The following is a 72,089-nucleotide window of genomic DNA, read 5'->3' on the forward strand; positions in this document are numbered from 1 at the left end:
TTTGCCCACTGTCATACAGGTAACAAGAAACCGAGTATGGATCTGCACCCAGGTCCTCTTAACTCTAAATCTAAGACCCCTTCCTCTCTACAAGTCTGCCTCTCCTATATCACTCAATCTAAATAAGAGCTTTTGCCTTGATTGTGGCCATTAGTAAGTGAAGGATATTTGCAACTGGCATCAGGGTGCCTAACTTAGCCAAAGTTCTCACATACTAACAACTGATCAGGTTAAAAAGCTTGAGAACAAAAACAAAAGTAGAACTTGTGAATTAGCTGTTTTGCCCATTAGGCTGTGAGCTCCTTGAGGGCAGGGACTATCTTTTGCCTTTTTTTTTTTTTTTAGTATCTCCAGCACTTAGCACAGTGCCTGGCACATAGTAGGTACTTAATAAATGTTTATTGATTAATTAATTGACTTGCTCTACACGTCAGACTGAATGAGTGTACACACACATACATCACACACACACCTGCATATATAAAGTCACTCTTGCTCCATCACACTCATGCATACTCCCATTAAATATAAGTTCCCATTCCCCAGTGCCTCACACATGATATGCATTTAATTCACATTTACATTTGAGGTTTGGACCAGTGCTGTTACAATAGTAACTGGCCTTACTGAGCCTCAGCTGCCTCAATTGATGCAGCCCAGAACCCATAGTAATTTAATTTTTCAGGAGAGGGTTCGCCACTTTTGCCTGCTTTAGCTCTGGGCTGGGAGCTAGACCTCTCCAAGACAAATCTCCAATGTACACTCTCCCCCTCCCTCTCTGGTAACACATGAGAAAACAAGGCCTAAGTACAAGGAAATGTTAAGGTCATTCTACTTCCCTAGAGAGAGTCTACAGGATTCCACCTTCATTGGGAAAGCTCGGGAGAGAAAAGTCAGCATTCATCTTTCAACAGCATGGCACAGTAGGGAAAGTGCTAAGAGGACCTGGGTTCAAATCCTATCCCTGCCATTTTGTGACTTTGAGCAAATAACTGAATCTCTCTGGGATTCAGTTTTCTCATCTTTAAAATGAGAAGGTTGGACTAGATGACCTCTCATGTTACTTCCAGGCTTAAATCTATAACTTCTAAAGACAATACATCACAGAAGATAACTACCCATGGTTTCCCATCACATACCCCAAGGTGCCACCATCAAAGATGGCCACCAGGTGTCTGGGCACTAAGGTATTTATCTTCCTTGGAGTCGTTATGAAATGGGGCTGTTGATCAGAGGAAGTATGTAGAAATAATCTTTTTAAAATAAAATTAGATTTAGGGGCAGTTAGGTGGCACAGTGGGTAGAGTACCAGCCTTTGAGTCAGGAGGAGCTGAGTTCAAATCTGGCCTCAGACACATAACACTCACTAGCTGTGTGACTCTGGCCAAGTCACTTAACCCCAATTGTCTCACCAAAAAAAAAATTAAAAATTAGATTTTTTTGTGTAGGTGATTTCCAGTTTGGAGGTTGTTCAAGGCCAGAGGCAATTCCTGTTATCCAGGGCTCTCTCCTCAAAGTTTGGGTGGTATAGTAGGAGATCAAACCAGGTCCCTGGCAAGGTCACCAGAAGGTGAAAGGATGTAGTATAACATTATTGCAAATCCAGCTAATGATGCTTGAGGAAGGCATTGACTCATCCCAGCCATGCTCTCCTTTCTTTCCCATCAGCAACTGGCTTCCTTTCCTTCCTCAGTATAGAATTGTATCCCAGTATGACATTTTCTCATAACTAGACTGAACTTTAGGGGTCATCTAGTTCTGAACAGGAACATTTTCTACAATATCACTGGCAAGTGGTCATTTACCTTGTACTGACAGGGTGCTCACCTTCCAAGGAAGCCACTTGTGGATCAGGAATTTTTTTCCTGATGTGGGTGGACTTTTTTTTTAGAAAGAGCCCAGAACTCAGGTATCTGTAACTGAAACCTCCCTTGGCATAATGTCAACTTCCATTGACTTCCAGTATTTGCAGTCCACTAAGATATTCAGTGTCCTCTTTGCATCTTGCATCTAATACGGCTAAAATCTCCCTCTCTGTGTCTTCTACCCAATTCTCTCAGTTCAGCCCTCTGGGGGTTCTCCTGACTACTCAAGCTCCAACTCTAACTCATTCTAGACATGAAGAGGGAAAAGCGTCCTCCCCTTTCCCCTTGCCACCCTTATCCTCCTTATTTTTTCCCCTTCTCTCTAGTCTTTCCAACCTCATTTCATTATACTATCTCCCAACTAATGAAATGGGATACTTTGGCGCATCACGGACACTGACACACGGTAGACCTTGAGGTCCCATGTGTCGTCATTCCTCCTCAACAAGTTTTGAGCATGGAGATTATGGAGGAATTAATGGTTGCAGCCAAGGTAGAAAGAGGAAGGAAGGTGTAGGGAGTGGGCAAGCATACATCCAGGTGCACACACTTGACAGTGCGGTTGTGGGTGGTCAGTGTGGTTAGAGTGGAAGCTGGGCCAGTAGGACTGTATAACCGGTCGGGAATGTCTCTAGTCCATCTCAGCATCCTCAGGCTGGGGAACCCGGACCTACTGCTTACATGTGTAGGCCAACTCCTCCTGTACACACTGCTGGCATTCAACATAGCAGCACCACTGCACGTGGCAGTGGCAAGAGAAGGCCACAAGCCGGCTCTGGGTGTTGTAGCCCCGACCGCAGCACAGACTGTCGCAGCTGGCCTCCCGGGAGCAGGCCCGCCCTGCTGTGCCTGGAGAGTACTTGCCGGGCCGGCAGAAGCTAGGCGAGTCGTCGATGTACACCAGGTCGCCGGGCCGAGGGGCCGTGCCTTTGGCTGGGCGACTGGACCTCGGGGGTGCCCACAGCTCTAGGCGCCCCAAGGCTTCGTTGGTGGTGCTGGAGACCTTGACGGCGGAGTCATAACGTAGCTTTAGCAATTGGCCCGTCTCCCGGAAGGGGGAGAGCTGCTTCCAGCAGGTCCTCACGGCACAGGAGCCAGAGACGCCATGACATTTGCATGTGGTCTTCAGACCATTCCTCACAGCCTGGGTGGGAAGGGAGAGAGAAGAGCCCCTGTTAGCTTGGGCCAGGGCTTGGGGGGGGTTACCTCTCCCACTGATGGAACCTCCCTCACCTTCCTCCTCTGTCCTAACGCACCCTCCTATATCCCCCTAACGTTCTCTGAATAAATCATATTGCCATTCTCCAGAGCTTGAGCAATGAGAGAGACTAGGGAAGAAAATGGAGGAAAGAAAGATAGAGGGAAAAGAGAAAGGAGAAACTCCTTTCAAGGCTCAGCTCAGGTACCTCCTCCTCCAGGAAGCCTTTACTGATCTCTTTTGTTGGTGGTGGCCTCCTTCCTCAACTTACCTTATATGTTAACATATCCCTCAGGGGAATGTAAGCTCCTTGAGGCCAGAAACTTCTTTCATTCATAGAATTACATATTTAGAGCTGGAAGGGATTGTAGAGGTCATCTGGTATAGTCTCCTCATTGAACAGATGACCCTTGAGAATGGCAAAATGACCTTTTCAAGGTTACAGAGGTAGTAAGTATCAGAACTAGGATATTGAGCCCAGTTCACAGGGTCATAGATCTTTAGCAAGAAGGAATCTCCAAAGTCATCTAGTTCAACATCCTTATTTTAAACACCAGGAAAGTTAAGTGACTTGCCTGAGGTCATACAGGTACTAAGGGTCAGAGGTGAGATTTGAACCCAGCTTCTCTGCCTCCAAATCCAGGGCTTTTTCTATGGCACCATACTGTTTCTCTATTGTCTCTCTGTCCCCAGTGCCTAGTGCAGTGCCACGTGTATAGTAAGTGCTTAAGGAATGCTTGTTAGGCTAAGTTAGGCTCGGTGGAAGAGGGTCCTGCCAATAGGTCTTGATGCCCAGCTGTTCGGTTCTGTGCTCAGGGGAGACTGAGGCTGCCCTGTGGGGGGATGCCCACCTTGATACCCATGTTGGTGTTGTGGGCATCCATCCGGGCGCGAAGGTCCTTGCTTCCCTTCTTGGGCCCCAGGAAGTTGCTGAGGAATTTGGTGCTGTATTTGAGGTTGTCCCCACACACACCCCACTGCCAGGCCTGCCGGTTCTCCAGGTCCGGGGAGTCATCACAGGTACAGCGTTCCATTCGGCCTGCACTGCAGGCCCGGGCCAATGCATGGGTGAGGGCCGCTGAGGATACTGCATATAGGAAGGCCGTCTCCTTGAAACCTGCACCAGAAAGGGAGGAAAGAGGCAGGAGCAAAGAGAGAGAAAGAGGAAAGGCTGAGGTCCTAACAGTGAATACTGTTTGGCCCTCTTGGGGCCCTGAGTGACAGCAGAATGTTATAATCATAGACTATCAGAGTAGTGGTAGATTGCAGAGATCTGGCACAGCTAGCCAAACAACTGGTCAATCAATAAATATTTATGTGCCAGACTTTGTGCTAAGTGCTCGGGATACAAAAAGAGGCAAAATACAGTCCCTGTCCTCAAAGACCTCCTAATCTAGTGGGTGAGAAGCAAGTAAAAAAAAAATGTGTGAACAAGCTATCTACAGGATAAATAGGAAATAATTAGCAGAGGGAAGGCACTAGAATTAAGAGGGGTTGGGAAAGGCTTCCCAGACATGGGGGACAGTCTCATTTTACAGTGACCCAGAGTGGGAGGGGCTTGTCCGTGGTAGAACAGCAAGTTAGCAAGAGTTGGGGCATGTGAGACCCCAACTAGAACACTGAAAATGCTTCCCTGTCACCCATCTCCTCTGCTCTTGAGACATGACATAGACCGAATGTGCAAATTCCATCTCTCCAGGGTTTTGGGTTCAAAGAGAAAGTATTTGAATGTAAACCCGGGAAAGATGGAATAACAGCCATAAGTAGAGTCACTACTGGTCCAGATCTGCCATTGGAGGTTCCTTCCAAAGCTCTCTGTCTTCTACTTTGGCTCTGATATTCTTTTTTTTTTTTTTTGGTTAGGCAATGGGGCTAAGTGACTTGCCCAGGGTCACACAGCTAGTAAGTGTTATGTGTCTGAGGCTGGATTTGAACTAGGTCTTCCTGAATCCAGGGCTGGAGCTCTATCCACTGCACCACCTAGCTGCCCCTGGCTCTGATATTCTCGAGGCTTGAAGGTTGAGAGGCAGTCCACCCCCCTGCCACCTCTTCCAGGAAGCCTTCCCTGATTCCTCCTGCATTGGTAAAGCTCTTTCTTCTTATACCACTTTTATTTTAAACAACTTGTCTGCATGGAGCTTTACCTATGTTTATGTCTTATCCTCCTACTAGACTGTAAGCTCTTGGAGGGAAGGGAGATTGCCTTATAATTATACTTTGTATTTCTGTCTTAAAATTGCCTTATAATTATACTTTGTATCTTTGTATACAAAGTATACTTTGTATCAGCACTTAAGTATGATCTGCACATGATAGGTACTTAACAAATTTAAAATTTTAAATAATAACTAAATTTTAATTGAATTAATTTATTAATAAATAGGTCCAGCTAATTATCAAGTTGCTTAATTTAATTGAACAATAATTAAATTTTAAGTAATAACTGTTAATTTTAAATTAAAGTTGAAAGAACTTCACTGGCCTTCTTGTTCAACCCATCTTAAAAGAAGTCCCTGTCAAAAATGGGAATCCAGTATGGGTACCTATCAACTGGGGAACGGCTGGACACATTTTGGCATCTAAATGTATTATTGTGTTGTAACAAATGATGAAAAAGATGATTTCAAAGAATCTTGGGTAGCATAAACTGATGCAGAGTCTTATGAGCAGAATTAGGAAAACAATTTATACAAGGACTACAACCCTATAATTAAAAATACCTTTGAAAGACTTAAGAATGATCAAAGCAATTACCAACCATGTCTCCAGAGGACCCGCAAAGGTAAAGTATCTCAAGTACCTTGTATATGAGAGGTAAGATATTTAAGGTACAGAAGGAAACATATTTTTTGAAATGACCACTAAATGGATTTGTTTTTCTTGACTATACTTATCTGTCACAAGTGGTTGGTATTTTTCTTTGTTTGTAATTGGGGTGAAGAGTTAGCAATAGTGATGTAAAAAAAAAAGGCCATTGAAAACTTTCTTTTAAATGCAGAGAGGAATAGAAGAGAATTCAGAAGGAAGTACAGACTAACAGGGCAGTTTTGAAATTAACACACGGACTTTATTATGCACTTTTAAAAAAGTAAGTGATGAAGATTCATGGTTTCTTACACAATCCTCTTTTTGAATTCTGCTATATGTATGTAAATGCTTGTTTTATTGGTGTTTAAATTCAGAATTTTAAAAAATTAAAAAATAATTAATAGATTTGGGAAAAAAAGAATGGGAATTGAAATAGGGGATCCCTCTGAGATTACTTTCCATTTAAAAAACATATGTATATATTCTACCTTCTACAGGAAGCCTTCCCTAACCCCTCTTAATTCTAGTGATTTCTCCCTTTGAAATGATTTACTATTTATCCTGTATATAATTTTCTTTGTATATATTTGTATCTGTGTGTTGTCTCATCCATTAACTGTGAGCTCCTAGAGGGCAGGGATTATCTTTTGCCTCTTTTTGTACATTGCTTAGCACAATGCCTGGCACATAGTAGGCACCTAATACATGTTTATTGAATGAATGTGTATATGTATATATATATATATACATACATATTATATGTATTATATACATATATTTATATATGCATGAATACTATTGTACGTATGTACATACATCCATATAAAGATATTTACATACACATATATACAGTTTCCTTTGTCCCCTATGCCCATCATTCTCATTCTTATCATTCCACTTGTGTTATTACTCCATTTAAATTAATACTCTGGTATCCTAGAAAAACTATTAGACTGAGATTCACTGACTGAAATCACAGGATATCAGAGCTTTAGAGATAATCTGGTCCAATCCCTTAATGTTACAGAGGAGAAAACTGAAGCTCAGAGAAGAGAAATGATTTGTCCAAAGTCACACATACATATACACACATGCATGTATATATATGTACACACACATGTGCATGTATATATAATACATATATAACACATATATGTTTATATGATTGCAAATAAGTATGCAATATGACATAGAAATATTATATGTAACATTATAATTACATAATGTTTTAAGTCTAAATGTTATTATCCCCCCAATATACTTATTTTTCAGAGAAGGAAACAGAAGCTCAGAAAGGGTATATTACTTGTTCAAGGATAAGCAGTCTTACAATAATATAATAATTATTATATTACAACATGCAATATTGTATATTATAATATAATCATTGTAAGCATCATATAATACGTTGTTATATATGAATATACGTGTTGTATTACACAGTTATTTGCGTGCCCTTCCTCCATTAGAATGTGACCTTCTTGAGGGCAGGGACCATGTTTTTACCTTCGTTTGGATTCTTAGCACTTAACACTGTACCTAAGTGCTTTAAAAAATTCTTGTTGATTGGCTGAAGGAAGCATTTACCTCTTTTCAGGAGCGCTGTTCTCCCCTCCAGACTACAGTTCCAGCGCTCGTGGCGGAACTGGGCCTGGCACTCAAGGACACCCAGGTGCACAGCATCATACAGGGTCTCAGCTAGGCCTGGCTCCCGCCGACATAACTGCTTTTGCTTACGGGAAAGCTTCAACAGGTCACACTGCTTCAGGTGGGCTCTGCTCTGCAGGGGAGCCGTGGCTGGGCCCAGTCCTGGGAAAGGAGTCAGAGCTTCTCTTCCTGTCAGGCTAGTGGGAGCCGGGGCGGGGGGGGGGGGGGGGGGGGGGGGGGGGGTGGTAAAAAAAACAAAAAAGCTTGGTTAAGTCCGATGAGGAGAAGGGAATGAGTGGAGTGGCACCAGTCTGGGGACACTGGGCAGTGGTGGCCTTGTGGAAAGAGCCTTGGAGCATAGGTTCGATTCCCTGCATTGCCACTTCTTAGCTGCTTAGACTTGGGTAAGTCATTAAATCTTGCTAAGGTATACATCTGCTCTCTGAAAAGTATGTGTGTGTGTGTGTGTGTATTTGTGTGTGTAATAATACTTAGATTTAAAGAATTATATAAATGTAGAGTACCAGCATTGAGGGTAGTAGATAGAGATTTAGCCTTGGAGTCATAAAGACTTGGGCTCAAATTCCTTCTTTTGACACCCACTAGCTTAATGACCATTAACCTTTTGTGCCTGAGACAACCCTCTAAGACAATAAGTTACAGATGAGTTGCCAATATGCATTGGAGGATGTTCCACTCTAAGAGTTCCTTATATTGATGAAAGCATAGGTCCAGCCTCCTAAAATATTATCATGGCTGAGATGGAATGGACTTCCCAAAGAATAAGCTTCAAACCTAGTGGTCTGTTACTTCTGAAAGTATTAGTCCTTTGCAACCCAGGCTCTTGATGCCTTTCTCAATGTAGAACATTTATTTGTCAAGTTCCTTTTCCACCATGTTCGTCTTGATCCTTTCCCTCTCAGGGTGTCTTCCCATTGCACAGATGAGAAGACTGAGATTTAGGGAGTGAAGATAATTTGTGCAAGGACACACCTTGGCTGTAGAGACAGAACTAGAACACTAACTCAAACTGCGTCTCCTCACTGAGGTCAGATTTGATTAGGCCAAAGTCATGATGTTATTAAACTGGGAGAGACAGTAGAAAGAACTCTGGAATGGGAATCCATTGACCTAGGTTCTGGTCCTTGCTCTGCCCCTAATTAGCTATATGATTTTGAGCAAGTCACTTCCATTTTCTGGGTTTCAGTTTTCTTTTCCAGATTATCTCTAAAGGCCCTTTCAGAACTGACAACCTGTGATTCAAGTCCACTGAAACTAAGTCTAGTAGCCTTTCCAGAATGTCAGAGTATCAATATAAGTGGAGTAAGAACAGGAGAAACAATATAAGTGAGAACGGTAAGAACGAGTGTGATAGGCTTAAGGGAAAAGGAGACTGTTTCTTGAAGGCTGGAGATAAGGTTAGATATATGACTTCTAATGGTCTAATAATTGCTTGTATTCCCCAGCTAGGCTCCTTGAATGTTGGGATCTGTCTTCTTATGTGCTTCCTCTCCCTTTCCTCCATAATGCCTAGTACAGTACTGATCACACAGTGGGCCCTCAATAAGTTCTGACATGAATAACTGAATTGACCTCCCTGGGTCTCAATTTTCTCATTTGTAAAATATGGACAAATAATCTTTATGATATCTCCCTCACAGAGTTGTTGTAAGAAAAGGGTGTGTTAGGAAATGTTTAATAATTAACTTGTACACTTTTAAGGCTAATCTGCATAATTAACATTATCTCTATCACTTTTAAAAGTCTAGACAATGAATAAAACAATAAATTAAGCCTTGATTTATAGTCTTTTTGGTATAAATGCCTACACTGAAAATTTAGCAATCAGTTCAATGGATTTGAGCTGGCTCCCTCTGATTAATGCACCTGGAGAAATGTGAAAATATTTTTATTATCATTTTATTTGTAGCAGCTTCTACAAGATGATTCATCTCTGTGGGAGCTGGAGGAAACCTGAGGGCTGTCACAGGGGAAACCAAGTCCTCAGGATATTGAAAGCAAGACTACCTGAATGCCATGAGTTCACGTGAGAGATCAGGAGATATGGTGAGAGGCATGCAGGCATGCAGCTTGGCCCTTCCTCTTTTTGCTTTTGCAAGCGTTTTGCCCTGTATTGCCTGATGCTCTAGAATATCCAGTTCCCATTCTATATAACCCTTTGCAAAACTTAAATGAGTTTTAATAAAATCATGAGACCTCTGAAAAGGTACTTGTCTTTTAAATGAGACTGGTGGATAGAGAGAGATTACCCAGTCAAGAAGGTGGGAGGTGGGAGTTAGGTGTTCCCAGGGAATTCCTCCCTTTCCCCCTTAGAGCATGCTTAGAATTTTCATTGCTGGTTCCAATGACCATGTGGGCGCTGTGGGGCCTCTGTCCAGCTATGTGGTGGCCTGGAGCTGAAAGAATTTTAGCATGATGTAGCCCCATTTGGGGAAGCTAGAGGGTGCAGTTGATAGAGCACTGGATCTGGAGTCTAGAAAATCTAAGTTCAAAATCCAACCTTTGACACTTACTAGGTATGTTACTCTGGGCAAGTCACTTAACCTCTATTTGCTTCAGTTCCTCCTCTGTAAAATGGGGACACATTGGAGAAGTAAATGGTAAACCACTTTAGTATTTTTGCCAAGAAAACCCCATGGACAATATCCGTGGGGTCACATAGAGTTGGACACAACTGAACAATTGAATAACAACAACAAAGTCCCATGACAGCCTCAGGAGGGACAGGTGCTGCCATCAGTCAAAGGAAGACACAACTTTTGGCTCAGTCTCTTGGCTTTGATCCTTCCACGTGGCAAGGAGTACGCTTTGTCCCTAGACTCCCGTGAAAGAGGTGGTGACACAGGGAGTACTCATTTCGCTCCCCAAAGGGGAGCGTAGACTCAACAAAGCAAGCTTGCGCCAGGGCTTCTGGCCGCCATTTGTGTTTTATGTTTCCTTTCTTGAATAATTGACTGAATACATTTCACCAGGTGGACGTATCTAGGTTTTGAGGTGACTTGTCAATTTAAGAGGTCCAGGGGTCCAGATAGCTACCAAGAGTGTTTTCCAAGGTGAAATGGTAAATGTTCTGATAACTGGCCATTGTTCCCAGATGGCTCCAGAGGAGAAAGTGAGGCTGGTGACTTTGCACAGCCTCCCTCACTTAAATCCAATTCACTTGCAAGTCATGGCATCATCTTCCTGATGTCATGGTCCGCTTGGACAAACCACAACAAAGATTAACAGTCCTGAAGATGACTTTGTATTCTGATGAGATTTGAGTATTAGCCTCGGTGCTTGTAACAGTATTGATAAGTTGTTACTGAATCCTATTCTGTTCACTCATGCTTGTGTTTTTTATATTTAGCATTTCTTGAGTGGTAGGAATAAACAATCTATGTAATTTATATTATATGCTGAGTATCTTTTATTACTTATCCCTCCTCTAGAGGCTCTAGAAATAAAGTGTAACCTAAAATTGCTTCTGGAGAATTGGGGGGAAGATGTAAATGAGCTGAAGAGTGTAAAAACAAGGGCCCTAAGCCCTCTCAATATAGGAGGACTACTCCATAACTGAATCTAGGCCAATGACATGTCCGAATCCAGAGCAGAGAAGTATGAGTACTCCAGTCCCTTGGGCTCAGAAGAAGTTCCTCAAGATTAAATATTGTTGGCTAAAGCCATGTTGAGATTTCAATCATTTTTAAAAATAGCTAACATTTATAGACCACTTTAAGGTTTGCAAACTGCTACTAACATATTCTATCTCATTTGACCTTCACAACAACTGTGTGAGGTAGATGTGATTATGATCTCTATTTTGCAGAGAAGGAAACTGAGCTAGAAGCAGGATTCAAACTTAGGACATCAGGACTCCAAAACCAGTGCCTGATCTTGCTGTGCCATCTAGCTGCCTCTCGATATTTCACAGCGATATCCCATTTTCTTTCCATACTCCTAGGTGCTGCAATAGATAGGGTATTGGGTTTGGAGTCAGGAAGACTTGTCTCAGACATCTGCTGGTTGTGTGATCCTGGGCAAGTTACTTACCTTCTGTCTACCTCAGTTTCCTCAACTGTAAAACAGATATAATAATAGTATCTACCTCACAAGATTGTTATGAAGATTAAGTGATGTAACATATGTAATGTGCTTTCTAAACCTTAAAGTGCTATATAAATGTTTGGTATTATTTGTTGTTGTTCAGTCATTTTTCAGTCCTATCAGAGTCTTCGTGACCCCATTTGGGGTTTTCTCAGCAAAGATATTGGAGTGGTTTGCCATTTCCATTTCCAGTTCATTTTACAGATGATGAAACTTAGATAAACAGGGTTAAGTGACTTGTCCAGGGTCACAGAGCTAGTATGTGTCTGAGGTCAGATTCTAACTCAGGAATTTGAGTCTTCCTGACTCCAGAGCCAGCTCTCTATCCACTGTATCACCTAGTTATCCCATTATCATTATTATGTTAATATTAATATTGAGTATGGGCCAAAGCACTCATCACACCATGACTCAGGGGAGCTCAGGGTGGTAGGAGGAGGAGGAATCCAAAAGTTTGTGACTGAGTACCCTCTAATGAGTAATGGAAATACTGTCTTTGTGAATGGTGCCACAAAAGCACCTGGAAATCCCTACCAAACCACTTGGCTAACACCCACTGGGAGGAAGATTATTCTCTTGTTGGTTAATGGATTAAGAAAGCGACAGCTTGCTTCTGTAGGTTTGCGGGAAACAGGGCACCAGCTAGGTGTGCGCTGTTGTTGCCATAGAATCTTTTTTTTTTTTTGGCTAGGCAATGGGGTTAAGTGATTTGCCCAGGGTCATACAGCTAGTAAGTGTTATATCTGAGGCTGGATTTGAACTCAGGTCCTTCTGACTCCAGGACTGGTGATCTATCCACTGCGCCACCTAGCTGCCCTGCCATGGAATCTTACGTGTCATGTTGGGACACCTACCAAGTAGAGATGCAACCTAAATCCCATTAACCAACCTATTCAATTAATTTCCATTTGATCCAACCCATTGCCCTTGCCCTTTGAGATCCCTGTGGATTCCAATTCTATCTACAAGTCCCAGCTGACATCAGTATTTTAGAAGCCCTTTTTATCCATCCTTTGTTTCAGAGAGGACCAATGACATCATGGGGTGATGTCTTGACTTGTGATGCAGATTTAAGTGAGGCAGAGTTGCACAAAGTTGTAGGCCTCCCTTTCTCTTCCAGAGTCATTGAAGTCCACTGTCAAGACAAAAATCAAAACTGGCAATGGCCCAGGATGCAGTGGTTGACCTTGGCATCTTTGATGTCTGACCAAGTTCTGAGTGCTCCACAGCACCTGCTTCAGCCATCTCCGCGACCGTTGGAACAAATGGTTCTCATCCACCCATTCTACCGGGGGGAATCTTCACATGCATGGGATAGACACCCCTACCTCACCAGCTGAGTTTGAGGCCTGTTGGTTACTTGCAACCTGGTTGACCCCACAGGGACTTTTCCCTTCTCTGAACTCCAGTAGCAACTACTGTCTACTGTTGTTATTGAGTCATTTCAGTCATGTCTGACTCTCTGTGACCACATTTTGGGGTTTCCTTGGCAAAGATGCTGGAGTGGTTTGCCATTCCTTCCTTCTCTAGCTCATTTTACAGTTGAGGAAACTGAGGCAAACAGAGTGAAGTGACTTGCCCAGGGCCACACAGTTTATAAATGTCTGAGGCCAGATTTGAACTCAGGAAGAGGAGTCTTCTTGACTCTAGGCCCAGAACTCTATCCATTATGCCATCTAGCTGCCCCATACTTCACAGTGCTTTGTGTATATAATGAATTCTCAGGAGAGGCGTTTATTGAATAAAGGAATTTTAAAAAATTAACAAAAATGAGATTAACAAGGTCTGTTCCTGAAGACAGCTCATTCAAACTAAGGACCCATGGAACTCCAAAGCCAAGATATATTCTCTCCTTCCTTTTTTTTTTTTTTTTCGTAGGCAAGGGGGTTAAGTAACTTGCCCAAGGTCACACAGCTAGTAAGTGTCAAGTGTCTGAGACCAGATTTGAACGCAGGTCTTCCTGACTCCAGGGCCAATGCTCTAACCACTGTGTCACCTAGCTTCTCCTCTTCTCTCCTTCCTTGAGCTGTTTCTGGAAAGCAGTGAAACAGTCTTACTCTTCAGCCACCCTGAGTGTCTCCCCATAACCTTTAGCTACTTTCTTCACAGTGGCAAAGATCCAAAGGAATGGATGATCAAGCTCCAGGCTGGTCGTGACCTTTGTCAACTAAGGCTGACTTGTTGAATGACCACCTTCTCTGCTGGACCGAAGACAGAAAGACCCACAGGCAGGTGTAGACCATGTCTGCCCCCATCCCAGGTACCTTCAGAGAACTCCCATGGATGGAATCCACCAGGTGCAGCCAACTCAGTGGGGAGCTAATATCTAAAACCACCAAGCAGGGACAGATCCTATCAGACTCCATCCCAGCCAGCCGTGGCCCTGGGCGGCAATCCCAACTTGAGTGGAGGGAAGGAGCTAGCTAATAATTAAGCTGGGGGCCAATGGGGAAATTTCCAGTCCACTGCTGTCCAAACCAAAACCCTTCCCTGAAACCTGGCAGTAAACCTTCAGTTTCAGGATCCTCGCTTGATCCTCCCCTGGTGCCCAGGAGAAGCCATGGCTCACCTCAACTGACTGGTGCCCACTTCACCTGAACTGTCTAAGATATTAATTTCCAGCATGGAAAACCTGGCTGTGGATAGGCTGTGTGATGAGTAGGGCTAAATCCCTCTCTTTGTAGAGACAATTTATAAGTCAAGTAGGGGTAGGATTAGATGACCTCTAAGGTGTCTTACATTTTAAGAGTCTGGGTGTCTGGCCCTTACTCACATTGGACTATGACTCAGATGGTTCTGAGGCAAGGAATTGAGAGGCTGATGGGCCCATGAGGCTGTGCAATCCAGGAGCACAGTTCAAGAGGCAATCCAGTGAGGGGACATGAGTTCATGTGAAGCTCTCCCTACCCTGAAGACCATACCCAGAAGGGAAGATATGCTATTGATATGTCTTCTTTTCTCTATGGACCTAACTTTGTCTCTGTAAAAGGAAAAAATCCTTCCCTTCCTGCCATGTGTGGAAACTCAGAAGAAAACAGTGCTATAATACAGAAAACAGTGAATGGTGGTGTCCTGACTTAAGACCCACCACCAGAATTGTGAAAAGAAGTACATTTGATGAATGGTATGATTGAAGAATTACCTTCCACTTCCACAACCACTGGTTAGCTTAACAACTTTTGTGTCTCTAAAGTACTGTTGGTGGAGTTGTGAACTGATCCAACCATTCTAGAAAGCAATTTGAAACTATGCCCAAAGGGCTATAAAACTGTACATACCCTTTAATCCAGTAATACTGCTACCACATCTGTATCCCAAAAAGATCAAAGAAAAAGGAAAAGGACCTATATGTATATACAAAAATATTTGTAGCAACTCTTTTTTTGTGTTGGCAAAGATTTGGAAATTGAGGGGGTGTCTATCAACTAGGCAGGGAATGGCTGAACAAGTTGTGGTATATGAATGTGATGGAATACTATTGTGCTATAAGAAATGATGAACAGGCTGACTTCAGAAAAACCTGGAAAGACTTGTATGGACTATCGCAAAGTGAAGTGAGCAGAACCAAGAAAATATTGTACACTGTAACAGCAATGCTGTATAATGATCAGTTGGAGATGACTTAGCTATTCTGATCAATATAATGATCTAAGTCTGAGACACTTCCAAAAAATGCTATCCACCTCCAGAGAAACAACTGATGGAGTATGAATGCAGATTGAATCATAATTTTTTCACTTGCTTTATTTTTCTTGCTGGTTTTTTTTCAACATGGTTAACATGGAAATATGTTTTGCATGATTTCACATATATAATTGATATCAGATTTCTTGCCTTCACAATGTGTGGGGGGAGGGACAGGAGAAAGGGAGAGAGTTTGGAACTCAAAATTATTTTAAAAAAAAGAATGTTAAAATAAATAATTTAAAAAGAAGAAAAAGATCCTTTGTGTCTTATCCAAATTCTGAATTTCTCTTATGTCTAATCAAACTAGTATTTTAGTATGTAGTATGCACTTAATATGTGTTTTTATGTGCTCCTTAATCAAAATTGTTGGTGAATTAGTGGGACTTCAGAGGACTGTCAATGAAACATGCTTGATTCTTCTTGGCAGAGATGTGGAAGTGATCATGTGTTATAGGTAGTTATTTGGCACTGGGCCTGAAATCAGGAAGACCTGAGTTCAAATCTAGCCTCAGACACTTAGTAGCTGTGTGACCTTGGGCAAGCCACTTAACTGCTATCTGCCTCAGTTTCCTTATCTGTAAAATGGGGATAATAGTACCTACCATGAAGAGTTGTTGTGAGGATCAAATGAGATAATACTTGTAAAGCGCTTGGCACAGTGCCTGGCTCATGGCAGATACTTAATAAATGCTTGTTTCTTTCCTTGGCAAAGAAGGTGTGGAATTGGGCATACGTGGTCAGTCATGACCAATGTGCTGTTTCATTTCGCTTAATTTTACTTCTTCGTTATGAGAGGTATGTCATAATGTTATATGTATGGAGGAGTTTTAGGGGTATGATAGGGACGTTAGAATAAAGAACACCAATGAAATATTTCTTTTAAACAAAAAATAAAAATAAGTCAAAGTGTGCTTGGATTTCTTAAGTCTTAAGCTGTCAGCCAGAAAATCTACTTTCAGGTTTTAATAGAAAGAAGCTTTTAAACAAATACCTGTCACTTACTAAATTAAGTGGAACCCTATGATTAACTGTAGGAGTCCAATAAAAAGTGAGTTAATTTTATTAGCAATAATGATGTCTAGTAGCCCTTAATGATCAACAGAGGCAGCCAACCGGACAGAGGCCTCAGGAGATACCTGGCCCCTGGTCTGCCAGCTGCCCAGAAGGTCTTTCCCTTAGGGAGGGAGATTAAAGCAAAAGTGGTTATAGAGAATCAACTTGCTTAACACCATTAGCAATAGCTGAGTATTAAAGGTCCTGGACCCTGGCGTTCTACATTTGTTACACATTCCATCTAACTGACCTTGTGTCCAATCCTTGGATGATGTAAGAAAGTGTAACAGAGAAGACAACTTCCCTCCAACCCCAAAGGGCAAGCCCACCCTGATTGGCTCTCCAGCCTCCCATCTGAGCCCTATTCCTAACCAGGTCACATTTCCCCCTTCCCTGCCCCTACCTCCCAACCCCAATAGTCTTATGCTAGTGTTAGTATAAGAACAAACTGACTGAGCTTTCCCACGGTTGATAGCTCTGGAGCAGAAAGGGGCCTCAGAGGTCATATAATCCAATCTCCTCATTTTACAGATGGGAAAGCTGAGGTCCAAGCTTAGATGACTTGTCCAAATCACACGGGTGGTGGTGGTGGTGTTCTGTCATTTTCAGTTATGTCTTCATGACCCCATTTGGGGTTTTCTTGTCAAAGATACTAGAGCGGTTTACCATTTCCTTCTCCAGCTCATTTTACAGATGAGGAAACTGAGGCAAACAGTGATTTTTTTTTTTAAGTGACTTGCCCAAGGTCGCACAGCTAGTAAGCATCTGAAGCTGGATTTGAACTCACGAAGATGAGTCTTCCTGATTTCAGGCCCAGTACTGTTTCCAGTGCGCCATCTAGCTATCCTGTCACACAGGCAGTAATTATCAAATATGGGAAGTTAAGACATGCATTCAAATATGTTTGTAAACTACTTAACTTTTAATGATTACCTATAATTACATGTCCTAAAATTTATGAATTAAGTCATTTCATCTGCTTGGGTCTTAATTTCCTCATCTGTAAAAAGAAGGTATTCATACTTATACCGAATACCTCACTGGGCTTTTTTTTCCCCTTTGGGAATTGCATTTATTACCAGTACCTATTCATTGCCAACCATTACACTATTCTATAAAGTGACTGTATATAGGAAATGTAAATTAGAATGGCAGAATTATTTACTAAAAGCATAAGCCCTTACGATGAAGGAGTTTCCTACAATTCTTTATGATAAATTCTAGGATTCTTTATCAGTTCACTCGCTGGTCCCTCCCTATGACTTGTTAAGCTTCATTTAATTCTATGTATTAGGCATCACTGCCACTGGGTTGTTCTAAGGAGAGTGCTTTATAAGATGCTCTACATTTCGTAGACTATTATTATTAACTTAGAAGCTATTAGGTAAACAATTAATTTTCAGGTTCATGAACTTGTTAATTGTTCTCTTTGGTTATGAAAAGCTTTAGGTGGTCTTCTAGGTCTAAGTTATTGGACCTAAATCCTAGTTCCAGTCTCCCTCTCTCTCTCTCAGTCCTGCTCAGTGATTTATTCCCCCACATAAGAAATCCACCCCCTTAATTCAGATGGCTATGTGGTCTCCCCAGTCAAGGCAGCAACCCTCTTCCCACTCTCCCCTCTCTCCCACTCCATCTTCCCCAGGGACTCAAGTTGTTACCTATGCTGGAAGTGACCCTGCTTCTCAGGCTTCCCTGTTATCTATCTCATCAGTTTTTAATCTAGGTATCTGCCTCTTCAACCTCTCTCTCCTAAATAGGGAAAAGACAGCCTCCTTTCCAAGTCTCTGTTTCCCCCAGTCTTCACCTTGTGCCAGCTTTCTGTTTTTATCTCTGCTCTTTCTTGTTATTCTCTCTCTCCCCACATCCCCTAAACACTGCCTCTTTCTCCAGAGGCTTCCCCAAAGCCACTTGCTCTGAGGCCTCTTTCTGCTATATTGGGAGAGAGACACAGGCGCAGGGCTTGGAAAGGCTACAGAGAGAGAAGTAGAAACATCCTGTGTTGTTGCCTCAAGTGGACAACAGCTGGTCTCTTAATTTCTCTGGGCCTGGGGTCGGTTGCTTGTCTTCTTAAAGCAGCCCAAAATTCTAGAGTATAGGGTAGTTGGGAAAGCAGAGATGGGCAAAAAAAGACCTAAAACTGGCCTGACTCTTGGAAGAGTTTTTGGAGATGGGCTTAGGGTCTTTGCAACTGATCGAAGGTTCAAGCCAGAATGTTTAGAAACCTGAATGATACAACGACTTTGATGAGTGAGTTTGCATGGGGAATGGGGCAGTCCCATGAAAACTACAAACAGGAACCTGACACAGGGGGAGGGGTCTCAACCAGGATGGGGCTGGGGAGAAAGTGAAAGATAAAGAGTTTTCCAAGTGAACCTTGGACTCTCTCTGCCTACCTCCCTACCCCAAATTCCACTTGAAAATTTTCCTCGTGCACTTTGTCTACACCTATTCTCCATCCTCATCACATCCTACCTTGTATTTCACTCATCTGTGTATAAATGACAGAGCAGTACACGGTGGGAATGTACACATCTTTGTATCCCTCACATTTACTACAGTGCCTTGCACACTGTAGGCATTTATTATTATGCACAATAGTAATATTAAAGTTCTTTACATGTCATCTTATTCGATCCTTACCACAATCCTGTGTGGCAAGTGCTATTATTATTTCCATCTTACAGATGAGGAAACTGAGGCAAAGAGAGGTTAAGTGACTTGCTTTGGGTCACACAGCTAGTTAGCGTCAGAGGTAAGATTTGAACTCATTTGAATTGTTTCAGGGACGTAAATTTATTCTTGCTTTATCTAAGTCTACCTAGCTACCATAGTCCCTGTAAAGTTGAATGCTAGGGTACCAACAGAGGACCCTGGAGAGTTTCCCATCTTTTAGCTAGCTCCAAAACATCTTCTAGGCACCTGAGCCAGATTAACCAGGACTCTCCTCTGGAAAAGCAGCAGGTCTTAAACTTCTTGGTCTCAGGTCCCTTTTTTTTGTTGTTGTTGAGTTGTTTCAGTCGTGTTGGACTCTTCATGACCCTATTTGGGGTTTTCTTGGCAAATGATACTGGAGTGGTTTGCCATTTCCTTCTCCAGTTCATTTTACAGATGAGGAAACTGAGGAAAACAGGGTTAGGTGACTTGCCCAGGGTAACACAGCTAGTAAGTGTGAGGCCAGATTTGATCTCAGGATGAGTCTTCCTAACTCTAGGCCTGACACTCTATTCACTGCACCACCTAGCTGTCCCAACTATTGGTATTTTTCATATTAGAAATTTAAATGTCTCAATATTATTATTAAAATAATTTTGACCTTACAGATCCCCCTCCCAAAAAAGGGTCTTCAAGACCCTTAGGGATCCCTGGACCACACTTTGAGAAATGGTGCCCTAGACTCCTCAGAGTATTCCTACTGAGGCTCTCACCAGGAGGTAGGGGGTTGGTTGGAAGAGGACCAAGGTAATGGTTCTCACGGGATCAGGTCATGTCAGGAGGGCCTAGAAGCTTTGCCTGGCATTAGATCCCATGCCAGCCATGGGCTGACACCCAGAAACTAGTAAAGCCTCCTTGTTGTGTCCAGAGCTTAATGCCTGGGCCCAGTGGGCTAAAAAACACCCATTAGATGCTCCAGATAACAGGCTTCCTCTACTGGGGTTAATTTGCATAGAAAGCATTCACAGTGTGCTTTCATCTCCAAAATCTAGGTCTGCCCCTCACCCCCTAGTCTGGGGAGCGGCTCCAAAGTGGCTGCCCCCCAACCCCCAGCACAGGAAGAATCAATGACTTAGTCTCACCACATTCGCCTTTCAGATAGGAGAGCTCCTCCAACCAACACCCCCAAAAGATTATAGGTCCCTGGAGGGAGAGAGACTCACTTCTTCTGTCCTTGTAAGTCTTATAATCTAAGTAAACTCCTAGGTTTCACTTGACCAGTCAATCCTTCCTTCCCCTAGGCTAACAAAAACCTAGGAAGTGGTTAGGGTGCTGGACTTTGAGTCAGCAAAGACTAGAGTTTAAATCCTCCTACAGGGACTTACTACGTGACCTTAGGTAAGCCAATTAAACTCTCCGTGTCTCAGTTTCCTCGTCTGTAAAATGGAGTAAGAACAATCTACCTCGAAGTGTTGTTATAAGAATCGAGTGAGAGAATATATGTGAAAGCCTTTGCAGACTTTAAAGTGCTATATAAATATCACATACTCTTGTAAAACCCTTCTCCTCCATGAAGCCTTTCCTGACTACCCCAGCCCACAGTAACTCAATCTCACTCCCTCCTCAAATACATCTCCTAGAGTCCTTTATTTCCAGCTAAATAAAACTAAAAGACACCTCTACCAGGCCTTTCCTGATCACCCAAATTGCTAGTGCCTTCCTCCCACCTTCCCCAAATGACCTTGAATTTATCTTGTATATACATATATATGTATATCTATATATAGAGAGAGATAGCTAGATAGAAGTGTAGATATAGATGTGTGATTTCCCCAGATAGATGGTAAGCTTCTTGAGGGTAAGAAATATTTCATGTTGTCTTTGTATTCCCATTGCTTAGCACCTACTCTACAGAGTAGGCATTTAATAAATACTTCTTGACTGATTGATTACTCTGGCATTCACACCCCTGGTCTGTACCTGTCCTAAATCTTAGTCCTTGAACATCAGATTCAACACCTTAGCTACCATTACCCTTAGGCCCCTATTATAATAGCCTTCTAGTTGGTCTCCTTGCTTCCATTTTCTAACCAATCATCACAAAGCTGACAAAACAATCTTCCTAAAGCATAGGCCTGATAGTATGACCATGTAATTCTCCTCCTCAAGAAGCTATAATGTCTCCCCATTACCTCTAGGATAAATGACAGACTCATTCATTTGGCATTTAAAGTCCTTCACATCTGGCTTTGGCCTACCTTTCCATACAGATTTCCCATTGTTCCTTCCTTCTCTCCATGTTCCCACCAAACTGGCCCACTTGCTGTTCCCAATACAGACTGTCCTGATTCCTGCCTTGATGTCTTTGCACAGGCAATCCCCCACCTCTGGAAAGCATTCCCTATTCACCTCTGCCTCTTGGAATCCCTCTTTGAGGCTTAGCTCAAGAGCCCTGTCCTATACAAGGTTCTTCCTGTTCCTCCCCATTGGTTAATACTCTCTCTCACCTTCATTCCAGAAATTATTGTTGTTTGGTTGTGCCCATCTCTTCATGACCCCGTGGACCTCCGTCCATGGAGTTTTCTTGGCAAAGATACTGGAGTGATTTGCCATTTCCTTCTCCAGATCATTTTACGGATGAGGAACTGACTTACCTAAGGTTGGATTTGAACTCAGGAACATAAGTCTTTCTGATTCCAAGCCCAGTGTTCTATCCCCTGTGCCACCTGGCTGCCTGTAATCACTGCATTACACCAATTCTACACTGGTTGAGTACGCCCACTTGTAAGAGGAGTTCATCCAGTTAAGTGGAGCTATTTAGAGATGTTTTAGTGGACGTCCTAGGTCATCAGCTATTGTCATCTTTATGGGTCATTGGTTAACTATCCAATACTGTTTTGTATCATCAAGTCCCTTTCTACATTCTTATGTGTTTTCTTTTAACCCATATTGTAAGCTCGCTGAAGGCAAGAACTTTATTTCATACTATAAGTGCCTAGTATAGATCTGGGTACATAGGTGGTTTTGACCTACTGATTTAAAGATGCAAAGCCTGCCTGCCATTAGAAAAATAGGAGAAGGGGGCAGTTAGGTGCTGCAGTGGATACAGCACCAGACCTGAAGTCAGGAGGACCTGAATTCAAATCTGGCCTCAGACCAAACACTTGACATTTACTAGCTGCGTGACCCTGGGCAAGTCACTTAACCCCAATTGCCTAAAAAAATAAAAATATAAAAAAATAGGAGAGTAAATAGGGGTTGGTGACCTAAAGCAGGACCAGCAACCAAAGTGAAGAAGGAACATAGAATTTGAGAGTTGGAAGGAACCTCAGGGGTCATCCAGTTCAGTGCTTCTTAAACTGTGGGTCATGACCTTATACGGAATCGTGAAAAATTTGGCAATAGTGAAAGGTTTCTGAATGCGCAATGACCAAAAATGAATTAAAAATCAAACACGTAATGAATCTGAGGTGTTTCTGGCAGAGCTTGCCTGAGTTGCATGGAGCAACCTCGCTGCAGCCTTGGTTTTGAACACACAGCATGCGTACTTTGCACCGCTCATGCTGTCACACCACACAACACCAACAAACGCTGCTGAAACTCGAAAAGGGATCACAAGTGGAAAAAGTTTAAGAAGCCCTAATCTAGTCCAACCAATACATGAAAGGAATCCCCACTGTAGGCCAAGTAAGCTCCAACAATCCTGGTCCTAATTTCTACTCCCAGATGAAGCTGGGTTCCCAGAACTGGCTCTAAAGGTGTCTCTGAGGAGTTGGAGGTTGGCTTTCTCCAGTGGCATCAGATCAAGCCCTCAATAGTATGCTTCTCCCCAAGGTGATAACATTAGGATCCAATTTGGTTATCCAGCCTTAGGTAGTTTTTAGGAAAGTTTATTTACCAAGGTGATACTAATAATAATAACAGTACAAAGCATCCCCCTCCAAAGTCTGTGATGCAGTCTCCCACAAGTATATACAGCATTCGGGGCAAATGGGCTCACACTTAGAGGTCACATATGGCAAAGGGGAAATTCACAACTCCTGTTTGCTGGAAATCCTTTTCTTCCATTTTTGTATTGCTCAAGAAGCATCCCTTAAACCTGGTATACATGTCCTTGTCCCTTAATCTAAACAGTGATACCAGTTGATCTAGCAATGCCAAGGAGGCATTCCTTCATTCTTATCTGGGCTCTGCATCTGACTGTCTGGGCTTGTTTCTCCACCATTTTCTCATTGTGCTCTGCCCTCCTCCACCCAATTTTTCAGCTTCCTTTTATGCGTTGTCTTCCCCTGTTAGAATGTAAGCTCCTTGAGGGCATACAGTCTTTCTTTTTGCTTGTATCTGTATTCCTATTGCTTGGCACAGCCCTTGTCAGCTGATAAGTGCTTAATAAATGCTTGGCACAGAAATGATACACAAATTCAGCATTTAAATACTTCTTGATTTCAATTATTGAGTAGGTCATCAAAGGGAAAATGGAAAATTCAAAATCTTCCAGACCACTTGAAGCTCACTTTAGCCACAGGGAAGGGGAGAAGAGGAAGGAGATGGCCAAGGCCATTCTGAGTGAGCTTTATTTATAACTCCACTTTTGCTCCATTTTCTGGAATTCAATCCCTTTTCAATTAAATGGACAATGCCAGGGAGTATGGCCAAATTTCCTCCATCTTTGTGTATCATCTTTCCAGTTGGAAGGCCTTTTATAACTTTGTCAAAAGTCTACTAGCTGTTGAGACAAATCAAAGTATCATGTAAGGTATCATGAAGGCAAAAGGAAAAGGGAACAGCAGAGGATTAGATAGATAAGTATCATGGAGACAATGAAAATGAACTTGGACAGACTTTGAGAGATAATGGGGGATAGAAAGGGCTGTTTTGCTATGGTCCATGAGGTCATGAAGAGTTGGACACAACTGAACAACAACAACCATAACAACAAGTAATCAAGACTAAAATTGGGTGGATTGGTTACAACCTCACTCTTACAAGTACAATAATACTCAAGGAACTGTCCAACCACTGCCTGAAGACCTCCAAGGAGGGGTGACCCACTGCCTCTGGAGTCAGGCCATTCCACTTCTGTTTGGTCTCAGGACTCCTTTACATTCCTAAACATTATTGAGAACTCCAATGTTCATGTGATTTATATCTATTGGTATCTACCATATTAGAAATTCAAACTAAAACATTTTTTAAAATTTTCACTTATTCATTTAAAATAACAATAACCCATTATATGTTAACATAAATAACATTTTAATGAAAAAACTCTATTTTCCAAAATTAAAATATTCAATGAGAAAAGTGATGCTGTTTTACATTTTTTTTTGCAAATTTCTTTAATATCTGATGTAATAGAAGACAGTGGAATTCTCATGTCTGCTTTTGCATTCAAACTGTTGTACTTGACTGTTTTGCTTAAATTACATGAAGAAAATCTGGCCTCACATTGATACGTAGTTGGAAAAGGGGGATATTTTAATAGGTAAATAACAACTCAGTATTAATTTTTTTTAATTTTTAATTTTTTTTAGGCAATTGGGGTTAAGTGACTTACCCAGGATCACACAGCTAGTAAGTGTCAAGTGTTTGATTTGAGGCCGGATTTGAACTCAGGTCCTCCTGACTTCAGGGCCAGTACTCTATCCACTGAACCACCTAGCTGTCCCACAACTTAGTAATATTATGAAAACTGTTTTGTCCTGAAAGAGTTTCAGAGACCCCCAGTGCCCTTGGACCACATTCTGAGAACTGCCACTCTGGTCTGTCAAGATTCTTTTGGATCCTGGTTCTATCATCCAATATATTTCTTCTCCTAGCTTAGTATCACATGCAAAACTGAGAAGCATTCCACATGCCTTCACCCAAGTCCTTGATAAAAATGTTAAGCAGCACATTCTAAACCTTCTATCCCTAGTTTTAGCTTTAGATCCTCACCAGGGCTTAGGGCTGCACTGAAGTCTCGACTCACTAATCGATTTCTATTTTTATCAGGAATGTTGTACCTCCTCCTGCAGGTTTCTTCCCATTGGTCTTTTCTGGTCCTTTTCTGGTCTCATCTGTTCCTTCTCTGATGCCATTACCTTTCCTGGGCTTTGAGTCTCCTCTCACCTTGAGAGGGAGGATGGTTCAGTGGGAAGACCACTGGATTTGAAGTCCTAGCCTTCAGTACTATCTATGCAATATTGGACAAGTCATTTTACCAGCTTCATTTCCCTCCTAGTCCTGCCTGGACTCCAAAACCACACCTTAGTGATTGTCTCATCCTGGAACTTCTCTCCATGCCTACCCTAGGGCCTCCTTGCCTTGGAACATCTAACTCACCCATGTGCTCGTCTCACCCTCGAATATCCCTCTACCAGGCCAACCCCTTCTTTCCTTCCGGGGCCTACATTTTGTGGAGGGGCCTAGACCAGCCAGCTCTCATTCCCTTCTTGGCTTTGCTCCTGACTTCTGGACCCTTTCATTCCCCTGCCCCTCGTTTTTTAGCTTTCTTTTGTGTGTATTCTTCAGTTATTAGAATGTAAGCTTAATGAGGGATAGGGACTGTCCTGTTAGAACCCCCTCTTTTGTCGTTCAGTCATTTTCAGTCATGTCTGACTCTTTGTGACCCAGTTTGAGGTTTTCTTGGCAAAGATACTGGAGTGGTTTGCCATTTCCTTCTCCAGCTTATTTTACAGATGGGAAAACTGAGGCAAACAGGGTTAAGTGATTTGCCCGGGGTCACACAGCTAGTAAGTGTCTGAGGCCAGATTTGAACTCAAGAAGATGAGTCTCACCAAGCCTGGTGCTCTATCTGCACCACCTACAACACTACAACACTATTATATACCCAAAGGATTGTCCAACTTCTGCCTGATGACCTCCAAGGAAGGGGAAGCCATTCCACTTTTGTTTGGTCACAGGACCCCTTTACCTTCTTTCTTTTTTTAATTTTTAGGCAATTGGGATTAAGTGACTTGCCCAGGGTCACCTAGCTGTCCCTACATTCTTAAACATTATTGAGAACCCCAAAGAGCTTTCTGTTTATGTGATTTATATCTATTAATATTTACCATATTAGAAATTAAAACTAACAATTCAAAAATATTTATCGATTTAAAATATGCATTTATTCATAGCACATTAGTCAACACTTAATCCTCCTTACCCTCCTTATTTCCTTCCTACTGTAAAAATGAACTTTGGTCTGTTTTTGTCATTCAGTCATTTTCAGTCATGTCTGACTCTTTGTGACCCCATTTGGGGTTTTCTTGGCAAAGATACTGGAGTGGTTTGCCATTTTCTTCTCCAGCTCATTTGACAGATGAGGAAACTGAGGCAAACAGGGTTAAATGACTTGCCCAGAGTTACACGGCAAGTAAGTGCATGAGGCTGGATTTGAACTCATGAAGATGAGTTTTCCTGACTCCAAGCCTGACATTGCATCCACTGCTCACCTCTAAGGTGACCTCTAAGGTCTCTGAGCTCTAAATCTACCATCCTATGAATCACCAACATCCATAACCTCAGAAAGGAAATGTTTAAGGATCATAGGATTTAGAGTTGAGAAGGAACCTATAGATTATCTACTCTAGCCCTCTCAACTTACAGAAGAGAGCATTGAGGGCCAGAGAGTAGAAGTGATTTGTCCAAAGTCACACAGCTACTAATAGAGCCTAGATTCCCTCACAAGTCCTCTGACTCCAAATACATACTCTCCATATTCCCTAGCTAAGTAGTCAATACTCTCCCTACAATCCCCACCCTGGGCTGACATTATAAGAAAAATGATAACAATAACAAGGACACAGTTCATATTTATGTGGCATTTTGTCACATATAAAGGGATTTTCTAACAACCCCATGAAGCAGCATCAGTATTATTTTGCCCATTTTACAGAGGCGGAAACTGAGGCTTAGACAGGCTAAATGACTTATTTGAGATCATATGGTTAATAAGAGGTAGAAAAGGTCCAATGCTCCTCCCACTACTTCCTCAAGAGTCACTTGGTTACACCCTTATGCCCAAGATTAGCATATGGGCCCCCACTGCCAATCTCCAAAGCCTCTTGTGTTTCCCTCTCCTACCATCTAGTTGTAAAGGGGGGAAATGGGCTTCATCCCAGCTGTGAGCTTTGTGTTTCTTGCTGAATAGATCCATTTCTTGTCTCAAAGCCAGCAGGCTCAACTGCTTTGCCATCCTGCGTGTAGCAGCATCAATAAAGAAATATGCATATGTACAAAACACTTGAGCAGTTCCGTACAGATGGGCATATTTTGCATCTCAACAACTCTCAGTATTTAGAGTGTGGGTAGTTTAGCACCTGCAGAGGAAATGGTTCTCTTCCTCCCTTCTTCCTTCTCTCTCTTTCCCCTGGCAGTGGTAGGAGGGAGTGGGAGAGAAAAGGCTCAAGTTGAAAGCGGGTCAGTCTTCTGAGAAAGCCCAGATTTGGTTTTGATCAGGTTCTGTTTTTATACCATTTAGGGTTGGTCATGCATAAAGATTATGATTTAAAGGGCAATATCCCACACTTGACCTACCATATGTCCACAATTTCCCACCATTAGAGGTGGAAAGAATGTGATCCATACTACTTCTCCCCCATCCCCCCTCTTCAAAGCTCAGTTGATGTAGCCACACAATAGAGTCACACACAGGATGAGGTTTTAATATGTTAACAAGATTGAACATCCTGTGACTACTTTATGAGGATTGAACACTTTTCAGATTTAATCAGGAAAGAGATTGTCTGTGCAAATAAATTAGCCAAGGCCCTAGAGGCTTTAAATAGCTAAACACTAGAGGAATTTCAGCAGAGAGTAGGAGAAAGCTCTATGCCTATGAGTCAAAGTGTGGAAAAGACTCTTGCAAGGAGGGAAAGTGGGAAATTTCTCTCTTTTCCTCCTCAGTTGGCCATGTAGCTTTGAAATGAGCTACTTGACTAGAGACTAGGTACCCAGTAGGGAGCAGAGACATACTCCAGACTGAAACAGATACAGAGACAGTCACTTGAAGAAGGAAGCAGTTTCAAGGATTTTAACCCCTGGCAGCAAAAAAGAGAGTCAAGCTGTTGAAAGGAGTACCTACTGGGGAAAAATTGAGCAACTCCCTAATTGAGACACTGAACCCAAATTGAATTTTGTAAAGAACAAAGAGACAAAAAGGCCTTCTAGGCCCTGTGATATCAGGAATTGTGAATTGCCATTGTTATATCTGTATTCTATGTGTGTTCTTCACTACCATTGCACTCTAAGCTTGAGCCCACTCTTCCCATAGACACTATGTGTATTTGTGGGAGAGTGAACCCTAGATTTATGGGGGGTAATATTTTGTAGTTTTTTTTTATTATGCCATCTTAGTAAATGCTTTTGCTGAGAGCTAATTGTATCTTCTGGCTGACTGCTAATAGGAATCATACCAGTGGGGGCTCTGATATTTATCCAGGGCTTAACCAAATAAAATCCCTAGAAGCTTTGGCTAATTTGCTTGCTCTGTCAATTAAATTGTTCCTCACTTAACTCAATCAGAGAAATGTTCCTGCCTTATAAAGGGATCACAGGATATTAAGCCTTGCTAACACATTAAAACCTCATTATGAGTCACTATATTCTGTGAGTGAGCTGTGAAAGGAGCAGTGGAGAAGGAGAATTCCATCTCCCTCTCCCTTATGCTGAGCAGAAATGGATCTAATAGATCATCTAATTTAGTATTGCGCAAATTAATTAAAACTTTACTTTGAGGCTTAAAATATGTTGATGGAACATACAAATGCTGGGTTTATAATATGGAAAACTTAGAGGGAAATCAATGACATTTGGGAGTCAATAGGACCTACTTTCATATTGAAAAATTGTCATACATAAGTATCTTTGCTACATACCAAAATATTGCTATTCTTGAAATGTTTGCACAGACATATTAGGGTTCTATAGGGCACAGTTTGGGAGATGCTGATCAACTCCAGATCCTTCATTTTACAGACTGGACATCCCATAGTCACCTCAAAATTCTACATGTCCAAAAGGAAGCTTATGTTTCCCTAAAAAACTGACTTCCAACCCCCTGCCCTCCTTCTAACTTCACAATTTCAGTCCATGGAGGTCCCATTCACTCACTCTCCCATATTTACAATCTCAAAGTTATTATTGACTCTTCCCTCTCCTCTACATTGCATATCTAATCAATTACCACATCATGCTGGTTCACTGACTCTTAAGAATTGGAGGGGACCACAGCTACCATTCTAGATCAAACCAGACCTGAAAGGGATCCCAACTATAATCCCCTAACTTAACCTCTACATTTATCTCCACTGCTACCACCCCAATAGAGACCCTCGTCTCCATAAATCTAGGCTCTTGAAATAACATTCTGGCTGAGTGTAGTGATACACATCTGTGATCCCTGATATTTGGGGGGATAAAGATGGTAGATTGCCTGAGTTTGAGAGTTCTGAGCTACAGTGGGCTAAAGCTGATTAGGTCTCTACACTAAGTTACATACCAATATGGTGAGTCCCTGGGACAGGGGAAGGAAGGAAGGAAGGGAGGGTAGGAGGAAGGAAGAGAAGTGGAAGGAAAGAAGAAAGAAAGGAAGGAGGGAGGGAGGAAGGAATACAGGAAGGAAGGGAAGGAGAGAAGAATGAAGGGAGGGTGGGAGGAAGGAAGGGAGGGAGGAAGGAAAGACCAGAGGAAGGAAGGAAGGGAGGGAAGAAGGAATCGGAGGAGGAAGGAAGGAAGGGGGAGGGGGAAAAAGAAGGGAGAAAGGAGTGAAGGAGAGAGAGAGGAGAGACAGAGGGGGAGAGAGAGGGAGAGAGAGAGAGAGAGAGAGATTCTAAAAGTTCTTCCTTCATACCACTGCCAGAATAGTCTTCCCTAAGCATCATCTGATGATGTCACTCCTCTGCTTATTTAAGGTTTGCTATAATCATCAAAGGAATATAATAACCTAATCCTGCCTTCCTTTCCTGCTTTGCCCAGTACTATGCACCTCCATATACTCTATACTCCAGCCAATCCTCCCCCCTCCCCCACATACACAGCCCATGCTTTCTTGCCTCCAAGTCTTTGCTCATACTGTCCCCTATCCTTAGAATGTCCTCCCTCCTCTGTCTGCATGCTGGTTTTTTACCAATGCTTCAAAGTCCAACTGAAATGCCACCTCCTCCAGGATTCTTTCCCTAATCTCCTCTTTCCAGCTGATAAAAACCTTCTTCTTCAAACACCACATAGAACTTTGCTTTGACTTCTCTCTGTACACATCTATAGTTACTTAAGTGCGCTCTCTATGAGGGCAAAGACTAATCTTTAGTCTGAACTAAACTTTGTATCTTCCCCCAGGACCTAACATGGCCTTCTAAACTTTAAGCATTTAATAATAGATTATTCCTGAAGATGAAATCTGAAGCACAGAGAAGGAAGAGGTTAGAATCTAGATTCTTGGCACCCGGCCCAGAGTTCTATTCACCACATCACATTGCCTCTGGGTCGAGGAACCTGTTAAAAAGCAAAGAGTTACCTTAGAGATGGGTAACAGCTAACATCTCAGCAGGTATTAGAGTAACATTAGCTAATGCCCCTCTAGGAAATCTTGGAGCCAGCCCCAGAGTGTAGGCAGCTCCAAAACTCAGTGGTTAAAGGACTAGGCTTGCAGTCAGGAAGAACTGAGTTTAAATTCTGCCTCTGGTACTCCTTGGACAAGTCACTTATCATCTCTCAGCCTCAGTTTCCCCATCCATAAAGTGAGGGGGTTGGACTCAATGGCCTTTAAGACCTCTTCCTTCCAGTTCTAAAGCTATAATCCTATGCACCTATGATGAGATGGGAACATAAGACAAATAAGTTTTGGCTGTCTGGATGTGAAAGGTCTGAAGTGTGGGGGACATTTTTAGGAGGTCCTGATGAAGCATTACAGTTTCTGCCCTTCCCCTTCATCTGCTTTTTAGAGGCAGCATCAGGACCCTATCTGAAAAGAGTAAATGAGATGAGCAGATAAAACTCTCCTGCTTAATCCCCTACAGGTGGAAGCATTCACATGCTACTGCCTTGTTCTAGGTTTGATCTCCAGGAGCACTGATAATGCCCATCCCCTCCCTCTGTCCATCTTCCCTACCTCAAACATATTCAGGCTCATACTCACATGGAGAAGAGTAATCTGTTCATTTGCATAAACCCACCCCAGCCCCAGCTCCTATACCAGAGAGAGGAAAGTGATCTTAGAGAAAGGACGTTGATAAGATGAGAATTCAGAAGTGGACAGATAGGATGATGAAGGCACTTGAGATCATGCCACATGAAGATCGGCCAAAGGAAATGGGGATGGTCAGTCTGAAGAAGAGAAGATGTAAGCCAGATAAAATTTTTGTTGTTCATTCCTTTCTGTTGTATCAGATTCTCTGTGACCCCGTTTGGAGTTTTCTTGGCAAAGATCCTGGAGCGGTTTGCCATGTCCTTCTCTAGATCATTTGACAGTTGAGGAAACTGAGGCACAGAGGTTAAGGGACTTACCCAGGGCCACACTCTGCCTCATTTCTTACCTAGTCTCAATCACCGAATGGGCACCTGTTAAAGAGGTGCCTGTTAAAGACCTTAGCTTAAAAAGGCCAAAGTCTCCCACTGCATCCAGGACCATCTCTAGTTGTCCTGATCTCTATCTCCCCACTAGATCCAGATAGCTCTGGAGGAGAAAGTGAGGCTGGTGACTTTGCATGGCCCTCCCTCACTCAAATCCAATTCACTTTCATGTCATGGCGTCACCTCCCTGGTGTCATGGTCCTGTTAAAATGAAAGACAAACAACAAGAAGAAGTCTGAGGCTGCATTTGAACTCAGGAAGATGAGTCTTCCTGACTCCAGGCCTAGTGCTCTGTGCTCTATGGCGCCACCTAGCTGTAGCAAGAAAAATAGCAGTTTTCAAGTATCAGAAGGGCTTTCATTTGGAAAAGATACCAGACAGACTCTTCCTCACCCCTGCAGGCAGAGCTAGAAGCAATGTATGAAAGTTTGAAAGAGGTAAATTTAGGTTTGTGGTCAGGAGAAGCTTTCTAACAATTAGAGATGTCCAAAAGTAGCATGGGCTTCTTCAGGAAGCTGTTGGTTCCCCCTGCCTGGAGATTCTAGGCAAGATGCTTCTGCCCAACAACTTCCTCCCTCCTCCCAGAAGTCTGAAATTCTCATTGTGTCTCGCTACAAAGAGAGGTCAGACTTCACTGTGAAACCTGGAGGAAGGAAGCACCCAGACTGACTGGGGGATGACCAGTGCTGTTTCCTTTCCTGAGAGCATGTTTGGATGAGGAGAGACTAGGAACAGTGAGCACCTGGAGCCATAATGGAGGCATGAGGCATGCCACAGGGAAAAGGAGATGGTGGGTAGATGTGAGTAGAGAAAAACCCCTCTGATTTCATAATTTTGCTGAGGATTGGCCCTAGTCATAGGGACTACTCTAACACCTCTAGCAAGGCCAAAAAGAATGACCAGTTACTGATTTATACTTTGCCCAGAGCTCACCAGTGCCTAACTGTGATTTTTAGTGGAAGTGGACAGATACATGGTTCATCCCTACTCTTCCACTGGTTATGAGGAGAGAGTCTCTTCTTTGACCCATAGATAATGATGGCAATGATGCCACATTTCTTTCTCTATCTAAGGTTTGGGAGCAAAGATGCTCAGCAACTAAAATTCACACTAAGATGTCAAAGACTGACATCAGATGCGTCTCCAAGGCTAGATAGGGTTTTTACTCCTATTACTGCCTCTACAAGAGGAGAGAAGGAAGGGCAAAATACTGTAACAGAGAAAGACCTTCCCCTAATAAGCCCCTTTCCCTCCCCTTCTCAGGGGCCCAGGAGCCTAGATTCACCACATCTGTTACGTCACTACCCCCAAACCCCTCTACTCCTTCCACAACACACCTGAGTGACTGCCCCTGGAAGCATCTGCTCTGTGGCTTATAACATCCTCTATCCCAAACGCTTTTCCCATTACAGGTTCTGGAAAGCTGGGAAAAGGACCAAACATACCCTGATATGGCAAAAGAGAGACAGACTAGTCTCCATATTGTGCTTCCTCTAGAAAGGCTTCCTGGATTGACTGCTCTATCCTATCACCACTCTCCTTGGCACTTAGATCAATTTATAGTTAATATGTTGCAAAGTTGTTGCTGTGGGTGTATGTAGTTATATATGTATCTCCCCAGTTGGATTAGAAACTCCTTAAAAGTAGGAACCAGATTGTGATGCAATACTACTATACTATAAGAAATGATGAGCAGGATGCTTTCAGGAAAACCTGGGAAGACTTACGTGAACTGGTGCAAAGTGAACAATCGGAACCAGGAAAACCATACACAGTAACAATAATATTTTATGATAACCACCTGTGAATTACTTAGCTATTACCCAGAAATACAAGGATTCAAAACAATTCTGAAGGACTTATGATGAGAAATACTATATACCTACAGAGAAAGGACTGATGAAGGCTGAATGCAGATTGAAGCATACTCTTTTTACTTTCTTTAGTATTCTTGGTGGGAGTTTTTTTGGTCTTCATTTTATTTTGCAACATGGCTAATATGGAAATGTTTTGCATGACTGCACATGTATAATCTATATCAAATTGTTTACCTTCTCAGGGAGGGAGGAAGGTAAGAAGAGAGGGAGAGAATATGGAAGTCAAATTTTTTTTTAAAGAATGCTAAAATTTTTGTTTATATGTAATTAAGAAAAAATAAAATAAAAATTAAATGTTAAAAAAAGAAAATAGGAAACATATCTTGATTCTTGTGGGGGTTTTGGAGGAGGGAAGGGAAGGAAGTTCATCCTTGTCTATCCTCTCCCCCTCTCCCATAGAACCTAATACGGAGCTTAGTGTGCTAAAAGAAGTTTCTAAGCAGTTAGATGAGCCCTCCTTATAGGCTAGAGTCATTCATTCAACAAATATTTATTAAACTCTACTATGTTAGATCACCATACTAGATTTGTGTGTCAGACTGTGTCTGACAGTACAAACAACACTCTAGATACAGAGAGATGGAAGTGAGATACCAATTATTCCAAGATCATTGGGTACTTCTATACCCTTTGCCCAGATTCAACTCCTTTGTGTAACAAAGTCACCCCACCTTTTTCTCTCCCAATCCTTGTGAAGGTAAATCAGAATTGTCCAAGATTATTATCCTTCTCCAAACCCTATCTCCCATTCTTTCCTCCCTATTTACCTCAACCTTAGCCTCCCATATACTGCACTAGCCTGTCCCTTCCACTGTGCCATCTTGAGTTCTCATTCCATAGATAACAAAGCACCTTTCATTTTAGGCTTCTTCCTCTCAGGATCCATCTACCTTTTCATCCCCACATCCCTCCAGACAACACTGCATCCCTAGCCACCCTCTCCAGTACATGCTACACTTTTCCTCAGACCTGGTGGTGGGAACAAGATCCTAACATTCCCCACCTCCTCATTTTAGGTTAGGTTGGTTTTCCTTAAAATCATGCTAAGTTCTCATTGGCTCAGGGAACTAAATCAGTTACTGCCATCATTTCTGGCGGCCTGAGCACAAAATAGCCACGAGAAGATTCAGGTCTGATTCTTGGTTGGCAGACCACCATTGGCAACTCAGAGAGGGAGCTTCACTCGGCTGAATCAACTCAAGGAGTCCTCAATTCATATTCTAGTTGAATATTCTTTTTGCTATTATAAGGAGTAGAATTCCTTTTGTTAACTATTATATGGTCTCAGAGAAGGTTTCTCATATCCTTCAAATAAACTATCAGGGGATTGGCCTGAGTCAGGCCCAGCCCAGAACATACTCTACACACCATTTCTGGAGGCAGTCAGAATTCTTCTTGCTATTCAATGCCCCTGTGCCAACACTCTCCATTTGCTGTCATTACTTAGCAGCTTCTCCTCCTTTGAGGGATACATTCAAATGAATCACCCAATCTAGATCCTAGGAGCAGTTATCTATCAGTCCCCAAGTAATTTTCTCTTTTTTCTCAAGGGGTTCAGTACCTGGCTTCCTCACCCCTCATTATACTGTTGTTCAGTCATTTGGTTAGTTATGTCCGACTCTTCTTGACCCCACAGACCTGTCCATGGGGTTTTCTTGTCAAAGATACTGGAGTGGTTTACCACTTCCTTCTCTGATGTGTCCTCATTTTGTAGTTGAGGAACTGTAGCAAATAAAAGTTAAGTGACTTTCCTAGGGTCACACAGCTAGTAAGTATCTGAGACTGAATTTTAACTCAAGGTCTTCCTGTTTCTAAGCTTGGTGCTCTATCCACTGCATCATCTAGCTTGCCCTGCTATCGTACTAGGTAACTTCAATACCCCTCAAACACCCTAACTTCCTAGTTCCTCAATTTTCCCAACTCCCACAACCTACTCTTCCACTCCACCTCAGTCTACACACACAGATGGTCACAACCTGGATTTCACCATCACCCACAAGTGTTCCACTTCAACGATCAAACACTCTCAAATCCCTTTATCAGATTGATCGTAACCTCCTATCATTCCACTTCTCCCCATGAATTGCCCCCTGCTAAAACCACTCTTGTCTTTACTGGGATCTCCAATCCCTTCATATCCCAGCACTGTCCCAGGCCATCACCCTTGTTTTTAATCTCACTTTCCTCCCTTGCCAATCTCTACTGTACAGTTAACCAGTTCGATGCCAAACTGTCCTTTATAATGTAGTACTACCATGAGGAGTTCCAGGGGCTATCTGATGTTTGGCTGGAAAGCTAATACTCACCTAACAGGTTTGTTTTGAGGACCAGTTGAGATAACATATGTAAATTGCTTTGCAAACATTAAAGCGCCATATAAATGTTATCAATTGTTATTTTAGCGCTACTCTTGAATCCTTTGTCTCCCCATTTTTCTGAAACTCACATCCTGCCAAACCCCAGTTCTGGATTATTCCCACCATACACCTTATCTGTTCTTCTACTGCCAACCAGAGCTGGAGGAAATCACACAACTTTGCTGGCTAGACCCACCCCAAATTTATGTTACCTAATCTCAGCTGGATGCTCACTGCAGTAAGGCAATCCTATCACTTTTCCCTGATTGATTTTCCATTCCATGACTTCTAGCGATGGCTCCGAACTCTCCTCACATCTCCCATAATGGCCTTTTCCCCTATCCTTTCAGGCAAGGACTTCACCTCACACATTACTGAGAAAACAGAGACCATTCACCATGTTTCCTCTTCTTCCCTTTTCTATATCTCAAAATCTTTGGACACCATCCCTCATTCTCTCCTCCTTTATTTCAGATGAACAGGCAACTTTTCTTGTCAAGGCCAATCTCTTTCCATGCCTTTTTTATCCTAACTCCTCCAAGTGCCTTCAGCAAACTGAATCATATCTCGTATAATCATATCTTCTCTCATTCTAATCTACTTCATCTCCCAAGCTATTGGTTCTTTCCTTAAATATGTCTCCCAGATTTTGAAAAAAACAAAAAACAAAAACAAACCTTAACCACGCTTTACTGTAGGCCAGCTATGTGGCATAGTGGAAAGAGTGCCAGGCCTGAAGTTAGAAAGACTAAGTTCAAATCCAACCTCTGACACTTACTAGCTGTGTTATCCTGGGCAAGTCACTTAGCCCTGTTTGCCTCAGTTTCCTCAACTGTCAAATGAACTAGAGAAGGAAATAGTAAATCATCCCAGTATCCTTGCCCAGAAAACCCCAAATGGGGTCACAGTCAGACACCGCTGAAAATGATCAAACAAAAAATAAATGCTCTGCTATTCTTTAAAACTATCATTCTAAATTTCTTTTTCTCTTTCATAGACAAACTCCTATGAAAAGCTACCATTATTCATTGTCTTCGTTTCTTTTCACTTCATTCACTTTTTAGTCCTTTGCAATCTGATTTCCAACCTCATCATTCAACTGAAACTTCCTTCCCCAAAGTCACTGATGGCCTATTAATTGCCAAATTTCATGGCCTTTTATCAGTCTTCCTTCTTGACTTCTGCAGCATCTGATACTTTAGAATCCCCTTTCCTCCTATCTATCCTCTTCCCCTGAATCATACTATTCTTTCTCTCTCTCTCTCTCTCTCTCTCTCTCTCTCTTTCTGTCTCTCTCTCCAATCAGGGTTAAGTGACTTGCCCAGGTTCACATAGCTAGTAAGTATCTGAGGCTGCATTTGAACTCCTGATTTCAGGCCCTGAAGTTCATTCACTGCACCACCTAGCTGCCCCAACACTATTGTCTTTTGATTCTCCTCCTGCCTGCCTCACCCCTCCTCAGTCCCTTTGCTATTTCAGCATTCATATCAGGCCTCCTAACTCAGGTATTCCCTGAGGCTCTTCCCTGGGCCCTCTTCTGTTCTCTCTCCACATGCTCTGTCATTTGGTGACCTCATCCTTTATCATGAGTTTAATTATCATCTCTGTGTAGAAGACTCCCAGGATTTAGAGATCCGACCCTGGTTTCGCTCCTGAATTTTTGTCCTGTACTTCCCATTGCTTATATTGAATATTTCAAACTGGATATCCTATGGACATCTCAAACTCAACATATCCAAGACAGAACTCATTATTTGTCTCCCTTTGACCTTCCCCTCTTCCACATCTCACTATTACTAAGGGTACAGTCATCCTTCTAGTCACCCACGTTTGCAAGCTTGGTGTTGTCTGTCCCTTCTCTCTTCCCTTTCCTTTAGTCCACATAGCCATCTTGTTGGCAAATCCTGTCATTTCTGCCTCCTCAAATCTCTTGCATTCATCCCCTTCTTTCTGCTCATATAGCCACTACTCCATTGCAGGCCCTTGTTACCTCTTACTTGGACTACTGCAATAGCCTTCTAATTGGTCTCCCTGCTTTAAGTCTCTCCCTATCTCTAATCCAACTTCCACACAGCTGCCAAAGTGATTTTTCTGAAGGACAGGATGTGGTAGCACTACATCACTCCCCTATTCAATAAACTCAAATGGCTCCTTATTTATTGCCTTTAGGATCAAATATAGATTTTTTCCTATTTTTTTTTGGAGGCAATTGAGGTTAAGTGACTTGCCCAGGGTCACACAGCTAGTAAGTGTCAAAGAGTCTGATGCAGATTTGAACTCAGGTCCTCCTGATTCTAAGGCTGGTGTTTTATGCACTGTGCCACCTAGTTGCCCTTTTTCCCCATTTAAAAAAATTATTGATGTCTTTTTTCCACATCACCAAAGTTTCCCTCAGAATCTCTCCCCACCTTCCTCCCAGAGAGCCATCTGATATAACAAATAATATTATTGAGACAAAAAAAGAAAAAATCAACATAACTTATCAACATATCGAAAATAAATATGAGCTGTGAAAGACCTTCATGATCTGGCTCCAACTTTGCTCCCAGCCTTTTGATATATTAATCTCCTTCTTAAATTCAATGTGCCATCCAAAATGGTTTTCTTGCTTTTCCTCATGTGACAATCCACTTCTCATCTTTAAGCCTTTGTCTTGGCCATCCTCCATATCTGGAATGCTCTCTCTCTTCATTTCTGCATCTTAGAATTCTTCATTTCCTTCAAAACTCTGCTTAAGCTCCACTTTCTTCCATCTGAAGCCTCCCCCATCCCCTGCCAGTTGCTAGTGTATTTCCCCTTACAGCTTTAAATCTAGAATCCTATTAGGGTTGCATGATCCAAGGAACAAATTTCCGTAACAAGTATGATTTGATTAATTTGCCATCTTTCTCAGCTCTGAGCAAAATCTATTCTAACATTCATTCACTTCATTTTGAAAAATAGTGAAGATAGGTCCCTTCTCTCCACTTAGGCTTCCTAAATCCAACTATGCATCAGCAAATATTCCATCAGAATTTATAGATTCACAGGGATACAGTGGAAAGAGCCCTGGTTCTGAGGTTGGAGAACTTTACTACCTCTATGCAGGCTACTTCCAGTTGTGTGACCCTGAGCAAGTCACTTAACTTCTGTTTGCCTCAGTTTCCTCATCTATAAAATGGAGATAATAATAGTTCCTACCCCAACCCTCGGCCCCCAGTCCAGGTCATTGTGTGGATCAAATCAGAGAATAATTGTGAAGCACTTAGCCCAGTGCCTGGTACATAGTAAGTACTATATAAATGTTAGTTATTATTATTATTATTACTACTGACCTTGGGTAAGTCATTTAACCTTCCTGGGTCTCAGAGTTTCCTCACTTGAGGAATGAGGACTAGATACATAAACTTTGAGATCCCTTCAAGCCCTCGGTCAATGAGCCTATGAGACTAAGAATTGGAAGGGACCTCAGAAGAGATAGGTCAACTTGTATCTCAGCAGCAATCCTAACTCGTGCTTGGAGACTTTCAGGGACAGAACTCACTACCTTCCACTTTCTACTTCAGGATGCCTCTAATTCCAATTTGAACAAACACCCTTAACTATCCAAACAAACCTTTTTAAATGGCCCCCCAGAATACTGTGTCCCAGGGACAACCTCTTCTCCTAAGCCCCAAACATCACCACCCCAACCCCCAAATGCCCCTAAGTGTTACACAAACCACCAAATGACTGAAGAATGGCATTTGTCACCAGAATGTAGAAGCCATTCTTGCTCTCCCTGACATCTGCTCTGCAACCTAGAAATGTCTATTTGTTGTTGGAATTTTCAAAGAGGACAATCCCTGAGTACTGTTGGGGGAGTAAGTTCAGTAAAGAAATCCATTGTGCTTGGAATAATGTCTTCACTGAAAACAAATAGCTCCAGAATTTTGTTGTTTGGTTGTTTCGGTCACATCCAACTCTCTGTGACCCCATTTGGGGTTTTCTTGGCAAAGATACTGGAGTGGTTTGCCATTTCCTTCTCCAGCTCATTTGACAGATGAGGAAACCGAGGCAAACAGGGTTAAATGACTTACTCAGGGTCACACAGCTAGCAAGTGTCTGAGGCCAAATTTGAACTCAGGAAGATGAGTCTTCCTGATTCCAAGCCCAGTGCTCTGTCCATTGTATCACCTAGCTGCCTCTACCTCCAGAGTAGGGTAGGTTTAAAGGAAGCTAATGTAGGAGAAATGAAGTATTATCCTTACAGGACCTTTTGTATGGAGGTTCAGAGGACTTAATGATTGATTTGGGAGAGTCCAAATGTGAACAAGGTTCCCTTAGGATCAGGAGCCCATCCTGTCCCCCACAAGGGTCCTCCTCCCACCGCCACCCTCATACCTTACAAGACTGTTGTGAGGATCCAATGAGATAACATTTGTAAAGCACTTAGTATGGCGTTTGGTGCATCTGGTGCATCGTAGGTGCTTAATAAACGCTTATTCCCTTTCCCTTAACCACTACTTTCCCCGTCCCAGTCACAACTGGAAGTTTCCACCTAAGTTTGGTTTTAGCAACAAAACTTTGCAGGTCATTTCCCACCTGATACCTCCATAAGAAGGCAGAAGACCTTACTCCGCCACTTCCTACCTATGGCAAGCCACCTGATGTCTCCAAATCAGCTTCCTCATCTTTAAAATGAGGGCATCGAACTAGATTACCTCTAAGATCCCTTCTAACTTTAAATCCATGAACCTGTCTCCTTTCCTGAACCCTAATTTCCCCTCTCTGGGCCTCAGTTTTTCACCTCTGTAAAATGGAGGTATTTAGACTGAGATGGTCTCTAAAGTCCCTTCCCAGGGCAGCTAGGTAGCGCAGTAAATAGAGCACTTGCCCTGGAGGCAGGAGGACCTGAGTTCAGATTTGACCTCAGACACATAACACTTCCTAGCTGTGTGACTCTGGGCAAGTCACTTAACCCCAATTGCCACCCTAAAAAAAAAGTCCCTTCCCACTCTGACTGTCAAATCAATGTGTATTTATTGTCTACTCCATACAAGTCATAATGCTTATGATGCCTTGTCTCCAAAGATACATCAGATCTAATGAAAAAACAGAATATCAGAACCAAAAGGCCCTAAAGATCATTTTTGTCTAACCCTCTCATTTTACAGGTGATTTCTTCTGATGCTTAGGGAAGGGACATTACTTTTCTAAGGTCACCCAGCTAATTACTGATTGGTACTAAAATCCAGTCTCTTCCTCTTTAGGCCAGTGCTCTTTTCACAATAAAGTACCAAGAAAAAGGATAGGGTGGCACACCCTTCAATCCTCCCCCCTTCCCTATGTTGTGGTATAATACAGTTGAACCATACGGGGCTTCTCATCTGCTACATGTAATTACTATATGGGGTGGTGTCCTTCCCCAAGAACCACAGAATCATGTTTTAAGCTGCAGAGATCTTAGAGACCACCAGATTTGCCCTCATTATCTATCTGAAATTATTTGATAACAAGCCATGTGATATCAGCGTAATAGTTCAATAACCCTGAAAAATAAATTACCCTTTTTAAAAAAGAAAAGAAAATACCCTCTTTTGCCTAAGGCCCCTTCAGATCCCAGTCACAAGCCTCTCATCCCTTCACCTCCAACCCTGAGGGTTGGACTGTCAGCTTGTATCTTGATCACCCCACTGGCAAGTTTCCTTCTTTGAAAGCATCCAGGAGTTCATTCCCTTATCCCTAATATAGCCAGTCTAGCAAACCTCCCCTGTTAAATCAACAAACTCTCTTTTATCAGGATGATTTGCTCAAGTGAATTTGGACCTAATTCATTACAGGTGCCTGAAGCAGGGATCCCTCTCTAATTCAGACACTTCCTCAAATTCATTACCTTCTCTCATTTCCAGCCCCCTGCATTCTGAGGACTCTGTGTGTCTACCAGGTATTAGGATGGGGGATGGGAGAGCGAGGGGAAAGGTGAAGCTATAGACCTGGGGCAGCCAGTCGAAGAGTCCCAAAGGGAGGGAAGGTTCCTGCCTCTGAAACTCCTTGCAAGCAACAAGGAATCTTTTGCTAACCCAAGAGGGGAGAAGATGAAGGGAAATAAAGTAGGAGAAAAGTCATCACCTAAACTCGTCCTGTATTCCAATCTAATCTCTTTATCCTCCCTTGTGAGGCTCTGATTCTCTCTGTCTCGGTGTCTCAGTCTGTCTGTCTCTTTGTCTCTGTCTCCCTGTCAGTCAGTCTGTCTGTCTCTTCTTACCGAAAGTCCCTCCTACCCAACCCGATTTTTTCCCCCAGTATGCTTTTGAAAGGGGTGTAGTGGATTGAGCCCACGGGGTGTGGAGTCAGTAACTAGCTGTGTGACCCTGGACAAGTCACTTAACCCGGTTTGCCTCGGTTTCCTCGTCTGTAAAATGAGCTGGAGAAGGAAACGACAAATCACTCCAGTATCTTTGCCAAGAAAACCCCACATGGGGTCAAGAAGAGTCTGAAATGACTGAATAACAAATGCTTTTGAAAAGTAATCTAGTTCTCCAAGGGTCCTAGACTCCAAGTGATTTCTCAGACAAATAAGAAACCCCAAGATTCTCTCCAGATTTTCCCTCCCTCACTATTAGCCTTCATTCGGTCCTTCTCCCATTCTCACCTCCCCCTCCTTATTAGTTATTCTCTTGATTGCAATTCTGTTCCCATCCCCAGTTCCCCGGAACTTTTTTTTGACTCTTGCTGTCCGCATCGCTCCAATCTGTCCTACTTAAGCAGACAATAATCCCAAACAGAACACCCCCGGAAGGGCAGAGACAAACACAGGGGTACTCCTAGCAGGGAAAGAGGCAAGAGCAGAAGCGGGATGGAGAGACAAGCATGGATCAGCGAGCGGGACCCGAGGGGAGAACAGTCAGGCATGGAGAGGGGAGGGGCGGGAGAAATACAGGAATAGGGTTAGAGATGAGGGCCGAGGGAAAAGATAGGGAAGGGTATCAAGGAGAAGAGACGAGGATCGGAGTCAAAGAGAGGACGGAAGGGAATAATACAAGAGAGATCAGGATGAAGATCAAGTGGGATGAAAAAGGATGAAGAGAAAGTAGAGTACGGGAGGAGACACATATGAGGGTCTGGGACAGACACCACAGGGGAGAGAAAGGAATCCGGGTCTGACACGGGGGACATAGGGCAAGACGTGGTTGGCAGTCCAAGACAGGGATGGGTTCTGAGACGGAGGGAAAGGAACAGAGCCAACTGGTCAAAGAAAGTTGCTGTTGGCGTTGGAAGGGGGTGAGAAAAGGAAGAAGCTAGAGGAAACTGAGGGTGGGGCAGGGAAGATGAAGGGGGGAAAGGGACTGACCCGAAGTAGGCGGCGACGGCTGCTGGCAGCGCCAAGAGGCAGAGTGCGGCCAGGGGCAGCGGAGGCGGGCGGCGCATGGTGCCGGCGGCGCCGCTCCTGCTCTCATCTCCTCCGTGGGCGCCCGGCTGCTGCTGCTGCGGCTGCGGCGGCGGCTCCTCCGCTTGGCTACCCGGGCCGCCACCTGCTCCCCGCGGGGCTTTAAGGCGGGGAGGGTGGGGGTGCGGGAGCAGAAGGGTGCGGACTCAGCCGCTTCTTCCCGACAGCTAGCCCCCCCCTCCCCATTGGTCCCGCCGCGCGCAGCCCCGCCCTCCTTCCCTGGGAGGGGAGGCTGCGCGCATCCCGCGCCCAGCCCTTGCCTCGCTCCCCTCTCCCCAGGTGGAGGGAGTCTCACCTGGCGCCGCCCGACGAGCCTGGGGGGATGGCGGGATCTATTATCCCGAGGAGGAGTTGGGAGGGGGGAAGGGTGGATAGGCCTGGGTGGGGGTCAGTGGGGGCAGCGGATGGGGGGGTGGGTGGGTGTATGAGAAGGCTGGGACATTAGCCTGGGGCTTTCAGCTTGAAACACTTCCCTGCCAACAACTTCACCCCTACTTCCCACTCCCCTCGCTGGAAATGTGAGGATTGTAGTCAGTTTCTGACCATCTTTGAGCTCTCGGGACTGGGGATTAAAAAAACAAAAAGGATTCGGAATTTGGAAATTGGAGCGGGTGGGGCTGGAGAGGATGTTAAGAGATGACTTGCCCTTACCCCAGGCCAGCTGTCTTGCTACTTTGGTGTAGGGAGAGATCCCTGAACTTGGAGTCAAAAGCCTCAGAAATCCTGGCTTACTCAGAAATCCACTTCCTAGATGTGTGACCCAGGGCTAGTCATTTCTTGCCCTGCCCTCCGTTTCACCTGTAGAATAAGGGAATTGGACTGGATGGCCTCTTAGATCCTTTTCAGCTCTATCTAACATTTTGTGATCATGAATCTATTAATCACCTGGACAGAGGAGCTTCCTGCTTGACTTATTGAGCTGAGCAGTGACTTGCGTTGAGTCTAGACTTAGAAAGGGCTAGGCACTCTGCTAAGGTTTTACTAATGTTTTATCATTTGCTCCTCACAACAACCCTGGGAGCTAGGTGCTATTATTATCCCCATTTTATAGTGGAGCAAATTGAGGCAGATGGAGATTAAATCATGGAAATGCCAAAGACAGTATATCTGGATTCCGGAAAGATATGTGGCAGTCATGGGATCACAGTATCATAGATTTAGAGCTAAAAGGGACCTTAGAGATAATCTAGTACAATCCCCTCATTTTTACAGAGGAGGAAACTGAGGTCAAAGAAATTAGATGAATTGTCCAAGATCACACAAGTAGAAAATAAGGGACCTAGCATCAAAACCCAGGTTCTCAGTCTCCAGATCAATACTTTCCCCCCTATTTCATAGTACTTTGTTAAGACATCCTTACGTCCTAGATGGAGAGATATGAGCTGGATCCTAGCACAATCAAGTGGATTTGTAACTGGCTGAACAACTATAGCCAAAGAGATCAGGTTAATGGATCAATAGAAACTCAAAGATGTCTAAGGATGTACCAGAGGGCTCTATATAGAGTCCTTTTCAAAAATTTTTATCAGTGAGTGACTTACCCTTATTAAATCTACAGATGACATGAAGAGGGTGGGATAACTAATAGGATGGATTCTGGAATCAAGAAATCAAAGTGATCGAGGCTAGTATGGATCTAAAGCAACAGGATGGAATTTAACCAGGATGAATGTGGTCTTAAATATAGGTTAAAAAATTAGTTGCATGAATACTGGTTAGGGGAGAAATGGCTTTTCAGTAGGTCATGTGGAAAAGATGTGTTTTAGTTGGCTTCAAGGTCAGTACGGGCCGATACTATGACGGGATGAATTAAAGCTAACAAAAGGATAGTGTGCAGTCAGGAAAAGAGAAGACGGGACAGGAGAGATGTTTTCGGTCATTTAAAGGGTCATGATATGGAAAAGGAAGTAAACTTGTTCCATGTGTTCAGGGGAGGACTTGTGGGTGTGAACTCCAGGGAGATTTCAATTTAATGTGAGATAGAACTTCCTAACATTTAGAGGTATAGGAAATTGTAATTGATTGCCTTGATTCAGAAGTGAGCTCTCCATCACAAAAGGTATTACAGCAGAAGCTAAATGGCTGGGGTGCTGTAGGAGAATTCTTGCATTGTGTAGGAGATTAGCCTAAATGTCCTCTTGGACCCTTCCAACTCCCCAAACCTCTAATACTAGTGTCTTCCTCTGAATGTAAGCTAGAAGGGACCAGGGAGCATCTCCAGTCATCCTGATCTATATCTGGCCACTGGACCCAGGAGGCTGGAGAGGAGAAAGTGAGGCTAATGACTTTGCACAGCTCTCTTTCACTTAAATCCATTTCACTTGCAAGTCACAGCATCAGCTTCCTGATATCACGGTCCTCTTCTAAAACAAAGCACGAACAACAATAACAGAAGGGACCAGAACTGCCTAGGGGATTTTTCAAGGGAGGCAAGAAGAGCTAAGGAAGGATAGGGAATGCTTCTGGATGCATCTTGTGAATCCTGAAGCACCAGCTGTGACTCTTCCTGCCCCCAACCCATTACTACCTAGCATCCAGGAAGTCAGATGGTGGCACAATAGTGGCACAGTGGTTGACCTGGAGTCAAGATGTCCCTTGTACAAATATGGCTTCAAACAGTTGTGTTACCTTGGACAAATCACTCAACCCCTGCCGCCTCATTTTCCTCATCTGTAAAATGGGGATGCTGGGCCATTGCCAGTCATCTTGACTTGTGTCTTGCCACTGGACTTTGATGACTGGAGGAGTGAGGCTGATGACTTTGCACAGCTCTGCCTCACTTAAATCCAAATCACTTGCAAGTGAAGACATCGCCCTCCTGGTGTCATTGGTCCTCTTTGAGAAGGAAGGATGAACAACAAAATGGGGATAACAGCACCTATCTCCCAGGGTTGTTGTGAGGATAAAAGGACATTTGTAAAGTGCTTTGCAAACCTTAAAACATCACCTAAGTGTTAGATATTATCATCACCTTTATCTTCATCATCAATAACTTTCCTGCATGAAGTAGCAGTTTCTGGGTGTAGACGGAGAATTTTTGCTCCTGGATCAGTATCCTTTGACTCATCTGTTGTAATAGAAAATAGTTCATTGGCAACATACCATTATATCTCTGACTCTTTGACCCCTTACTTTCCTCCCTGGAGAATGACCCCATATACATATCACCTATAGTTAAAATTCTTATAGGCATGAAGTCTCACTTCCCAAGATTCCTAGATCCATCTATTTATTTTGTATCTCTCCCCCCTCTCCCACACTCAATGTCCCTAATTCGGGGCCCTGCTCAGAGATGGCACTTGGTCAGTGCCTTGGTCAGATGTCAGAAACACCATCATTTTTTTTTTAGGCAATTGGAGTTAAGTGACTTGCCCAGGGTCACACAGCTAGTAAGTGTCAAGTGTTTGGTCTGAGGCTGGATTTGAACTTAGGTCCTCCTGACTTCAGGGCTCGGTTCTCTATGCACTGTGCCACCTAGCTGCCCCAACACCATCATTTTTTAATGGATAGAGTTGTTCAGTTGTGTCCAACTCTCCAAGACCTCATTTGGGGTTTTCTTGGCAAAGATCAGTGGTTTGCCATTTCCTTCTCCAGCTCTTCCAGATGAGGAAACTGAGGCAAACAGGGTAAAGTGACTTGCCCAGGGTCACCCATCTAGTAAGTGTCTGAAGCCAGATTTGAACTCAGGAAGAGGAATCTTCCTGACTCCAGGCTTAGCACTCTGTCCATGGAGCCACCTAACTACTCATCAAATCTAAAAAGGCCTGGATTCAAGTTGAGTCTCTGACACATACTGGCTGTGTGACTCTGGGCAAATGACTTAAACTTTCAGTGCTCTAGGCAGCTTTCTAAGTCTACAAGTTGCTGGCTTGCATCGGTAAAGGGAGTTTCTTTACCTGGGAGCTCTCTATACCCATGAAATCACAGGTCCAGTCCTTCCTTATCTCACTATCATTAAGGTGGGGGTGAAGGTAAAATGTCATTTTCCCTTAGTTGTATTCTGTAAATTTGGGATGGGAAAAGGGAATATGGGTTGAAACTCTTGGAATCCATACTTTAAAAGCATTTGTTAAAGACCTACTATGTGCAGGGTTCTGTAATAAATACTATGGAGACTACAAAGAAGTAAAAGACATAGTTCCTACACTCAAGACATTTCCACTCTAGTTGAGATCAGATATCCCCAAGAAATAAGATATGAATAGTGGATGCAATAATTATAATAGAGGTTCAGGGAAGGGAGTAATCATGGAGGACAGGGGAGGGGAGGGCAGGAATCTAGGAAGGCTTCATGGAGGGGATGGAATTTAAGCTGGGCTTCAAGGGATGGGTGAGATGTAGATATGCCAGGAGTCAGGAAGGCCATTACACTTTGGGGGAATGGAATGACCTCAGAGTCAGAGAAACAGTAGTAGGGTTAGCAAGTAGCAATGGCAATCAGAGTCCAAAGGGATAGCCTTTCATATGTGGCTGTTGTGGAGGAAAATGCTGGCCTAGAAATGAGCTTTTCATCTGCATCTGAAAAAAGAACAGAAATGACCATAAGTAATGAGGGGGGCAATAAATACAAACCTGGACCCTGCTCTGGCTCTGCAAGTTCTTTTATTTAGTCTGGTATTAGATGTCAAGTTGGCACCATATTCTGACTTCAAGTTTTAATTTTTCCTACCTTTTGATTAGTTGGTTAAGATATAGAAATCTAGGGGCAGAAATTAAAAGCAAATGAGAACAAGAAAAGTATGTGCCATCTCTGTCATCCTGCTGTTACTAGCTGTCCAGAGATTGGTGGGTGGTGCAATGGGAAAGACTCCACTGGACTTGGAGTCAGGAAGAGTTGAGTTCAAATTCAGCTTCACTTAGTAACTATGTAGCCCTGAATAAGTCACTTAACCTCTCAGCCTCAGTTTTCTCATCTGTAAGATGGAAAATGCCAAGGGCAAGTAGATAAGTTTGATTTTTCCTACCTTTTGATTAATTGGTTTTCAGATCTGGGTTTAAATCTTGTTTTGAGCTTGTTAGCTTTGTGACCATGGACAAGTCATAAACTTTCAGTTTTTCATTTATAAAATGGAGAAAATAGACTCTATCTCAAATTTTATCTGCAATATGGATAAAATAGCCTCTATTTCACAGGGTTATGGAGAGGATCAAATGAGATAATGTATGCAAATTAATTTAGGTACTTAAAACTGCTATAGAAATTTCTATCATCATCATCGCTATCCATACTATTGTTAGTATTATTGTCTCATTCTTGCCCTTTTTGAACATTCATATAGAAATGCTCCGAAGACAAATCACTATTCTAATATTAGTCTTTTATATTTGATGTTCTGCCAGACTATTATAAAAGATGAATAAAATGACTGCTTTTTGTAGGTGAATAATTCAGAATATTTGGCTGTAAGCTCATCTTCTATAGTTGCTGAAAGCACCTTTAGGACCACTCCAATAATAGCCAGCATCTATTTAGTACTTTAAGGTTTGCAAACTACTACACATATGTTATCACCCTTGATCCTTACAACAATCCTGTATGGTAGGTGCTATTGTTATTTCTATCTTACAGATGAGAAAACTGAGGCTGAGAGGTTAAGTGGCTTATTCAGGGCTACATAGTTACTAAGTGAAGCTGAATTTGAACTCAACTCTTCCTGACTCCAAGTTCAGTGGAGTCTTCCCCATTGCACCACCCACCAATCTCTGGACAACTAGTAACAGCAGGATGACAAAGATGGCACATACTTTTCTTGTTCTCATTTGGTTTTAATTTCTGCCACTAGATTTCTATATCTTAAAAGCTTTTTATTCCATGGAGTTTGGAGGAAGAGTATTTGGTATTGTGACATCTATTAAAAATATCATTCTTAAATGTTTATGAGCCAGTATTATGTCCTGGCCTTTGAGAGGGGTAACCATTTCTGTCTGTAACAGTGGGTTCTAGTTCCAATAGTTTATGTGTTGAACTCTCAAGAATATTTTTGGGTTTGGATTCATCATCTGTTAGTTTGTAAATCATGATGGTTTCAGGGTTGATTCTACCAGCTGATCAAATCTTTCTAATTTTCTGGTAGATGCTAAATTTTACAACCTATAAAAGTGACCAGAACTGCAAAGGGTGACATTCAACATTCTGCACCTTTGAAAGCCCCATTTCTGCTATGGAGTATGGGAAAGTATCTTCTCAAGTCTGTTCTTTGGGATCATTTTTATTTTTATTTTTTGTAATTTTACAATATTCATTTTCAATTGTTTTGTGATTAGTCCTTCCATTTACATTGTAGTAGTCATTTTGTATATCATTTTGTGTAAATTGTGTTCTTTTTGAACAGGACCAATGACATCACCAGATGATGTCTTTACCTTCAAGCGAATTTGATTTAAGTGAAGCAGAGTTGCACAAAGTTGTCAGCTTCCCTTTCTCTTCCAGAGTTATTAAAGTCCACTGACAGGACAAAAGTCAAGATGAATGGCGATGACCTGGGATGCAGTGGCATCTTCAATGTCTGACCAAGCTCTAAGGTTCACAATGCCTGCTTCAGCCACCTTCATGGTTGTTGGAACAAATTGTTCTCATCTACCCATTCTGCTGGGACGAAATCTTCACATATCCCCTAACTCATCAATAGGTTTTTTTTCTTTTTTTTTTTTTTAGGGCAGTTGGGGTTAAGTGACTTGCCCAGGGTCACACAGCTAGTAAGTATCATCAATAAGTTTGAGGCCTGTAGGTTACCATCAACCTGGTTTAATACATCTGCCTAGACAATGTTCCTGGGGTGTGGGAGCTGCATATTCTACAGCTTCTTGGAGTCACGGGTGAAAGTCTTGTGTAAATGGCATTTGGTATATATGGTATTGTATATGTGATCATCATGTATATAGTATATGGTTACATTGTCTATTTACATAGTTCTTTCTATTTACGTGGTAGCAGTTATTATGTGTATGGTTTTCCTGGCTCTGCTTTCTTGACTTTGAATCAATTCATGTTTTTCTATGCATTCATTTTGTTTTTCATTTCTTTTAGCACAGTAATGTTACATTACATTAAAGTACCACAATTTATCTAGCCATTCCACAATCAATGAACATTTACTTTGCTTACATTTCTTTGCTATGGTGAAAAGTGCTACTTTTAAAATGTTGGTGTATATGGAGTCTTTCTTTTTATCAATAATCTCCTTGGGGTATATGCCTAGTAATGGAATCTCTAAGTTAAAGGATATGAACATTTTCATCACTTTATTTTATTAATTCCAAATTCTTTTCCAAAATGGTTGTATTAATTCATAGCTCCACCAAAAAATTGTATGCATTCTTGATGATTATATCAGATACTATTTTTTTTAAAATGACTCAGTTTTTGTATGGTTGGTCTATTAGTTGGATTTGTGCCATAATGAATCATGAAACAGAAAGGCTCCCTGAGGGAGGGACAGGAGGCAGCATGTGCCAGGCAAGTCAAACCACCACCACCTCCTTAATCTCTACTTCCCAAAACCCTGATGGAGGTAACCCAGGACCCTGAATTCAAGAGCCTTAGGAATAGCAGAGATCCAAAGACTACTGACCCTATTTTCAGGCCAGAGTCCTCAGCCTTCATCCAGGGAAGCAACTTCTGGAGAGATGGAAAATGAGAATTGTTTCTCTGGGTGCTGCAGCACCTGCTTCTTCAGCAGCCGTAGATACTGAAGACCAGAAAAATAAAGATCTTGCTGCCAAAGTCTTTGGCCCTGTCAAATAGGTCAACATGAGAAACAGATATTATTTTATCGGAAATGACACTAAAGATTATTGTTCATTTTTCAATCATATCTAACTCTTTAGGACTCCATTTGGGGTTTTCTTGGCACTACAGTGATTTGATTTCCTTCTCCAACTCATTTGACAGATGAGGAAACTGAGGCGAGTAGAGTGACTTATCCAAGGTCACATGCACTTAAGTATCTGAGGTCAGATTTGAATTCAGGAAGATGAGTCTTCCTGACTCCAGACCTGTCACTCTCCACTGAGCCACCTAGATGTCCTAAAGAACATGCATTACTATTTATTTTTGTTGTTTCCCCTGTTAGAAAGTGAAATCCTAGAGAGTAGAGACTGTTTTACTTTCCTATTTGTAACTCCAGTAAAATGCTTATCTCATTTATTCATTAAATATAAAATAAGATTTTCAAAATTCTATTCTAAGTATGTCTATCTCTTCTTCAAAGTCATTCATGACATTAACATTATGTTTTGCCATCCATTTTATGATTAGGTAGCATTTTTAGGGTTTCTGTTGTGTAAAACTAAAATGCCTTCAGCTTTTTCAGATTTTCCCTCTTCAGATTCAAGTTTCTCCTCAATTTCCACTCATTTCATCTAACCTGGGATTAGGAATTAAATTATTTCTTTTGATTGCCTTGTATGGATCTACTAGCTATGTGACCCTGGGGAAATTACTTACCCTCTGTTTGCTCCTCAACTGAAAAATGGGAATAATAATCGCACCTGCTTCCCATGGTTCTTGTGAGGATCAGATGAGACAATTTGTAAAGCACTTAGCACAATGCGTACTTCATAAATGGTTGCTTCCCTCCACTACTTTGTTGTAAAACTTGGAGGTGAAGACACTGTTGAAATGAGGCAGTAGGAAGCTTTTGTCTATGTTTGCTAAGATCTGTTTCTAAGCAGTTCAGAACTATGCCTCATAAGTCAGTGAACTGACCCAGCCATACTCAGTCTATACCCCAAAGAGATCAAGGATAGAAAAAAAGGACCCACATGGACAAAAATATTTATAGAAGCTCTTTTTAAAATAGCAAAGAAATTGGAAATTGAGGGGCTGCCATCAATTGGTGAATGGCTGAATCAATTATAGTACAGAAATATAACATAACATTGGGCCTTAAGCAATGACGAAATGGGCAGTTTCAGAGGAAACTAGGAAGACCTATATCAACGGATACAGAATGAAATGAGCAGAACTAGGAGAAAAAATATATAATAACAAAACTACAATAAAGAAAGACGGCTTTAGATGATGTTAGAACTGTACCCAATGCAATTATAGAACATGACTGGACCAAAGATAAAATATGATAACCACCTTTTGCCAGGAAAGCGATACTTGTAGGTAGGTAGTTCAGTGGATAGGCTGATGGACCTGGATTCAAGAGCACCTGAGTTCAAATTCTGCCTCAGATGCTTACTAGCTGTGTGACCCTGGACAAGTCACTTAGCTTCTATTTGCCTGAGTTTCTACATAGGTAAAATGAGGATAATAATTGTACTTACCTCCCAGGGTTGCTGTGAGAATAAAATGTTATAATATGCATGAATTGCTTCAAGTGCTATATAAATTCAAGCTATTGTTATTATTATTTTCATTATTACTTAAATGCAGAATGAGATTTTTGATATGGATAATATAGGAATTTGTTTTGCTGGACAATGGATACTTGTTTTAAGTTTTCTTATTCTTTTAAAATTGTTCAATGTTGGGGGAAAGTGGGAGGGAAAAATAAATACTTATAAAAAGAATTTTGGAAAATTTAAGAAATTTAAAGAAAATTTAAGATTTTTTTTAAAGAATTAAAACACTAGCTCTATGTGTTTAGAGGAAAAATGATATTTCTGATTTTACAATAATGTAGTGCTGGGGGCAGCTAGGTGGTATAGTAGATAGTATGCCTGGCCTGGAGTCAGGAAGACATCTTCCTGAGTTTGATCTGGTTTCAGACTCTTGTTAGCTGTATGACCCTGGGCAACTCACTTTACCCTGTTTGCCTCAGTTTCCTCTTTTGTAAAATGATCTGAAGAAGGAAATGGCAAACTACTCCAGTATCTTTGCAAAGAAAACACCAAATGGGGTCCCAAAAAGTTGGATGTGACTATTATACTCACACATATGTACATATATATATATATATATTATATATATATGCGTGTGAATGTATGTGTGTGAGTTCTTTTTGTGGTGGCAAAATACTGGAAATCAAGGAGATGCTCATAATTGGTGAATGGCTGAAAAAGTTGTGGTATATGATTGTGACAGTATACTATTGAGCTATAAGAAATGATGAGCAGGATGGTTTCAGAAAAAACTAGGAAGACTTATATGAAATGATGCAAAGTGAACAGAACCAGAACATTGTACACAGTAACAGCAACATCGTATGATGATCAGCTGTGAATGACTTAGTTTAGCTACCTTGATCAAGACAATGATTCAAAACAATTTCAAAGGATCCATGTTAAAAAGTTCTATTCACCGGCAGAGAGAGAACTGATGAACTAACTCTAAATGCAGATTGAAGATATTTTTCTTGGGTTTTTTTTTTTTGGTCTGTTTTCTTTTGCAACACGGCTAATGTAGAAAAATGTTTTGCATGACTTCCCTCACATAACCAATATAAAATTGCTTGCCTTGTTAAGGAGGGGGGAGGAGCAGAAGGGAGGAGCATTCGTTTAAAAATAAATGTTAAATTTTTTTTTACATGTAATTGGTAAATATTTAACAAAATAAATAAAAATATGTTGGAAAAAATACACCTACACAATTGTAAATACACACTGATACATACTCACAAGGCAGTAGCCTTGCCTGTACAGACACACCTCCATAACTACTCAAGAATTCACAAAGACAAAAAGTTTCACCCCCTCCTAGATATATCCTGATTGGGCATAGATACTTGCCTCCAGCACATTCCTGTTGCCAGGGTAACAGGTGGCTCTATGCTCCTAGGTAGACCAAGGAGTTTGAGGAAGGAGAGAAAAAAAACATTTATTAAGTGCCAACTATGTACTAGGCACTGTGCTAAACGCCTTACAATTATTATTTCATTTGATCCTTATAACAACACTGGGTGGTAGGTGCTATTATTATCCACATTTTATGTGACTTGCCAGAGTCACACAGCTACTAAGTATCTGATACAAAATTTGAAATCAATTTACCCTGTTTGCCTCAGTTTCCTCTTTTGTAAAATGATCTGAAGAAGGAAATGGCAAACTACTCCAGAATCTTTGCCAAGAAAACCCCAAAGAGTTGGACATGACTATTATACACACATATATATATATGTATATTTATTTGCATGTTTATGTATGTGTGTGAGTTCTTTTTGTGGTGGTTTTCTTCCTAACTCCAGGTCCAGCAATCTATATGCTGCAATATTTAGGTGCCTCACATTTGACATGGAGAAAACATCTGTGGAAGGACAGTATTGAGTAAATTCACAGTGCAAATTGCCCTGTTCTATGCAACACAGGTCACTAATGAGGGCATACTGGAAACAAATATTCCTACTAACTGTCCCTTTCAGACCCTGTCAGACTCCTTCCTAAAGTCCACCTCTGTGAGAAAATACTGTGAAGCCTTTAACCTGGGCTTTAGGCCAACAGGCGGGTTCATTTACAAATGGAAATGAGAAATTCAAGCCCTTGCTATCTTCCTGTAATCACCCACCGGGCTCAGGCCAAATGACCGAAGGGGTGGAAATGGTCTGTGGACAGGACCGGAAGTGGGGTCAGGCCATTGCCCTAGCAGTCCTGAGAAGCAACACCTATTCCAGGCACGAGGCTAGACATTCTCCTGCTGCAGCTCCTCAGATCCTGCTCCAGGCAAACTGCATGGAGGTATTTCGTTTGGGGATTAAGATAATTCTCTCCCCTTCCTCAGCCCTTTCTGGCCCTTTTAGAATTCCACAGAATCACAGAACCTAGAAGTGAACAGAGAGGTCGTGTAACACAACCCATGTGAAGAGGAATCCTTTCTCTAACATAGAGCCATTCAGCCTTTGTTTGAATACCTCCAGTGATGGGAAACTCACCACCTCCTGAGGCAGCTTTAATTGTTAGGAGTTTTTCCTGATATTGAGGTTCTGTCTGTCTGTGCAACTTTCACCCCATGCTCCTGTTTCTTTCCTGTGGAGCCAAGCAGAACCAATCAATCAATCAACAAGCATTGAAATGCCAAGCAAGACTTTATGGTTGATCCTGGAGATAATAGGGAGTCCCTGGAATTTATTGAGTAGGAGAGTGACATGGCCAGACCTACACTTTAAGAAAATCACTGTGGCAGCTGAGTGGAGGATGGATTGGAGTGAGGAGAGACTTGAGGCAGGAAGCCCAACTAGAGGGCTAGTGAAATAGCCCGAGGTGAGAGGCGATGAGGGCTTGAACTCAGCAGTTAGCAATGCTTGGCCCAATGCATGGCCCAATGCATGGCTGGTAGGGAAGCCCAGTGAATATCAGGATTTGGTCTGTCCAAGTCTAGAGACCCTGGAAGCTTTCTGTCTAACCACCCTTCAGATACTTGTTGACAACTGCCACATATATTCATTCTTCAGTCTTCCCGTCTCCAGCATCACCATTTCCATCAGGCAATCTTCATAAAGCATGGTTTGCAGGCACTTCCCCATGATCCTCCTCCCTCCAGTGTTCCAGTTTATCAATATCCTACATAAAATGAGGCATCCACAACTAAGCTAGGGGACATAATGGATGAGCACGGGGCCTGGAGTCAGGAAGACTTATCTTCCTAAGCTCAAAACTGGCCTCAGATATTTCCTAGTTGTGTGACCTGAGGCAAGTCATTTTAGCCTGTTTGCCTCAGTTTCCTCATCTGTCAAATGAGCTGGAGAAGAAAATGGCAAACCACTCCAGTATGTCAGCCAAGAAAACCCCAAATGGAGTCAAAGAGAGTTGGACATGACTGAAAAATGACTGAACAACAATAATTCTAGATGTGGTCTGATCAGAACAAAATGCAGTGGAACTATCACTTTCCTTATTCTGGACTTCTACACTATACTTCTATTAAGGCAGCATAAAATCCCATTTGTTTTGTTTTTGTTTTTGGCTATCAGGTCATACTACTGACTCCTACTGAACTTGTAGTCCCTTAAGAACCCTGGATATTTTTTTTCCCATATAGTCAGCCTGAAACCTAGCCATATTTTCCATCCAATGCAAGTGCAATTGATTTTTTATCTGGCATTTTATTTTTCCTCAACTACATGGAAAAACAATTTTTAATATTCATTTTAAAAATTTCGAGTTCCAAATTCCCTCCCTGCCCCCTTCATTGCAATTGATTTTTTTGAACCTAAATAAAGAGCTTTACATTTGTCTTTGATAAATTTCGTCTGATTAAGTTTGGTCCATCCTTCAATCCTGTGGAGACCAATTTTGGATCTTAATTCTGTGAAAAAATGTGCTACCTAATACTTTCAGGTTTCATGGGCTAGGGATATAACATATATCCTGCTCAGACACAGGTTAGAATAGGTGACCTTATTAGATCTCCACAATAGCCCTGTAAAGATCTGTGATTCTGTCAGAGGGAAGCTTTTGATCATTTCATTCATGCTAAAAACTTCAAGGAATTTATGCTTACCCCATTGCATAGGCATTTGAAAAGAGTACCTTAGGGCCATGCCTCATTTCATGTAGAATGCTCACAAATGAATGAACTTAAAGCCAAATGATCCCCAAATGGTGGAATTTCAGGCATCAAAGGTGTAGCTTTCTCAGTCCTTAAAATTATCTCTTATAAGTGACTGTGAATCCTGTCTTTTCATATGTTGGGCCCTGTATTTGTCATGGAGCCCACTTTTTTGGCTAATGAGCTGCATCTCCATCTTCTTGGGAAAGGTTGTTCCTGCATTGACAAGACTCTCCCTGCCCTTCCCACAAAGCTTACTTACCTCTTCTTAGCTCCCTTCCACCACCCCATCTCCTATCCACTCACCCCTTGCTCAGTGACAATTATTGTCCTACTTCTTGGAAATTTTCGTGGATACATCTGGAGATGTTGCCTCTGCCAGAGTCAGACAAATGTTTCAGAAGTTGTATCCAACTGGGAATCCCCTCCCCACCTTGAACTTCATCTGATTTGGGTCTTTCTCCAACCCTCAGCACAACAGAGTATTTCTGCTCCCACCTGCGTCCTCAACCCAAATAAAAGATTTGCCACGGGTTCTCACGGCCCTCAGAAATTCCCTTACCATGTTCCCTGGGAGGGGTAGAAGGCTGTCCTTCCATAATACAAGACAAATGCGGATATCTTGGATTATAAGTACTGAAAGGGGAGAGGGCAGGGAATGACTATTTTATTTGATTATTGCTCTGACCTGGAAAGTCCCAAAGTGCCAAGCACACGAAGAGGTCTGTTCAGAGATGCCTAGCCATCTGTCCTAGGGGAGACAACAAGGCTGACTGGTCTATATTTCAGTCTGGAAGACAGACCAGTGTCAATACAGGGCCTTCAGTGCCCAGAAGGAAAAAGTTCAATTTCAAATACCCCACTTCTCCCTTTCCCTTTTTTGTTAATCTATTGTTTACCCCCTTTTCCAAAATCCAACTCAAAACTCTAAGCCTACTTTGAACCTAATGAAACTTTTATTATGAACCTTGTTCATTTCTTTTTAGCACCTGTGAAAGGAAGAAAGGAAAGAAAGAAAGAAGAAAAGGAAGGAGGGAAGAAGGAAGGGGGGATGGGAGGGAGGGAAGAAGGAAGGAAAGAAGGAAGGAAGGAAGGAAGAGAAAGAAAGAAGAAAAGGAGGGAGGGAGGAAGGACCAGGTATTAGTTTTTGGCTGATTCAGATATAGCTTGTTTAGGGCAGAATCGTCCCACTTGTAGCTTCTACACACGGGACAACTTAAAGAAAGTGCAATCACTACAAACATTTTTGAATACAGTCCTGTCCTAGGTACCATCCAATTATACAATTGGACGACACAGCCCTGGATGACTTTACATTCTACATGAGAAGACAAGGCAAACTAATGAGTACTTCATTCCTTCAGAGAGCTGTAATTCTGCAGTGTGGGTGCTCACAGATTGAGAGTTAAGAACCTCAAAAGCTATCTAGTCCAACACCAATTTTACAGATGAGAAAACTGAGATCCACGAGGGCTAAGTGACTTGCCTAAGCTCACTCTGGCAGTAAATTGTTAGAGATGGGATTTTAACCCAGGTCCTCTAACTCTTGGGGTGGCTAGGTGGCGCCGTAGTGCACAGAGTTCCAGGCCTGGAGTCAGGAAGACTCATCTTCCTGAGCTCAAATCTGGCCTCAGACGCTTACTAGCTGTATGACCCTGGGTGAGTCACTTGACCCTGTTTTCCTCAGTTTCCTCATCTGTAAAATGAGCTAAAGAAGGAAATGGCAAACCACTCCAGTATCTTTGCCAAGAAAACCCCAAATGGGGTCACAAAGAATCAGACACGATTGAAATGAGTGAGGGTGAACAATTTCCATTCATCCTACTCTCTGAATACTGATCACAACCCTTCAACAGATCACAACCTTTCTGTTATGTAGTAAATGACCTTCAAGAGTTGACTATGGCTGAAAAATTCATCATCCTGTGACCAGCCAAGTGATCTATCTCTTCAACTTGTTGGATTGGTCCTTGAGTATCAGATACACACCCTATCATTGGGCTCACACTTAAAATATTTCCGTCTTGGTAAAAGCTACCAAAGTTTGTGCTTCTGCTCCTCCGGTGTAACCTTCAAGACCACTAGCATCCTCTCCACACCATGTTGAGCCATCCAAGGGGGTCTTTTATGGAAGTGACCTAAAAACACAGAAATGTAAACGATTAAATCCGTTTTTAAATAAATAAGCTTGGGGAAGAGGATGTCCTGGTCAATTCAACATTGACCAGTTACCATGTTCACCAAATATTAATGATCACTTTCAAAGAATTAGAACTCAAAGAAATATGTGTGGAATGTTAAAGCCTTAGTGAACATAAGATCATCATTCTTTAGGGATTCACTTTCCAGGAAGGGCTTTGCAAATGTGAGCTAGAGTCATTATATTTAAGATGTCATATGCATAAAAGCTTATACTGTGGAAAATAACAGCTCTTTTTCTCACCTATCTTGCATTTTTTACTAAAAAAGAAAAGGAAGAAAAACTCAACCTTCTGAGATATTAGAAATGTGCAAATGGTATCCTGGAACTCCAGAGGAGGAAGAAACTACAGATACTTTTTCAGCTGCCTTATTTTGTAAATAGGGAAACTGAGTCTCAGAGTGGCTGTTCTTTTGCTTTATTTTCTTTTTCCTAGAGAAACATCTTTATGTTGTGGTTTTTTAATAGGAGATTTTAAAAATTAGATATCACTTTATCCTTGCTGAATTCTAAGTGTTAATTGACAAAGCGTTCTTGTACAGTTTGGGACAGCTGGTCCTTAAAGGCTTTGCAAAAAACAAGAATATTAGCTACATTAAAGCAATTTTAGCTGACATTGTCCAATAATGCAAAACTCCAGGGTATATACTGCTTCACTCTACTCACAATTCCAGAGTTTTGGAAAAATAACATAATGGAAAAGATAGTTGACTTGAGGTTGGGAAACCTGGGTTCAAATCCTACCTATATGATGCCAGTCAACTCACAATTTCTCGGAGCTTCGATTTTCTCATCAGCAAAATGAGAATAATATATCTGTACCACTTACCTCATGGGGTTATTTTGAAGAAAGGACTTATTAACCTTAAAACACTAGAGAAAAGTGAATTATTATTGCCCCTAATTCTGACCCTCCTTTCCTCTGACCCTTTCCAAGCATTCCCATTTCTGGCTTTGGTCTTTGATTTGTGCATTTCAATGCAATTATAAATTCTACGATCTTATTATCTTTCTTTTTTTAAGATCAAGTGAGAGAGTATTTTTAATATTTTATTTTCTTCCAATGACATGTAAAAACAATTTTTAGCTTTCTTTTCAAGTTTTGAGTTCCAAATTCTATCCTTCCTTCCCTCCTCCTTGAGATGGTAAGCAATCTGATATAGGTTACACATGTGCAACTATGCTCCTATTATTCATGACTCTTTGACCTCCATAACTTGTGAGCCCACCATCCTGATCCCATCTCAAAGTTCAGACTCAGCTCAACCTTGGACTTTATTACCCAGCATATCTTTAGGTACTCAGTATTTGGTATTTCTTATGCTTAAATTGTACCTATAACTATGAGGGTATTGGACAGGCTTCAAACCTGTCGTTGAGTTAGGGAAATGTCTACCCCCAGCATGTGAGGACTTCTCCTGGCAGAATGAGCTGATGAGAACAATTTGTTCTGATGACCATGAAGGCAACTGAACCAGGGACTGTAGAGCACTCGGAGCGTGGTCAGACATCAAAGATGCCCCATGTCATCTATTGCATCTTGGGCCATCTCGGGTTGTCCTGACTTTTGTCCTGCTACTGGACTTTATGACTCTGGAAGAGAGAATGAGGCTGACGACTTTGTGCAACTCCACCTCACTTAAATCCAAGTCATACACAAGTCAAGACATTACTTTGTGATGTCATTGTTCCTCTTCAAAAACAAAGGATGAACAGCAACATAACTATGGAAATCCCTAGTTCCTCAGCCTTCTCTGTAAGAGCTTAACAGAATTGTCCATTAACTGAATCTAACATATGGGCCCAAGATGCCTCCATGTGCCATATGGAATTGAGAAGAGATCAAAATCTAGGTTTGTTTTTGGAAAATAGTGGGTACAAAGGTAATTCATCTAAAACCTGGATGATGGGTCCACTCTGCCACAATATTAACATTTCCCTCCAAGTTTACCAATATTATTCTGGAGCACTCATCCCTCAGTCTACTGAATCAGATTAGACATAAAGCTAGTGATTGAAAAGGCATCCTATAATCTCGCTAACTTCTTATTCAAAGTTGGAATTCCCATGCACCAAATCCTTCAACTAACTGAATTGACATTTTTTGGTGAAGATGGAGTTAAAACCCCAAAACAGTAGGACAGTGTCCTCTGGTTAAGGTAGGGCAAAAAATCCTGCTGGTTTGTTCTAGGCTTTAGCTTCCTCCTTTGTAAATTGAAGAAATTAGACTAGATGATCTCTAAGATCCCCTTTATCTCTGAGTATCTCTATTCTCTGAATTTCACTAATGTTGGGTGTCATAGTACAAGGAATACTTTTGTAGCACAGCATTTCAGAGCATCTTTCTTTGCACTGGTCTCATCCTCTAACTTTCAGACTCTCACCTTCCAATCCAAAGCCTCCAAAGTCCCCCATAGCAATTTTCCCCATACCTGGGGATGCCACTTTCAGGTCCTAGAACTTTGTTGTGAGTTCCTCTCTAGGACAGAAGTCAGGTTCTAATTATCCTTGCATCGCCCCCTTTCTCTCCCCCCAGGCCAGAGTTTTGCCCATGATAGACATTTAATAAATAATTGTTCCATGAATGAATAAATGAATGAATGAATGAGTGCTGTTTAAGACTTCAGGTCCAGTAAAGTTAATTAGTTCCCTACCTGATTAATTCAGCAAGTTAGGACATCTATAAAATGAGTTTACCTAAAATGAGAGATGCCAGTAACTTGTACTTTAATGCCTTATAAGGTGCTTTTAAATGACACATTCCCTAAGCCTGATAAAGATATAGAGAACTTTGATGCAACAATGATATCAATGTTTGGTATTCCCTCCACCAAAGCAGAATTCAACCTGTCCATAGATGCCCATCATAGGAGCATATAGATCCAGAAAGGACTTCAGAGGGCATCTAGTCTAACCCCGTCATTTTGCAGATGAGGAAACTGAGGCCCAGAAAGAAGTGACTTGCCCAAGGTCATTCACAAAGTAAATAGGAGAGTCAGGATTTGAAACAAGGTCCTCTGACTCCTTAATCAGTTCTCAGGTGTTCCATGACACCACAGTACCTCTCTGCAAGAGTGAGAAAAATATGCATGGATGTCCCTGCCCTCCTATGAAAATTTTAAGCCATCTGCAACCCTGTCTCCTTACTTTCCCCTTTCCTGCTTCTTGTATAGTCCAGTGGTTCCCACCATTTTTTTTTTTGTTTCTTGAATCCTTTTCAACAAGAACAAAATGTGTTGTGAACCTCAGGAGAAGGATGGTGGTGGTTACATATAAAAAAAATATTTGTGACATAATCAGGTTATTATTTTCTGCTTCAGGCACCATTAAAGAATTTCTAACAGGAACCTCAAAAACACTGTTAGGTTTGAAATGCTTCTTACATACATTGTCCTAATTAACCCTCATAACAAACCCTCTAAGATATGTACAGCAGATATTATTCTCCCCATTTTATAGATGAGGAAACTGAGTCTGAGAAAGGTTAAACTATTGGCCCAGTCACAAAGCTGGTAAATTTTGGAGGCTACTTCTCTTAACATCACACAGAAGGGTGAGGAGGCTTGGGGGGAGAGAGGGAATGATGGTGTACCCCTCCATCTACTGAGACTCCTGCATTTCCCCAGCTGTGGTAGAAGAAGCAGCAGCTTCCCTCCAGGCCTGACTTCCACATAGGGGGAGGGGTGTCAGAGACCCAGGGAGTTATAAGTAAGGGAGGCTACGGTTCCCCCTACATCCGAATATGCTGGGTAACACTCCTCAGAGAATCACACAGAATGTCAGCCCAGATAAGGGAAAGGAATTGACTTGCCCAGGATCATCCAATGAGTTAGTAATAGAGCCAGAACTAAAATTCAGGTCTCTTGTCATGGTAGTAAGCACTCAATAATAGCCAGCATTTATATAGTACACTTCTTTCTGGGCATCAGTTTCCTTAAATTTGGAGAGCACTTCACAAACTTAATCTTCCTTGAGCCTAACAACAGCTCTGTGAGGTGGGTGCACTAGGTACAATCATTCCCTTTTTACAGATGAGACAAAAGGGAACTTGGAGAGCTAGTGGAAAGAATGCTAAACAAACTGTATAGAGTAGAGAGTCATGGTGTCATCTGTGATCTTTTGCTGTTCTTCTTTGTAGAGGGAAATAAAATTTGTTAATGTGTAACAAGCTCATAAACAGTAAAAAGGAAAATTCAATTAGTTTAAAATCAAGAAAGTGCTGGATTTGAAGAGGACCTGGGTTTGAATCGTGTCTCTTGACACTTCCTACCTGTGCGACCTCTCGCAAGTCACTTAACTTCTCTGGGCCTCAGTTTCCTCAACTGTAAAGTGAGTGACTTGAACAAGATGATCACAAACATCCCTTCCAGGCCTAGGTCTATGATGCTTTAACTTGTCTCTAGGCATTTTGGGCTACAGATCTAAAAACAGATGTCTCCAAGTACAGTACTCTTTTCACGACCCTTATCTTTTTTTATGGATCTTTACAGGGACTGTAGGTTGGTGCCCTCAGTCCTGGTGATGCCTTAATCAGTAGGGTTGGTGACTTACTCAATCATAAGGTTGTAGGATTCACAAGTGGAGGAGAGCTTTGATATTCCGCATACATCTCAAATTGAATTGTCCTAAGGGTAGGCTTGTCTGGAATGCCTTAACTTATCAACTCAGGCTTCTGGTCACCTGGCCAAGCTGGAAAATGAAAAAGGGCTAAGCTAATATTCCATTCTCTGAAGCACGGGACTTCATCTTCTACAGGAGCTCCCCCTGGTGGATATAGGTGGTAATTGTTCAAGTCCAGCCACAGTCACAACTCTTGAGCTTACAAAATATACGTAGAGTTTGGACCACTGAATCCTAGAATGTCAGAGCTGGAAAAGATCACAGATACTTTCTAATACAAAGACTAGTTTTACTGATGAGGACGACTGAGGCCTGTAGAGGGGAAATGACTTGCCCAAGGTCACACAGAAAATTAATATTAAAGCCAGGACTAAAACCCAGGTCTCCTAACTCCCAGGCCAAGAAGTATACTTTTTGCATCACACACCTAGCTTCAAGAAGAATGATTTCTAAATTGGGGAATTCTTGTCCAGCTTAATATCTTGACCCCTGGTATGGTCGTTTATGTGAAATATTTTACTTTACTAGGGACCTCTCCAAATCTGACCCATTGTTCAAGATCCATATTAAGTGCCATCTTCTCCAGGAAGTCTTCCTTGGCTACTTCTCCTTTATCTGAAATCCTATTCCAGAAGTTCCTTTTATATACAATATATTAAGTTATAGGATGAGGTTACAAAGATGAAGAAATGGTATAGTGCTTGCCCCCAGGAAGTTTACAATCTAGTTGGGGTGGGATGGGGGAGGGAGGCATGTACCTTCAATACAAGTTAGAATGTGCAAAGGAGAACTTCAGTAGAGTAGCATGAGCATTAGTCATGGGTGGGGTGATTGTTTGCAAGTGGGAAAATCAGAGAAGATTTCATGAATGAGGCAGCCTTGAAAAAAGAGAAAAATTTCAAAAGGTAGAGTCATGTTTTAGGCATGCTAAATGGTCTGGGCAAACGCATGGAGGTGGGAGAGTACAAGACAAGATCAGCAGTCCTATTTGGCTAGGATTGTGAGAACTATGAGAGCTTGAGAATGAGACTTACAGGTAAGGAAGGCATATTCTTTCTCATCTGTATCACCCATGGTATTTAACATAGTGCTGGAGATGTGATAGACCCTGGATGAGTATGTTCTGATTTCCCTACTTTCCCAGGGAAATTTCAAGGTCAGTGTAACCAATGTCTCCCGATCACTTTTCTGCTTTCTCTTGCCATGCCCTCCTTTCTTAGGTAAGATCCCCTCAATCATGACATTCCCAAGAGAGTTCATAGGATTGTGAGATTTGGAGCCAGAAAAGACCTTATTGATCATCTAACTGAACTCTCTTTAATTTACATGTAAGGAAATTGAGTCCCAGAAAGGAAATGACTTGTCCAAGAGAACACAGGTAGTAAGTAGCAGAGAGAGGATGCAAACACCAGACTTCTGACTCCAAATATAATGTTCTTCCTGCTATATTACATGGGTATTGGATAGAACACCTGACCACTTGGGATCCAAAGAACCAGTTCTTAAACTGTTCTTGTTAAAAGAAGGAAGCAGTACATTCATTATCCCCAAACTGGGGCAAATCCAGAACAGACTTTTCCCTTTTAATTGTGCAATATGTAGAATCCAATTCAGTGAAGAGGTTGTATTGAATGAGTACTATGTGCCAGTCATAGCTAGGCACTGTGGGGGAAACAAAGAAGCAAATCCTGCTTCTTTAATTTACAAAAGACACAAACCTGGGAGGGACAGCTAATAAAAGATCACAGAATTGGAATCCCAAAAGTTTGCAACTGGATAGACTCAAGGTCCCATAAGAAGATAATATTTAATTATAAAGTCACTCTTGGGTGAAAGAAATAAACTGCAGAAGTACAGGATTTTAAGTATTTTAAGTATTAAGTACAGTATTTTAAGTCAAAGTTTATACCCTTGGAACATTTACAGTTTCATAGCATAAATATGACTGTGTTGGATGGTCTGGGAATTCTACCATAGTTTGAAGAGAATTGGTCACTAGGTGGCGCAGTGGATAAAGTGCTGGGCCTGGAGTCAAGAAGACCTGAGTTCAAAAACAGCCTCAGATACATCCTAGCTGTGTGACCCTGGGCAAGTCACTTAAATTACTGTTTGCCTCAGTTTCCTCATCTGTCAAAATGAGCTGGAGAAGGAAATGGCAAACCACTACAGTATCTCTGCCAGGAAAACCCCAAATGGAGTCCCGAAGAGTCGGACCCAACTGAACAACAAAGAAATGAATAAATAGGGAAGCTGTGTTGAGAATATGAGTAAAGTGAAGCATGCTTTTTTGTAAAGTGAATAGTCACACCCTGTTTTATTTGTTTTGAAAAATCCAAGTTTTCACATTTTGGGGATACTTAAAGCAGGATATACCTGTATACTGGATAGACACTAACCATCAGAGAATTCTCCAGGAAAACGTTACTTCAGTGTCCACAAACTGAGTGAGGGCCGCTACCTCCCTGGAGTCACTCTAGGTGGGAGATCTTTCAGGTGGCGTCTTTAGAGGGTGTTGGTGGGGCAGGGCATTGCTGAAGTCATCTTGGGAAGGGGGAATGGCACAATGCCATAAATGGACAGGGAGCAGTGGAGGAGGGAGAAAGAATCTTACATTGGAAAGAACATTAGAGTCAAAGGATTTGAGTTCCAAACCCTGCTCTGTCATTTCCTAGGTGTGTGATCTTCATGAAGTTGTTTAACCTCTCTGGGCCTCAGTTTCTTCAGCTGTAAAAAACAAGGGGGTCCAACTAGCTGATCTTTAAGGTCCCTTTCTGTTTAAAATCTATGGTCTCTGATTAGGTCCTGGTTCCTTCAGCATCAGTTTGAATAAATCACATTCCTCTCCTCTCCACAGCCTTCCACATATCACTAGTACCCTGCTCCCAGGCAACGCATACAGAAATTCAAAGATCCTAGTGCCCTGAAAAAAGTCCATCCTCTCCCTGGGTTTCTGGCATCTCTCTGGCTGCTGTTACCCCTCAGCACCAGCAGGTGTCAGTGTGACACAGACCATCTTCCAGGCCCCTGTCCTCAAGGTTCTGCACAGGGCTGGGTTCCCATTGTGGTTTTCATTGTGGTTGGGGCTCTAGGTCTCTGTGTCTATGAAATTCCCTTCTGGCCAGTGTCCTGACCCTTCTCCACCTTGGGATGCGATAGGAGGGTGATGAATTTAGGACAGGCACAGAGGGAAAGGGCCAGTTCTCCTAGGTCAGCCTCCCTTTACGCCTCCCAGGGAGAGTGGCCAGTCTTCATTTATGATATTGTTGGGAGGACACGGGGCATTCACTCAGTTTGTGAAGTTTCCATGATTTCAGACCTTCAAGGTGTGGGGGACCAGGATGATCCTCCATCTCTCTCTCCCTTTTTCTCACTGCCTATTGCTTTAGGAATAGAGTCATCACCAGCATCACTGGTTGGAAAATACCTAGATGTTTTCTCTCCTATCCCCCATGAGGATTCAACCAAGCAATTAACAAGCATTTTAAAATTATCTACCATGTTGCAGGCTCCATTTCCCACAAGTAAGACAGTCCTTGCCCTCAAGGAGCTTACTTTCAACTGTGGGGATACAGATTTGAAATATTTACAGATAAGTAAAAATAGGACATATACACTTTATCAATAAATATAACATGATATAATATAATAGGAATATAGTAATATAACACAATAAATTAATATAATTAATAAATACCATAAGAATATTATTAACAAATGGATTATAATACTATATATTGTAAATATAATACAAACATAATATGTTGCTAAATATAATTAATATAATGCAACCCTAATTTATTAGAATGTATAATATAACTAATAAATACAAGAATATTATTAATAAATGAAATGTAATACTATATATCATAAATAGAATTAATAAATATAATACAAACATAATATACTGATACATATAATTAATAAATATAATGCAACATTGATTTAATATATTAGAAAGTATAATAAAATTAATAAATACAAGAATATCATTAATAAATGAAATGTAATATTATATATTATAAATATAGTTAATAAAATAATACAAACATAATATATTGATACATATAATTAATAAATATAATGCAACATTGATTTAATATGTTAGAAAGTATAATATAATTAATAAATACAAGAATATGATTAATAAATGGAATGCAATAGCATATATTATAAATATAATTAATGACTGTAACACAAATATAATACATTGCTCAATATAATTAATAAACATAATGCAACATTGATTTAATATATTGGAAAGTATAATATAATTAATAAATACAAGAATATCATTAATAACTGAAATGAAATACTATGTATTATAAATATAATAAAAACATAATATATTGATACATATAATTAATAAATATAGTGCAACATTGATTTAATATATTAGAAAGTATAATATAATTAATAAATGCAAGAATATTATTATAAATGGAATGTAATACTATATATCATAAATATAATTAATGAATATAACACAAACATGATATATTGCTAAATATAATTAATAAACATAATGTAACATTAATTTAATATATTAGTAAGTACAATACAATTAATAAATGCAATAAGAACATAATTAATAAATGGATTGTAATACTATATATTATAAATATAATTTAAAAATATACATATATATGAATGCTTTATATTGTTAAATACAATTAATAAACATAATACAACATTAATTTGATATATTGATTAGTGTGATATAATTAATAAATATAATATAAACACACAGTAATAAGGGAAGGGGGAATAGCACTAACAACTGAAGGAATAAAGAAAGGCCTCTTAAAGTAGGTGACCCTTGAGCTAAACTTTGATGGGAACAAGGAGTGCCAAGGAGCAGTAGTGAGAGAAGGCATTCCTGGCTTAGAGGATACTCTAGGCAAAGCAGGAATTGGGATATCGTGTATAGGGAACAGCGAGTACATCTGTTCAGTGGGAGCACAGAGCCCAGTAAGGGGAAATAATGTGTAATCAACTCAGAAAGATAGACTGGATGCAGACTGTGAGGAACTTTAAATGCCAACAGAATCATTTGTGTTTTATCCTAAAGACAATTCAGAACCACCAAAGGAAGTCTCTTGATCAGGAGAGTGACATAGTCCAACGTGTGCTTCAGGGTTATCAATTTTCTAGCTGAGTGAAGGATAAATTGGAGGTGGGGAGAAGAAACAGTGGGTGCAAAGAGTTAAGAAGTTTTTGCAGTAATCTAGGTTGGAAGTCATGAGGGCCAAGACTAGGTTGTTGTGTGAGTGGAGAAATGTTGACATAGTGGAGACAAGATTTGGCAATTGATTGGGTATGGGGGATGAGTGAAAGTGAAGAGTACTGATGATCAGTACATTATGAATGGAAGAATGGTATTGCTCTCCACACAGAGGGAAATTAAGAGTGGGTTTAGGGGAAGTTTTGTTTTGGGCAAGTTGAGTTTGAGGTATCTGCGGGATATCCAGTCTCAAAGAATGGCAGTGTTGAAAAGGATATTATTAGAGATCGTTGAGATCATAGAGATCATCTGACCTCCTTTTCCCAAGAAGGAAAGTGCTGTGCTCAAAATTACAGGAGTTTAGGGCCAGAAATAAGAGAAGAGCCCAGGTCTCCTGACTCTCTGGCCAGGGTTCTTTCCACCTTACCTTAATGCCTCTTAGGAAAGGAAAAGCATAGAGTTTGAACTATTTGAGAGAGACAATAGCTACGTTTTCAGCAGGAGCATTTGTAACTTGGAAATCATAAATGTTACGAATCAGGGCTTGCTTATTGCTTTGTTGACTAGTCTAGACTTTGAAAAGTAATAGAAAAAATGTTAATAATGCAAATTAAACTTAAAAGTGTGACCTATGTATTTTTCCCCCACCAAAGAGCCAGTTGTTAAATACTTAACAACACATTACTCCTGGATGTGGATCTCCCATCACCTCCAATCTAGAATATTAGAGTCCCCATCCAATATCCTGGGGAAAATCTGAAATTTCTAAGCTCTCCAGATAGGCATTAAGCAGGATGGCAGAAGAAGGTGGGTGATCATGGGGGATAAAAAGGAATTATGACAATTACTGTGTCCTTGCCATGATCCCCAACCTTCAAACTCCCAGGAATCCCAGTCTAGACTGGGAAGAGTTTGGGAGTCCACTGTGGTTTAAAGAGGGCCAAGATCAAGCACTTACAGATGACAGGGGTGGGAACGGATGCCCAGAAGTAGGGAAAAAAGATCTCTGCCTTCAGGGAATTTACAGTACAGTTTCAGGGAAAGGATTAATAATTGTCCTAATCCTTTAGTTCTCAGGACCCCATTACATTCTTAAAAATTATTGAGGATCCCAAAAGGCTTTTGTTTATATAAGTTTTAGAAATAACATAGATATCTATTATGTTATATTGTATTGTATTACATTATATTGTATTATACAATATTATACTATATTACATTATATTATATTGCATTATACTATATTCTATAACATTGTGTTATATCACATATCATATCATTATATATTACGGTAGTGTTTTGAAAATAGTTTTGACCTCACAGATTCCCTGAAAGGGTCTTGGAGACACCTAAGGGTCCATTGACCACACTTTGAGAACTCCTGGATTAGGGAATGATGATTAGCTCTAATAATAAGACCTAGATGGCAGAGTAGAAACACTGTCAGTAGGTGCTGAGAGGACATGACATAAGGAAAGAATCCCAGTGGACTGGGGTCATTCAGAGAAGGCTTCCTGGAAGAAGTGAGTTTTGGCCTCAAGTTTCCTAATCAGAGGTGTCAAGCACACAGCTCATGTCCTCAACACTCTTGAGTGTGGCCTGAACCAGAGTAAAACCTAATTGGGAAATATTTAACAAAATGAATCAAAATACAATAAAACACAGATGACATTACATTTAAAAACTAAGTCAATATGAGGCAACAAAGATCTTTATGTATGGCTTAAAGGCTCTGTTCCTACTTGGATTTGACCCTCCCACTTGACATGATTTGACATGTTGGAGAAGACAGAACAGCTAGAGAGTCACCCTGGAGGAGTCTAGAATTCTCTGATGGAGACAGAAGTTGTGGTACCATTTGCCCAATTCTCAACCCCAACCTCCTCTCTTGTGGCCCCTGCCAAGGGATTCTGTCTAGATTAGGGAAGGTCAAGGGCTTGTTGAGAGAGGGGAAGGCAGTGGGGAGGATGGGGAGGGAGACCTACCAGTTTAAATCCAGTCTTAGATGTCAAGGACCAAACTTGAATCAGAATGGTGAGGAGGGTTCTTAAGACAAAAAGGCAGGCCAGATTTCCCTGTCTCTCTCTGGTAGTACCTTAATTTAAAAAAAAAAAAATCAGAAAACTAGGTTTTTATTCATTCATTTATCGCTTTTTTGTTCAAATCTACTCTATTCAACCTACATTTATTAAAATGCCTACTAAGTGTAAGGCACTATGATGGATATAGGGGATACAAAAAAAACAAAAAATAAACATTCTCTGACCTGGAGTTTACATTCTACTTAGGGGATACAGCTTTGGCCCAGAATCAGGGGTGGGCAACCTTCAACCTTGAGGCCACATGTGGTCTTCTAGGTCCTTGGGTGCAGCCTTTTGACTGAGTCCAACTTTTACAGAATGAATCGTTTTATTAAGGGAATTTGCTCTGTGAAGTCTGGATTCAGTCAAAGGGCCTCACTCGAAGACCTAGAGAGCCACATGTGGCCTTCAGGCCGCAGGTTGCCCACCCCTGGATAAATGCACGTAGGGTAATTTAGGGAGGAAGAGGGCTGAACAACTTTGGAATCAGAAAAGGCTTTCTCTAGGACAATGGTTTCTAGATTGTATATAACCATTGTTGCAATCTACACACACACACTCACACACACACACACACACACACACATACACATACACATTTTTCACAAACGCTACACAACCTTCTCAGCTCATATTTTATTCAAGTAAAACTGGGAATTTATTACAACTTTAAAACAGCACATAAACAAATCCTAAACACAATTCAATGATGTAACATACACATATTTATCAATTGATAAAATACTTTGGAATTTTCATATTTATGACTTATAAGCATAATTATCATAGCGGTATTACTAGCGTACAGAATGGGCATAGGTTTTAGCCAAAATTTATCATGCCTAAAAGCATGACTCCATCTGTTGAAATATTTCTCTTCCTTCAAGGCTGCTTCATTCATGAAATCTTCCCTAACCTTCCCACCTAGAAGCACTCCCCTCACCTCTGACCAACGCTCATACTGCTCTTTTGGACTTCTTTGCACATTCTAGCTCATATTGAAGGTATTTGTGTACATGTCTCACTTCCCCACTTCACCCCAACTAGACTGTAAACTCCCTGAGGACAAGCACTATACCATTTCCCCATCTTTGTATCCTCGGCCTATAAAGTAATGCATTGTATATAATAGGAACTTCTGGGATTGGATTTCAGATAAAGGAGAAATAGTGAAGGAAGACTTCCTGGAGAAGGTGCCACTTGATTGTGGGTCTTGAATGATGGGTCAGATTTGGAGAGGAAAGAAAAGATAGAAGACGGAAGGTCCCTAGTAAAGAGGAATATTTCACATACCAGGGGCCAAGATATTAGGCCGGACAAG

At 41.6% G+C, this 72,089-nt stretch overlaps 1 protein-coding gene across 1 annotated transcript; it reads right to left on the bottom strand.

The window, feature by feature from the left end:
• Window positions 1-2,259: 2,259 nt before the first annotated feature.
• On the bottom strand, window positions 2,260-46,281 carry WNT9B (Wnt family member 9B). Its single transcript, XM_027872965.1, is given in 7 exon segments — window positions 2,260-3,009; window positions 3,915-4,180; window positions 7,459-7,715; window positions 43,119-43,245; window positions 43,248-43,591; window positions 43,661-43,776; window positions 46,186-46,281. Coding segments are annotated over 7 exon segments (1,680 nt in total). The 3' UTR covers window positions 2,260-2,535.
• Window positions 46,282-72,089: the final 25,808 nt, after the last annotated feature.

This window comes from Vombatus ursinus, unplaced genomic scaffold (assembly GCF_900497805.2).
Source record: "Vombatus ursinus unplaced genomic scaffold, bare-nosed wombat genome assembly UNPS02014801.1, whole genome shotgun sequence".
NCBI classification, from domain to species: domain Eukaryota; kingdom Metazoa; phylum Chordata; class Mammalia; order Diprotodontia; family Vombatidae; genus Vombatus; species Vombatus ursinus.